This window comes from Lissotriton helveticus, chromosome 6 (assembly GCF_964261635.1).
Source record: "Lissotriton helveticus chromosome 6, aLisHel1.1, whole genome shotgun sequence".
Classification (NCBI taxonomy): domain Eukaryota; kingdom Metazoa; phylum Chordata; class Amphibia; order Caudata; family Salamandridae; genus Lissotriton; species Lissotriton helveticus.
Window position 1 is genome coordinate 861,108,445 of NC_136067.1, and position 72,089 is coordinate 861,180,533.

The following is a 72,089-nucleotide window of genomic DNA, read 5'->3' on the forward strand; positions in this document are numbered from 1 at the left end:
GCGGTTTTCAATTATATAACTATACGGCCCACTTTCTATCTGGGCATTAGTAGTGAACATCACCCTTTAAACGAACATTGCTCAACCTAGAATGGCTTGTCTAGGATAGAAGAAAAAGGGGAAATTCACTTACTAGATGGAACAATATCACAGTGTCGTCCCTACAAATTCATGTCGGGGGAGAGCGACAGACCCACGGACTTTTGATCTAGATGGCAGTAAAGGGCACTCCTCCTAGATGAAATATGGTGAAATAATATAAAAGCCATATTCTGCAAGCCTTTGTGTTGGTTAACTGTAAATAGTCAGGGGGCTACAGTTATATGTATCAACATGTATTACTTACAGTATGAAGTCCCAGATATACGGCGGCGTCTAAATGATGAGTTCGTTAAGAAATGTGACACATTGTTGCGATCGAATTTTCAAATCTAAAAATAGATGTGAAGATTGTTTTTTATTAACTGAATATACTGTGTCAAGACATGTCCTATCCTAACAAACTGATTACAAAACGTAGTTGGAAATTCGTAGTTGTTACCTGAATTATAAATACTTGAGTACAAAATGTTCGGTAATTATCGCCGCACGTTACACATTGAATATATCGGGCTGCCGCTTAAAACTCCTATGCCGGTGTGTTCCTGTGGGAAACCAGGAGGCGTTAATTAAATATTACTGCCTCTATTAATTCTCGGAGCAAAAAACAAAACCGCGGTCGTTTAGATGTGCTTTCATGCATTATTTACCTTAAATATTCACCGGGCGATGCCTACAGTCTTTCGTCTAGTTCATACTGGCTGCGGGTCTGCTCAGAAAAAAACGATGCGAACCGAACAACGCGATAGTGTGCTCTATTTGTGTTGAAAAGGAATGCAAGGTGACCAATGGCGGGGTCAGAAAAAAATTCAAATACCGGAAGGGAATTCTATCACGTGTAATTTGTCAACAGAGCGAGCGCGCTCAAACATATAGTCACGAAATCAAACAGTTTCGACACGTATATGAACCGCGTCTATGTAGTTCATGTTTATGTAGTTCTAACTTGCTGTAATTAAAGCACGAGCACACACTGTGGAAGACTTATGTGAGCGAAGCGATATGCAAGCAAAATTAGCATTTAATGTTATTGTCTATTCTGTCTCGATGACTCAAACTGACCGCAAGGAGAAAGGTCATGTTATTTTCTGAAGAGCCACAATCATATATCCCAATGCCAGAAACCGGTCCCCGGAAGCTTGTTTCCTTCCCAGTGTAAGAATTGGCTAGGTTTTGAAACTGGGATGGTGCAATGAGCTAAAAAACGGTGTTGGATCTAGCCCTGATCTCTTGACTGGGTGAGAGTATTCTGCTTAATTCAGAGACTCTGTCCCTCACCACCCCTTGTTGTAAATACAATCATATATCAGTCATTAGGTTGGAGCGTATTTAATATAGGACATAGATTATGTTCTGTATAAGATTAGTTGCCTAGGAGGTGATTCTCAAATGCGAAACGAACGTAATTAAATATATTGTTTCTCAACAGACACCCATAAAACTTATATAAGGGATCTAGGATGTTAAGAGCTAAAACCACAGCATACCTTATACCTTAGATTTATAGATACAGTTACATCAAAATGTATAGTTACCTAAACAACCAGTCCATACATTCGGATTGCAATGAAATATTGAGTTTCATAATAAATGCATATGCATAGACAAATTCTAGATCAATTGTTTGCAGTCAGATTTATTAGTTAATGTATGTCTGTATATCCAATTGATCATTGGCTATATGCATGTTAAACTTCTATGGGTATAGATCATATTAGGAACATGGCAGGTCTACGTTAGAAGGAATCGCCATAGACCCTAACAATTGATTCCCACTAGAGAATAAACAATTAAATGATTGCATTTTCCCACGGTATCTCTTGATTTAAACCGTTTTGGACTGTGTCTAGTAAAAAAATATAGTACACTTCACGTTTTTTCCTGAGTTTATCAATATCGATTCCATCTTTCGGAACCGTTTTCTCTAGTATAAACCACTTGATATCCTCAGTAGTGTGGTTGTATTCCAGAAAATGTGATACCATAGGTGCATTGATTTTAGAGGTACGTATTGCAGACCTATGTTCTGTCAGTCTAGCATTCAAAGAACGTGAAGTCTCTCCCACATAACCTTTCTCGCATGGGCAGGTTAGTAGGTAAATTATGTTTTTTGTTTTACAGTTAGTCATACACTTACATACAATTTTTTGTCCATTGTATTGCACTTCTTTGGCCTGAATAGCTAGGGGGCATACTATGCAAGTGCCACATTTAAAATTGCCTAGCAATGGTGTCATGTCAGAGTTGTTCCTCTGAATGGGCTCTTTAATTTTGTTATTGCAAAAAACACAGTTGATGGACAGAATGTAGAACAATGTCATACATTCACCCCAGTACAAGGATCTGGGCCTAAATCCATCGTTTTTTTGCACTCCACACCACCCTGGGTTAGACACTGGCTATATGCAAATCAGCTCTGACCCTGTGCCTCATGGGAACAGTCCAGTCTCTGTACTGGGGTGAATGTATGACATTGTTCTGCATTCTGTCCATCAACTGTTGTTTTTGCATTTGTCACCCCGAGTGGGACGGGTATGCTCAGACGTGAGTCCCGTGCTCTCCATGCCACTGGAATCAAGCTATCCAGGCTGATGAGGGCTGAAAGCCCGAAACCGGTCCTTGGATGCTTGTTTCCAGTCCAAGGAGGACCTGGCTTGGCAGTTCGGGCTGGACTGTTCCCATGGGGCACAGGGTCAAGACTGATTTGCATATGGCTGGGTTCAAACTGGAATGGCATGGTGAGCAAAAAAACGATGGATTTAGGCCCAGATCTCTGTACTGGGGTGAATGTATGACATTGTTCTGCATTCTGTCCATCAACTGTTGTTTTTGCATTTGTCACCCCGAGTGGGACGGGTATGCTCAGACGTGAGTCCCGTGCTCTCCATGCCACTGGAATCAAGCTATCCAGGCTGATGAGGGCTGAAAGCCCGAAACCGGTCCTTGGATGCTTGTTTCCAGTCCAGGGAGGACCTGGCTTGGCACTTCGGGCTGGACTGTTCCTATGGGGCACAGGGTCAAGACTGATTTGCATATGGCTGGGTTCAAACTGGAATGGCATGGTTAGCAAAAAAACGATGGATTTAGGCCCAGATCTCTGTACTGGGGTAAATGTATGACATTGTTCTGCATTCTTTCCATCAACTGTTGTTTTTGCATTTGTCACCCCGAGTGGGACGGGTATGCTCAGACGTGAGTCCCGTGCTCTCCATGCCACTGGAATCAAGCTATCCAGGCTGATGAGGGCTGAAAGCCCGAAACCGGTCCTTGGATGCTTGTTTCCAGTCCAGGGAGGACCTGGCTTGGCAGTTCGGGCTGGACTGTTCCCATGGGGCACAGGGTCAAGACTGATTTGCATATGGCTGGGTTCAAACTGGAATGACATGGTGAGCAAAAAAACGATGGATTTAGGCCCAGATCTCTGTACTGGGGTGAATGTATGACATTGTTCTGCATTCTGTCCATCAACTGTTGTTTTTGCATTTGTCACCCCGAGTGGGACGGGTATGCTCAGACGTGAGTCCCGTGCTCTCCATGCCACTGGAATCAAGCTATCCAGGCTGATGAGGGCTGAAAGCCCGAAACCGGTCCTTGGATGCTTGTTTCCAGTCCAGGGAGGACCTGGCTTGGCAGTTCGGGCTGGACTGTTCCCATGGGGCACAGGGTCAGGACTGATTTGCATATGGCTGGGTTCAAACTGGAATGGCATGGTGAGCAAAAAAACGATGGATTTAGGCCCAGATCTCTGTACTGGGGTGAATGTATGACATTGTTCTGCATTCTGTCCATCAACTGTTGTTTTTGCATTTGTCACCCCGAGTGGGACGGGTATGCTCAGACGTGAGTCCCGTGCTCTCCATGCCACTGGAATCAAGCTATCCAGGCTGATGAGGGCTGAAAGCCCGAAACCGGTCCTTGGATGCTTGTTTCCAGTCCAGGGAGGACCTGGCTTGGCAGTTCGGGCTGGACTGTTCCCATGGGGCACAGGGTCAAGCCTGATTTGCATATGTCTGGGTTTTAACTGGAATGGCATGGTGAGCAAAAAAACGATGGATTTAGGCCCAGATCTCTGTACTGGGGTGAATGTATGACATTGTTCTGCATTCTGTCCATCAACTGTTGTTTTTGCACTTTAATTTTGTTAGGCATGCGAGAATGAACAATCAAATCCTTTAGGTTTCTGTTTTTTCTGTATGCGAACATTGGTTTCTTAATTTGTTCATCTTTACTGTTATTTACATTAAGTAAATGCCAGCATGAACAGATAGTTTGTCTAATCTGTTCATTTAGGTTTGAATGACGTGTGACAAAAACTAGATCGTCTCTAATCTTTTCAGTGGAGCCTGTTAAAATATGTTGACGATCATAGAATCTTGCCTGTTTGTTGGCATTCCGGACCAGCCGGTGCGGATAGCCTCTTTGAGTAAATTTGTCTTTCATGTCTTTAGCTCTCAAGTCATAGTCTTCCAGTTTGGTACAGTTTCTTCGAAGCCGAAGAAACTGTCCAAAAGGGATACTGCTTTTTTGGCTGGTCGGATGAAAACTATTAAAATGCAATAATGTGTTCCGTGCTGTAGGCTTAACATATAAGTCCACGAATAATTGTCTCCCATCATGTTTTATGGTGATATCCAGGAAATCCACTTTTACATTACTAACTTGGGGCGTGAACATTAGGTTTTCATCACATAAATTTAACCATGAGATAAACTCAAAAAGAATGTCTTCATTGTCGTCCCAAATGAAAATAATGTAATTTATGTACCTTGACCAACAAAAAATGGATTCAAAAAATGGCGCTACCTCGTTGAAAATGTATTGTTGTTCAAAATGGGCGACATATATGTTGGCTATAGTGGGCGCACAAGATGCGCCCATGCTAACTCCCTTAGTTTGCTGGAACAAGTCGCCACAGAACTCAAAAACATTATCTTCGAGTATGATCCTTAGGCATTCAATGATGAAATCATGATCACATTCAATATAATATAAGTTCAGAAACCATTGAACTGCTACAATGGCACCATTACCTGGAATGTCGGAGTAAAGACTCTCAACATCCAGAGTAACTAGCCATTGTCTGTGTGTGTTGAAGGGAGTACCTTCTAGTGTGTTAATGATGTGACACGTATCTTTAACATAGCCAGGAATTTGTTGGATGTGTGGACAGAGTATTGCGTCCAAATATTTAGAAGTAGGTTCTGTGACAGATCCAATTGTAGTGACAATTGGTCTGAGAGGTGGATTGTCCAAATTTTTATGAATTTTTGGGATACCGTAAAAACTGGCTAATTTAGTGTTCTCAATATTCATGTATTCGAATTCCTTGTCACAAATTATTCCATTACGCAAGGCTCGATTGGTTAACTTAAAGATCTTTGATTTAATTTTTGAAGTGGGATTCTTACTGATCTTTTTGTAGAATCTATCATCATTGAGCATGTTTTCAACCTTTTTGATGTATTCTTGTTTTTCCATAATAGCTATGCCCCGCCCTTATCACAGCTTTTGACTATGATATCCGTGGACCACTGTTGACCGCTGCCTCTGGGCTACACTGTGCTCCAGTAGGTCACAGAGGGCCTGAATTACAGAACTAACTCAAGACAAAATCCTAAACTTACTACCATTTTGGTATTCACAGAAGGCACTTACTCATTTTGGTATTCACAGAAGGCACTTACTCATTTTGGTATTCACAGAAGGCACTTACTCATTTCGGTATTCACAGAAGTTAGGAGTCCTAACTTTAGGACTCTTAAATGCCTTCTGTGAATACAGAAAGTCTTAAAGTTAGGATTTTTCTCAATTTAGTAGTAGTAAAACATTTCTAGAAGATATTTCTGGGTGTGTTCCCTTCCATAGTGGCTCCCTCCCATCTGACTGTGGGCTAGATGTAACACCTGTAATTGGGAGACTACTGGAACCAACAATTGCTCGACCTGCTTTTCTCCTTCTTTTACCACTCTGTAAGCCCGATCCCTCTTTAGTAGAAAGTATGGTCCTACCTGGTTGAGGTCCTTCTCACTGACATGTTTCCAAGCCTGTTCCATTGTGTTGTCCTCCCTTTAATGCTGTTACGAAGCTAGTTGATGATTCCAGGACACTTCTGAGGATGAGAGGATAGAAGCACAGTCTTTCTTACAAATATGTATGAATCTTTGTTTCTCACACCTCCTCTCACTCCTAAATTTATTTTGCCTAATGGGCATTGTATCAATCTCTGTATCCCTAAACGGAGCCTCCTTCCAGCACCCACTATGTGACACTCTCAGGCAGGTACTTATGGCATTTTTGAATATCTGTACCTATAGCCATGCATTCTACTAATGCTGGTATTACCCCTACCTTCCTCATTTGTGGCTCACCCTCTAGCGTTAGCATCACCTCTGCTATCAAGTAAACTTTCAGACCTCCTTGGACACCTGTGGCAGTTATGCTCACTTCCTTCATTATTTGGGATAAGAGGAACTTACTCCTGACTGATTACTGTGCAATGGCACCTAGAGTCCATCAACGCTTGAAGGGTTCTATCATTGACGCAAATCATCTTGCGATACTGACTCAGAACTGCCCTCGTAGTCAGCACTTGTCCCCGGGCATATCCCACCTCCATAGGTTCTGCGGTCTGTGTTTGCTGTGGGAAGTTGCATGCAATGTGCCCCCACTCAGCACAGCTGAAGCATTGTGGGTCTTGTGGAATCCCTCCTCTCGGAACAGGTTTAATGGGCACTTTGCTGACTCATGCGGTTCTACAAATACTGGGGATAGTAGGTCGGGCAGATGTGCTTTAAAGTCAGGGGGATGATGATAGGCGCAACCAAGCTTGATGGTCATTATGGCTGTGAGGTTGGGGTGCTGACAAATCGAGATGCATGTGCATGTAGGCAGGGATTAGAGAAATGTATCCAGAGAGAGCTTATTGGTCACTTCTTCCCGACTGGAGTTACTCAGCTGAAACCATCTCTTACCCAAATCTCGGATCCAGTAATATGGTGGTCATGCGTCTCCTGTATTCTACTTTTCCTTTCTAAATCATGTCCGGTAATATTTGGGTCGCATCCCAATCTTTCTAAAATGGCCTTTTTTTGTTTACAGTTCCTTCTGGTTGGCCGCCTGATAAGCTGTCTGCAATTCCCCAATATTAATGGTGCAATGTACTGTCAACATTGCTCTGGGGTCCACACTTTTGTACAGTCTACTCATTCAAAAATGATGAAGAAGTAGTCTGAGTCATCCCTTTATCCTGGTACTTCTGCAAAACTGTACAAGGTATGTTCGGATGTACTCATGCACTAGAATCAGCGTCTGTTAATTGTTAAATAACTGTGTCCTGTTCCTCTTGGTTATTGTTCGTTAAAGTATATTGGCCATTTAGGGCTGCTTGTAGAGTTTCACAGTCTTACTGGGTTGCCTGCTATTGTTCTCCACAACCAACTGAAGTTAACGCTAGATGAGTAATCACCTCCTCCAGTGATTCAGGTTGTGTCATGATTGCAGACACTGCATCCCACTTCTGACAAACACTTTTAATCACTCTGTGGAATCACCACAATCACCAAGATAGTATTGTAAGGGCTTTATTGCTCTTTTACTCAATTTTTCATTCCCTAAACAGGATCAGTCTTCCTCAAATCTCCATCTCACTCTTCTACTCTAGCTTTTCTCTTGTGGGCTCGCAACCACCAGGAAGATCCTTGTCTCTCAAGGTGAAACACACAGACATGCAATACATATACATTTCTGTAACCCATGCTACCAACCCCTATCCCACTTGTGAACTTTCTCAAGTTTTTTGGTGCACACCTCTCACCAAGTCTGTGTCACCACTTTATTACCTGAATAAATTGGAGGAATGGCACTTGCCTGTGGCCCAACCCTCCTTCTTGATAATATAAATAAATAACAAAACTAACTATAGTACAGGGCTTACTGCACTACAGTACATAACACTAAAACATAACCTGATCCAAAACTACCCAACCATCACCAACCAATAGAATACTCTATACTTACTAAACCACCCTACTGACATTCCCCTGCTGCAAACCCCCAAATAATGACTTAAAAGTGGTCTTACCCTATGCGTACATCAGCAGTGGGAAACAGTGACTCCCAGGATTGAAGATTGTCCAACAATGATGCTAATAGAGTAAAGAATATAGGCAGCGGAAGAAAACATGGCTTTAAAGTGAAAATAAAATAATGTCTATGCTCCTATAGAACTCAATCAAATTCATTATTAACAATGTAAAATATATGTGATAAAGTAGTGGTTAAAAAAGTACAATGAACATGTACAGAATTATTTTTAAAATATATATTAAACTGTACTATAAAATAATAGAAATGTTTAATCATTTTTTCAAAAATTTTTATTTCGATCACTGATCATAAAAGATACATATCAATATATACAGTTTAAAAACTTATTAAACAAGAGTGATCCAACAGTTAAAAATAATTGAATTAAAATACATATGAGACAGTAGATACAAATCAAGTGATAGGGAGCATTATACCAGTCTTTTCATAGCTCGGCTGCGGATAAACCAGAGTGATGTTAAAAATTTTGAAATTGCAAAAACCACAGCAGCAGAAAGATCTGTTTTTAAAACTCTATAGGCGGTTTGGTGTGACCTAAATCCCATGTTCCTGAGCAATGGTACTAGCCAGTATTTCCTGCTCCGCTCGTAACCCTTACAGAAGAAAACAGCATGCATATCATCCTCCTTTGGATGTGCACACATTGGGCAGGATACTACAGTGGAGCACGATTTCCAGGATGCTGTAAATGAAGCTAGTGGGAGGCATCCATAACGCCACTGTAGGAACAGTTTCCTCGTTAATGGAGGAGCTATCTCGTCTAAAGTTTTTTCGAGGGAATATGAGTCTTTCACTTTCAAAAATAAGTTTGTCAAGGACCCTTCTCGAGTGTCATTAATTGTTCTAGTCAACATCAAAGCATAATAAGCACTCGCAATGACCTTTTTTGGAATCCTGGTACATGAGTTTAAGGGGTCTGTCCACAATTCCGGGTAGCCCAATTCATCGAGCCTCCCTTTCACATACATTAACCACGGAATCTTCCTTGTATTCCGTAGTTCGAGGAAATCCTGTAATTCCTCCCTATAGTGAACGAGATCTGGGCTGCTCCACAGTCGCCTCCAAAAAATTAAGGGTTTGAGTCCTAGCTCCTCTGTAATAGGTTTTATTCCCAGATCTAATCTAAGGGGCAGCAAAGGAGTGCTCTGGGGGAGAGCAGCTACCTGTCTCAGAAATTTATTTTCAGTTGTCTGTAGCTTTGGATATCGGATATGGCCCCACAGCTCACCGCCATATGTAACCCCCGCTCGTGCTTGTGTTTTGTATATATGAATAATTGGGGTAAATGGACGATAACATGATTTGTTTGCCAGGCGCAGAGTGCCACCCGCCAACTGTGCCAATTTGATGGTCACTCGGGCCTGATGCGGCGTCCAAGTTAGATGTTCATTTATAGTAATCCCCAAGTATTCAATATTATGCACTCTTTCTAATTGAGCAGTGCCTAGCATAGGTGGTGTTCGTTTTCGGGATTTGGGATTTAAAATCATAAACTTTGTTTTTTGTGGGTTTATTTCCAATCCCCGGTCAGAGCAAAAATCCAGGAAACCATCCAAGATGCGTTGGATCCCCATCGGGGATTTAGACAGCAACAGGGTGTCGTCTGCAAACATAATAGCAGGCACCCTGTTGCCGATCAACTTTGGAGCATCGGAATTGGCAATCCCATTAAGGTGGGCGACAACCCCGTTCACAAAGATGCAAAACAGGGTAGGTGCGAGCACGCACCCCTGTCTCACACCCCTGCGAACGGGGAACCTTTCGGTTAGTTGGCCACCTTTGCCACATCTTACGCGGGCATAATTGTTGGAATGAAGTCTCATCAGGATTGCCAATATATCCGCAGGGACCTTCAGTTCTTCCAAGACTTTCCACAACCTTGCTCTGGGAACTAAATCGAAGGCGGCACGTAAGTCTACAAAGATGGTATATAAACTTCCGCCCTCGATTACCGCTGTTCTCCAATAGAGAAGGTGCAGCCTAAAGATTTGGTCTATGGTAGATACTCCCTCCCTGAATCCTGCCTGATACTGAGATAGGATGTTCATCTCTTCAGTCCACGCCTGCAGACGATTCAGGATCAGTCTGCCAAAGAGTTTCTGTGATGTGTCAATCAGGCTGATGGGCCGATAGTTGGAAGGGAGCAGGGGGGATCCCTTTTTATAAATTGGGACCACCTCTGCTCCCCTCCAAGTATCAGGCACCATCATCCCCCCCCAAATGGCATTGAATATTAAGGTCAGGTACGGAGCCCATATCCCTGGTTCCTGTTTAAACAGGTCCCCTGGGACCCCGTCCAGGCCCGGTGCTTTTCCTGGAGCTAGCCCTTTAATGGCATCCCTCACCTCCTTCTCAGTAATGGGAATATCCGGGGGGCAGGACATGGTTGCAGCTCTAACACTGTTTAATTCCCAACTGCCCTCCGCGTACAGTGCTTCAAAGTGGGCCTGCCATACAGAGGGGGCAATATTGGGCTCAATTGCAGACGATAGGTCCTCCGTGCCATTTGCCACTATGCACCAAAATTTTCGGGAGTCTCTAAATGCTAATGCTTTCATGAGATTCTCCCAGTAATCGGAGTCCCATTCCGCCCTCGCGTTCACTAGAAGGGATTTGTACCTTTTCCTCCTAGCGCGGATTTCTTCCTTGCTAAGGTGTCCCTTGATAGCAGCTAACAAGTGGGCCTTAGCCTCCCTACACGTGGCATTATACCAGGAGGTTTTCGGCTTGTGGGCGTTCCTTTTCCCTGTGGTTTTAAACAAATCTTGTTCTAAAGGGACAATAATACTATTATGTATTTGTGCTAGTTCTCCTCTGGTGTCTTCATCTTGGACCTTGGTTCCTAAATAGAAGGCTTTTTCAAGCAGGGGAGTTAACCTTTCATATATGCGGGGTATACTATCTGTGCTATTCGCCAACTTCTCCCACTTCACTTTCCTACGGTTATTTTCAAGTAAGAGGCCCATCTTTTCATTGCCCGATCCCTGCGAAGTGTCCTCCCTCCCAGTGAGTGAATATAACACTTCCAAGGGGTTATGGTCACTATCTGTTCTTGGGCAAACTTTAAAATCAACTATTGCAGGCCACATGAAAGTTTTGACCATGATATAATCGAGTCTGGACTCACTACCAACTTTATTGTAGGTAGGATTACTCGGTATATCCGATTGACATCGGCCATTGCACGCCCTGAATCCAAAGTTGAGCGTAAATGCATTTATCTGCAGGGCTAGAGGAGTCCAAGCCCTTGGGGGAGGAGCCACCGTCTCAGGTATAAACCAACAAGAATCTTCATCTAACGATGGACCATCACGTAGTCCAGGCAGAGGTTCATAATGGGAGTTGAAATCGCCCCCAATCAAACAAGCAAGTTCAGGTGGAACGCCCTCTAGAAAACTAGCTAACTCGTCCACAGTACTCGACTCTTTCTGCAACGGTGTCGGCCTTGAATAAATATTAATCAATAATAGCTTCTTAGAGTCAGGCCATTCAAGTAGGACAGCCAGCAAATCGTCCGAAGCAGTCTCTGAGTAGGTAGCTTGGCAGCCTAGGTCCGTTGCTACCGCAATCATTAGTCCCCCGGATGGCCTGCCCCTGCCCCCCCATTTGGCTGCTTTAAAGAAGGACGCAAACCCTGGTAATTCTATATCTTCACGCGCCCATGTTTCTTGGAAGAGTAATAGGTTTTTAGATCTAATGTAGGAACCCCATTCAGGACAATCCAACTTGTTGGAGAGCCCTGCCACATTCCAAGAAATAGTTGTAATAACTGTCGATTTATTGTGTGGAGTACTAATAGGAACCATGTTGGTATCAGTGAACTCAGGGTATACCCTAGGCTCTAAGATAAGTCGGTTCTTACCCAGTAGTTTAGTAGCCAGTGATGGGGAGGGGTACAACCTGCTTGAGGTCGGGCTAAGTTCAACTATGCTACCTGCCCTAAGATCTAAATCGGGGATTTTAGATGTAATAGTAGCAGGTGATTGGTCTTGAGAAGGAAGACTTCCCAGAGGGGCAGTTGCACAAGTAACATTCCCCGGCTCAAGCTCCTGTCAATCTACCAGATCTAAACTGCTGTAGCGATTCTGTATGGGTAAATAAGCAGGGTAATGGGTTCTATATGGCCCGGGAATTCCCCTCTTGTATTCGCCATCCCCCCTCCTCCTTCTGGTGACAGTTTCCCAGCCCGCCTCATCCCCAGCACTAGGGAAATACTCTCTGGTTCTTTCCCTATGTGGCGGATAGTTATTTGTCTCCCTCCTCGAGGTTGTACTTCCCCAACCAGCCTCACCCCCCCTGCTAGGGAAGTACTCTCTAGATCTTTCCCTGTATGGCGGATAATTATTTGTCTCCCTGGGGCAGTTTTCCCAGCCCTCCAATAGGTCCTGATGATGCCCCCATCTTGGATCCTCAGAGCTGTATGAATCGGAGGGGTAAAAGAAGGCAAGTGGAAGTGTTTGTATATTACTGCCAAAGTCCTCATCCGAAACATAGGAGCAGATGTATGCAGCTGAATTGGGGTCTCTAAAAGAAACCTGAATACAATCTCCTCTTATGGATTTCCTGGTATGCCCCACCCAAGCTACTCTCCTGGTCGTGGCTATGTCGCTCGCTGTTCCTCTTGGAAGTGGTCTATTAACCGAGAGCCAGTTTATCACTTTGTTCTTAAGTGAGGTGACTGATTCAAATGTGGGGGGATTAAGTTCAGGCACCCCTGCCATAATTACGGTATAAGGAGAGGCTTCTGGAGGGAGGTTTATGAACTGTAATTTTCGTTTCGTGTGTGATTTCTCTCCATCCAGGGGAGGGTCGTTCTTGGTTTTTGGAGGGGGGATAGAATTTTCTTTAGACGGGGGGGGGACTGGCTTTGGAGAGGCGATATTTGGTTGCTTTGGGGGCGATACAGCCTTATCTGCAGCTAGGGCTTGTGGTGCATTCTTAGTTGGGGGTACAGTGGTTCTGGGGATTGAATCTGAGGGTTTGTTATTAGAAAATGCCAGGTGACTTTTATCTTTGCTGGGATCCGATCCCAGACCCTCTTTTGATGTTTTGGTCCCACTGGTAGCAATTTTGCTTGCATCAGCACATTGCACAGTTGCCTTTTCAATAGTGACTAGTCTTGCTTCAATCTTAATCAGTCTTGCCTCAAGGGGGCTTAATAGAGACCTAAGCAGTGAACCTATATCCTCTAGTGTAATATCATCCGAAGAGGTGTCCGCTTGCATAATATTAGTGCAATATGGGGACGGAGGATGTTTGGGCAGTCTAGGAGTAGCTATCAAACCCGGCCTCACCGCTACTGAGGCAGGTATAGATGCTTTCCCCCCAATACCTTTAGCTAGTTTGGGTTGGGGAGTATTAGGCCTGAGCTCTTCTAAATTTTGGAGCCCAAATTTCTTTTTCGGAATTGCCCCCTCTCTGGATCCCTTGTTGCATTCTGTGTTAGCCTCTGTAATAGAAACTATCTCTATATTCTCAGTAGGCGTAGGTTGAACGGTTTGTATAGAAGGTAAACCCCTCAGGCTCATGTCATCTAGATCACTCTGCAGATCAAGAGTGTCTTCCGGAATATCGTTTATGGCGTCCGGAGGGTGACATATTACCTGATCCGAACTGGAAGACATTGGTATTATTGAACTGTTATCTGGGGTTCTAGCTTGGGCCATTGGGCCCAACGAAGATCTCCTTACCCAGTCTATTTCTTGGGATATTCTACGTTCCAAAACCTGAATTTCCTCGATCAGGAGGGATCCCGCTTTGGCAAAGTAGGTGTCGATTGGGCCTTTGACCGCTCCAGCCGCGGCAAGCAGGGATGTTTTGCTCCTGGTTTCCCGTGTACACATTACGGAAAATATTCAGGAGTGTCAGAATGCAGGCGAAAGAGATGAGGCCCGGACCGGACTCTCACGTACTCTAACGGCCTCAAACGGCCCAGTCTTTGCCCTGTCTTCGCCCGGGCTGCGTCCCGCGCTGCGGAAGGCGGAAGTTTAGATATAGGGGGCGTGGGGGGCGGGCCAACAGGGAGAGCGGACCGGAAGCTCTTCCTTGGTCTTGCAGGGACTTCTGGGTGATGAAGTCCCCGCACACTCGCAGCCCCGCTGGCGCCTCGCACCCACTGCCGCCTTACCTCCACAAGATGGCCCTAGAGTGACTGTGTCCACCGCTCCCTCGAAGCGGCACCCGCGGAGCGGGTGCTGCGAGATGTAGGCTGAGAGCAGGGACGCTGATGACGCTGTTGTCTGTTCGCAGGAATACCGCTGTGGCTTGGAACTTGATACAGGAACTGGTGCTCAGGCAGAAGTAAGTCTCCCACCCATTTCAGGGCTAGTCACCGTTTAAAAGCCTCGTGTGGGGGGCGGGGGGCGGGCCAGCAGGGAGAGCGGACCGGAAGCTCTTCCTTGGTCTTGCAGGGACTTCTGGGTGATGAAGTCCCCGCACACTCGCAGCCCCGCTGGCGCCTCGCACCCACTGCCGCCTTACCTCCACAAGATGGCCCTAGAGTGACTGTGTCCACCGCTCCCTCGAAGCGGCACCCGCGGAGCGGGTGCTGCGAGATGTAGGCTGAGAGCAGGGACGCTGATGACGCTGTTGTCTGTTCGCAGGAATACCGCTGTGGCTTGGAACTTGATACAGGAACTGGTGCTCAGGCAGAAGTAAGTCTCCCACCCATTTCAGGGCTAGTCACCGTTTAAAAGCCTCGTGTGGGGGGCGGGGGGCGGGCCAGCAGGGAGAGCGGACCGGAAGCTCTTCCTTGGTCTTGCAGGGACTTCTGGGTGATGAAGTCCCCGCACACTCGCAGCCCCGCTGGCGCCTCGCACCCACTGCCGCCTTACCTCCACAAGATGGCCCTAGAGTGACTGTGTCCACCGCTCCCTCGAAGCGGCACCCGCGGAGCGGGTGCTGCGAGATGTAGGCTGAGAGCAGGGACGCTGATGACGCTGTTGTCTGTTCGCAGGAATACCGCTGTGGCTTGGAACTTGATACAGGAACTGGTGCTCAGGCAGAAGTAAGTCATACATTAATATATTTTTGTAAAGTTTACATATTGATACAAAAACGTTCATGTAATGTTTATTTTAAAATAAAAATGCATCTATTGAAAAGGAATGCTGTACAACGTGTAAAATGTTAAATATATATGTATGTGACATCTAAAATTACATTTAAACATGATTCAAAACATAAACATTGATATGTTAATACAGAAGTTTATGAAACAATATATTACCCATGCTGTTTTTAATGCAGCTATATGTATAAATAAACTGCATTAATCTATGTGTTGGATTTATTAAAACATGTAATAATAAGATGAATTAAACATTTTAATTATTAATAAAAAACAAAGTTAATATTTATTTGTGAAAGCATACACACACTACATACCAATTTAATAATACACAACATGCATTAATACCATACGTATTATTTATTATTCCAGTCTCACTCTACAGTACAGGTTGTATTAAGCTGCATTTAATGGGTCAGATTTAACATTCCTATGCCAAACTAAACTACACTAGGAAATGTGTTGGATATATAAGGGCCAGATTTACATTTGCCACTCCAATCAAAACCATTTTGGGGAAGGTATTGGATGTTAAAGGGGTACATTTACTATCTCCACCTCAATGTAAGCTACATTTAGGGAACATTTTGGACAGCGAAAGTGTTACATATGTTTCTATCACTCCAAACTATACTACATTGAGTTTGGTGTTGTACTGAACAAATAAATAATACTTTATAAACTGTTAAACAATTAAGTATATTTAAATAAAAACAATTTATACCAAATAATATGCATTAAATGTGTATATTTCTAAGTAAACAAATGTACTTTAAAAAAAAAATGTAACTACATTTTCTCAATTAAACAAACAGGCCCTCATCTTGACGTCAGGGTGGACCGCCACCGATGGCCATCGATGGCAGTCCGCCTGACATCCAGCCCATCAATCCGCCCGCCGGATTACAATACCAACAGTCGGAGTGATGCTGGTGGGGGGGAGAGGCCCTCACCTCCAACATCATCAAAGAGCCTGTCGGGCAGCATTCAGACTCTAATCCCTACAATTGAGGTGATGCCTGCGCTGGCACAGCCATAGGGATTAGGATGTCCCTTTCCTACTGCCTTTTCATGGTGGTCCCACCACCATGGAAAGGCAGCCAGAAAGTTACTTTGAGGGCCCCAGGCAGAGCCCCTGTGGGCCACTAATAAGTGGCCACGAGGGCACCTGTGGTGCAACCCCACACATCCATGCACTGACATGGTACCTGTCACACGGTGCATGGATGTTTGTAGAGTGCCTTTTTCTAATACTGCTTGTGCTGCAGTCCTTTTCCGGGCCGCAGCAGAAGTCACAGTAGAAAAAGGCATTTAAGAACCGCCTACACGGTGATCGTAACGTAATAGGTCAGGCGGGACCACCGATACATTGTCAGAAAATCACCTGTCCATGGCAATTGCGGTCGGACGCTCATCCAACCCCCTTCGTAATGAGGCCCTTAATGTTTTCTTAATTTCTAATAAATTTTTAAATATGCAAAACACAATGTAATAATTTTTATGTATGTATAAATAAATAACTCAGTAAATAAATACATAAAATAAACAACATGCCAACAAATACATACTTATAATAATCAAGATCACTACTTAAAAAAATATAAAAGTAAAATGACAAAATATATTTACCAATATCAATAAATAACAAGTAATTTTATCACATATCCTCCTCCAAATATAGGGGTCCACTAGGATGGCGGACGGATGCATGACCGCTGTGCTGGAGGCGGCGGAAAATGCATCTCAACGTCTGCCAGCAGCGGGCCTCCTGTCCACCATGTTAGGAAGGGGAACTGGGCACATTTACCGTCCACAGCGGAAAAACGTGAACCACCGCGGGAACACACCAGACACCACATCGGACTGAGCCAATCCAGCCTCACCGCCGAATGACGGCGGAATGACGTCCTGACCGTCTGCAATATTACATAGTCGCAAACAAACCAGAACACCGCAGCGGAAACACCACCATCTCATAGACGGCGGAAGCACCACAACGGAGAGGGAAAGCAGTTCCTCGAGACCCACCGCACGGACCCGACCACCATGGACCCAGCCCTACATGCCTTCCCGGCCCTGTTCGTACTTCACTCTCCAGCAAGTCATGCACCATCGTGGACGCCGCCGCAGGTACGCAAGTATGCAATACACACATACCACGCCACAGCATACATGAACACTGTTACCTGTTCACACCAGCAGCGTCGGATTAGCAACGAGGGCACTACGGCACTGCCCGAGGGGCCGGTGTCCCAGCTGAAGGCTGCTTTTGTGGGCAGCCGTGGTGGACCAATTTGGGCGGTCCCTGCATTTGTAAATGACCGCCAGCGGTACAGTGGGTGCCTGAGAGGCCTTCCTGTAAGTAAATGTGCGTTCATTGCCACCCTCCCATTAATGGCAGAGGTGTCACTCCCTTACTCTTGCTGGGCTGGACCAGTAATATATGAATACTAGCAGCCTGTCCCGACCTTGTCCGGGAGCAATCAGGCTTCCCCGCCCCCCGCCCGCCCCGACATAGTGCAGCAGCCCGCCCCCCCGCCCGCCCAGACATTGTCAAGCAACCCCGGCCCCCGCCCGCTCCATCCCCCGCCTGCCCTGACCCCCGCCTGCCCGGAGCCTTACCTCAGCCGCCGCTCCTCCCCCGCGCTCCTTATTTCACCGCACATTGTGCAGCAGCCCAGCCCCCCGCCCGCCCCGACATTGTCAAGCAGCCCGGGCCCCCGCCCGCCCCGCCCCCCGCCTGCCCCGACCCCTACCTGCCCGGAGCCTTACCTCAGCCGCCGCTCCTCCCCCGCGCTCCTCATTTCACCGCTCCGCCGCTCCTCGCCACTTACCGCTCCTCCCGCTTGTCTGCCGGTCCTCACCGCCATTCCGCCGTTCATCACCGCTCCTCCCCGCGCCATGTCCGCTGCTCCTCCTCGCGTTCCTGGACGCCGCTCCTCCCCGCGCTCCTGACGTTAGCACGCAGGTCGCGGCCGGCACTACTTCGAAGGGACTTCTTTTTTTTAATGTTAATTTTTTAAATAATGCATATTTTTATACTTTATATAGCTTAGGTCCATCTGCACACCCTGACGATTACAATGATGTATCGGGTGTGTGGATTGGCGCTGTGGTTCCCGAGTTTACCCGCCTCAAAGGTGCAAAGTTCTTCCTTTATAATAGTAGTATAGATTGAGCGGTGCAGGGGGCAGGATCAAAACTCGCCTCACTTGTTGTCAGGTGCGTCACCAGTGTGAACTAATACGTGGTAGACAGGGCATGTTGTAAACACTAGAAATCCGCAATGCAAGTACACAACAAGCACAGACACTGACAAAGTACACAAAATGAGTAACTGACTTTATTAAACATCACAAAGATAGCACTCTGATGTACCCAAGAGCCAGCCCAGTGGCCAGTACACATTGCAGAGCATGTCCATGAGAAGCTGCACAACCATGGGGCAAGAAGCAGCACAGTTCCGGGCAGGGCAATGAGAGAGTGCAGAGCATGTCCATGAGAAGCTGCACAACCAAGGGGCAAGAAGCAGCACAGTTCCAGGCAGGGCAATGAGAGAGTGCAGAGCATGTCCATGAGAAGCTGCACAACCAAGGGGCAAGAAGCAGCACAGTTCCAGGCAGGTCAATGAGAGAGTGCAGAGCATGTCCATGAGAAGCTGCATAACCAAGGGGCAAGAAGCAACATAGTTCCAGGAAGGGCAATGAGAGAGTGCAGAGCTTGTCCATGAGAAGCTGCACAACCAAGGGGCAAGAAGCAGCACAGTTCCAGGCAGGGCAATGAGAGAGTGCAGAGCATGTCCATGAGAAGCTGCATAACCAAGGGGCAAGAAGCAACATAGTTCCAGGAAGGGCAATGAGAGAGTGCAGAGCATGTCCATGAGAAGCTGCACAACCAAGGGGCAAGAAGAAGCACAATTACCACATATCCAGTGGCCAGAACAGAGCAGGTACATCTGAGGCAGCACATGAGAGGGCACAATGCAGCATCAGAACAGCAACAGGGCAGTGTTCACAACAGAGCAGGTCCATCTGAGGCAGCACATGAGAGGGGCAAAGTGCATCAATAGTTCCTGCTACAGAACAGAGCAGGTCCATCTGAGGCTGCACATGAGAGTGGCAAAGTGCATCAACAGTCCATGGTACAGAACAGTCCATGTTACAGAACAGAGCAGGTCCATCTGAGGCAGCACATGAGAGGGCACAATGCAGCAGCAGGACAGCAACAGGGCAGTGTTCGCAACAGAGCAGGTACATCTGAGGCAGCACATGAGAGGGGCACATTGCATCATAACTCTAACAGGGTCAGTGGCTAGAACATAGCAGGTACATCTGAGGCAGCACATGAGAGGGGCACATTGCATCATAACTCTAACAGGGCCAGTGGTCAGAACAGAGCAGGTACATGTGAGGCAGCACAAGCCAGTTGCACATTGCATTACATTACTAACAGGGCCAGTGGCCAGAACAGAGCAGGTACATCTGAGGCAGCACAAGTCAGTGGCACATTGCATTACATTACTAACAGGGCCAGTGGCCAGAACAGAGCAGGTACATCTGAGGCAGCACAAGTCAGTGGCACATTGCATCACATTACTAACAGGACCAGTGGCCAGAACAGAGCAGGTACATCTGAGGCAGCACAAGGACGTGTGTCATACGGACAGTCCCATGGACAAGAATATTGCAAGGGTGTTTAGAATGAACAGTCCAGACATCAAGTACAATGAGATTTGAGTGATGGGAACTGCACCTCACAGCACAGAATCAGGTGGACTGTGGGACCTCGTAGCTTAGGACACAGTGGCAGAACCTGATACAGGAGTGTGAGAAACAGCCACAGCTCCAGTGACTGACACATGAGCGATAGACCCAGACACACTGGCAGGACCTGATACAGGAGTGTGAGAAACAGCCACAGCTCTAGTGACTGACACATGAGCGATAGACCCAGACACACTGGCAGGACCTGATACAGGAGTGTGAGAAACAGCCACAGCTCTAGTGACTGACACATGAGCGAAAGACCCTGACACACTGCCAGGACCTGATACAGGAGTGTGAGAAACAGCCACAGCTCTAGTGACTGACACATGATCAATAGACCCAGACACACTGGCAGGACCTGATACAGAAGTGTGAGAAACAGCCACAGCTCTAGTGACTGACACATGATCAATAGACCCAGACACACTGGCAGGACCTGATACAGAAGTGTGAGAAACAGCCACAGCTCTAGTGACTGACACATGAGTGATAGACCCTGACACACTGCCAGGAACTGTCCCTGCACACTGACCAACAAATACCATGCCAGCATCTGAGACATGAGATTGGAGGACACACACAGTGGCAGTACCTGAAACAGGAGAGGGCACAACTGACACAGTGCTACTACATGAGGCATGACAGCGAACAACAGACACAGTGCCACTATCTGACACATGAGAGTGAACTGCAGCTGACCCACTAGGACCACTGAAATGATGAGCCACAGGGCTGTATGGGCCAGGAGGCAGGGTGGCTCTGGGAGCTGGGGACAGCTGTACTTGTGCGACATTGAGGTGGTCAGGTGTCACCGGTGTGTGTTTCCATTTCTTTGGGATTCGGAAGGGCACCCTGGACATGACTGGACTGGTAAGTGGAGCGGGCTCATCTGAAACATACCCCATCAAACGTGGATCATGTGCATGTGGGGGTCTGCTCTCTGGGGACGTGCTGGAACCTGCTTGATGCTTGCTCTGGCACTGCCTTCTGCCCTCTGCATCATGTGTAATGGGGGATGCAACAACAGTATACTCCTTCCTCTGCTTCACCGGGGTGTGGATGGGAGTAGAGGTATGGGGGCCTCCACCTCTGACACATGTGCTTTACGTTCCTTCACCAACACCAGCTTCAGGGGACGCATGGGTGATGGATGTCTGTCCTTGGTGGATGTCCTGTCCATGGGAGATGCCTTGACCCTGGGAGGTGCCTGCTCCCTGGGAGGTGCCTTGGCTGTGGGAGACGCCTTGGCCTTAGGAGGTGTCCTGTCTTTGGAATGTGCCTTATCCGTGGGCAGTGCTCTGTCCCTGGGAGGTGCCCTGTCCATTGAAGGTGCCCTGTCCTTGGGAGGTGCCCTGTCCTTGGGAGGTGCCCTGTCCTTGGGAGGTGCACCAGCCTTGGGAGGTGCCCTGTCCTTGGGAGGTGCCCTGTCCTTGGGAGGTGCCCTGTCCTTTGTAGGGGCCTGGTCCTTTGTAGGGGCCTGGTCCTTGGGAGGTGCCTGCTCCTTGGGAGGAGCCGTGGGTGGTGTCCTGTCCTTTGCGGATGCCCTGTCCTTGGTCTGTGCCTTGTCCATGAGATCTGCCTTGCCCTTGTGAGTACCTTTTGAGGGGGATGCCTATGTGTCCTTGAATCTGTGCTCCCCCATCAGCCCTTGAGGGTCCTGTGTGTCATCTCCAGGGTAGCTGATGTTGAGTTCTGTGAAAGTTTTCCCTTTCCTACGGGATGGTGTATGTGGCCTCCGTTGCCTGCCTTGCTGCCTGTGCCTGCTTCTAGTGCAATATCCTGAAAATATGCATGTTCAGAAGTGTCACTCTTCCCTGAGACAGTAAGTGGTGTGGATGGGGGAACTGAAGTAGAACCTTGTCCATGTGACTGTTGAATGGCTGCAGACACTGTGTTGAATAAGGACTGTACTGTCCTGTGTAGACCAGCAACATCACCATGCATCCCCTCCAAGAATGCTACCACCTACCCCAACTTCCTATTGTGGTCCAGGAATGTATTTATCATGTTTGTTTGCCCTACACACAGCTGTCGCAGCAGATAAACTTCCTCAGCACTAAGGGTCAGTTTGTGTCACAGGGGCAGGAGCAGCGGTGCCTGCACCAAAGGCCACTCTGCTCCCCCTACTCTTGCGAGCACGAGCAGTACTTTTTGCAGTTGGTGGCAGTGTGGGCCCAGTGCGCTGTGTACCGATTGAAGGTGTAGATTGTCCACTCCCTGTGTCTACCAACAGTGCTGACTAACCACCGCTGTCTGAAGATGAGGACGATGGTGTCTCCACATGTGAGTCCTCTGGGATAGTTCTGTCCCCCTCTCCGGGGCTGCTCTCTTCCATCTCAGTCTGTGTTTGTGTGGTCTCTGATCCGGATGCATTGCCACCACTTCCCTCCATCGTTTGTCTGTCAGTGCCTTCGTCCAAAGCTGAAAGAGAGAGATCAGAGGTATACCTAAGTGCCACACTCACTAACTGCAAATTACAAAATCCAAACTTCCTTGACTGCTGGACAACATGTCGCACCCATCCTGCACATGGGCCACCCCTCCCAGACATCCTCATGTCAAAGAATTAGTGGGCCCTGTGACACATGTACATGAAACAAACAGGGCAAGTGCATGCAGACCACCACACATGTGATGCCATGGGACCACAGACATGAATGGCATGTCCTGAGCCCCTGCAGCACTACAATGCAACTGGTATGTCCAGCTGGCTGACATGGATGCTGACTCTCACTCCGCTAATGCCACCAACATGCAATAGCAGCACACCACATACACCATGGATGTCACTACTGTGTCTGACCAGCAATACATGCATGCACGCACTCCCAAGTCACAAACCCATTTAGTGTGCTCACCGCTAGTTTGCTGCTGCTCCCCTCTCAACCGTGCGGACAGGTCAGGATGTGTCACAGCTATGATACATAGCATTAGAGGGGTCATGGTACGTCATGCAAGCCGGCCTGATCGGTCAATCAACCCCAGTGTCATCTCCGCCACACTCTTGCTGAGCCTGGAGATGTCGTCCCACCGCTTGTGGCAGTGTGTGTGTCGCCTGTTGCACACCCCCACTGCCCATACACCACATGCTATGGCCCTCCACACGGCCTTGCGATAGTGCAGCTTGACCTACCATAATGGGAGACAAGAGGGGGCAAGTCAGTGAACAGTTGGCCGTTCACACAGATAGAAGTTACAGGTATCTGTCAGCAGCCATGCACAGAACAACATATGTGACTGACAGGACAATATGGCATTACTCCATCATGGGAAGCAGGTGAGGCACACACCCACAAGATAGCTGTGATCGGTCGTGACCCAGCACAGCCACAAGACTACACATGTCATGTTGGGACCCCTCAAAGATAACACTGCGCAGCATAGAGGTCAATCAGTCAGTGACAGAACCAGGAACACATCACAGCGTGCCTGGCGTGCTGGGGCATACCCACACTGCCTCCCACAGAACACTGCCCAGATTGCAGACACCAGGAGTCAGGGACCACCTCATGCACACCAACATGTCCCCCACTGCACTTACCACCTAGCCTGGGGCACCGTAGAGCCGTTCATAGTGCCTGAGCACACCGTCCACAAAGACCTCCAGCTCCTCTGTACTGAAGGGACGGGACCGGATCTGTCCAACTCCCGGCATGGCAAGGTCCAGGACACTGGCACAACAGCAGCAGTTGGTGGAGTGTGCAGCAGCAGCAGGTAGAGGTGATGGGTGCAGGCAGCAGTGGCTGGAAGCAGTGAAAATGAAATGAAAAATTGCATTTGTATAGCGCATAACTGCCCTGAGGCCTCGCAGCGCTTATGTGGATGTGTGGTTCTCAGACTCACACATTTATAGGGCCCTGAGCTGATATCAGTGGCACACGTCTGCAGCAATTGGTGTTCCCAGGCTGCCTCATTCAAAATGAGCCAAGGACTGGCCCCTTTGCGGCAGTGCACGGCTTCCGCATTTTTGAAATTCGCTTACGCGTCCCGCGGTACCTGTTTCCATTGGCTGCATGTACAAGGACCATCACGGTCACACACCGCCAACCGCATGTGTGCGCTACCGCGATGGTGCATCATTTGAAAATCATCACTCGCTGGCATTGCAATGGCGGAGCACGCATTCCGCGGGGGTGGGGCAGGCTAACAGATACATTTGAATGTGCAAGTGGCAATGGCAGTTGGTATCCCCCATTCAGTCACATGGCGGCACCCACCGCCCGGACCCGGCGGTGGGTGCCGCTATGTGTCTTGATGTTACCGTGGCATGGATGGCCATGGATGCATTTGAAAGATGCACCCTAGCGGCAGCACATGAATGACCGCGCCGGTGTGTCCCCACCATGGCACCCTATTTAACAGCCAATGGGAAACGCATTCGTGGAGGCTGAATGCAAGTTTTGTATTTGCGGCAGGCGTGCACTGCCAGCGCGAATCCAATTACTGCATGGTCAGGCACACATTCCGTGTTGGCGAGGGAACATGGGTGGCTGAGCAGATACATGGTACCTGCCAACACATCATGCTGTGGCGAAGGCGCTGTCCAAGGGTGTCCATTGGCCACCATGATCATGCAACAGGGAAGTGCAAACATTGCAAGTTACCCACCCAAACCAGTGCTGAGTACACATGCCAGACCAGTGCACATCTGTGACAATGTAGTGATGTGGTGGCTCACATGTGACATGGGTTGTTGGTTAACATTCACACAGTTCAGTGTTACCATGGACCTTCAGATTGTGTTACATGTGAGTCTGTGCATGGTCTGTGCAACAACATGTGATGATGTGATGGATGCACTATGAATTAGTTGCTGTGTGATGTATGCTTGATGGATTGCCCTCTCATGTGTCCTTGTCCAGCCTATGCAAGTCTAGTCAGAGGTGCATGACCTCATGGACTGAGTATTTATGTATTGGCATGGTGCAGCACAAAGATTGGGGCCTGTGGGGATGCAGACCCACACATGAGGTGTATGTTTCACAATCAAGGCTGTCTGTGCTACATGTGGAAACGTGCCTTTGTGCATATACATGGCTGTGACGTCATTGTGGGGATATCAATGTGTGGCAAGTCTACAGGTGTGCCATTGTTGTGTGCCAGGGCCAACCCACATGTAGTCTGTGGTAACATCACTGGTGATGTCAGTCATTGTTATTGCTGTGTCTGTCATGATAAAAAATGTGGTACAGCTGTGTTGTGTTTACAATTGACATGTGCTACCATCCTAGGAGGGCTCCGAATGTGCACCATCCATACACTGTGCTGGAGGACATTGTGGACGACGAGGTGATACACAGATTCTGCTTGGACCGTCCCAGATCCTGGTTGCCCAACTGGAGCCCCACCTGCAGCCACGCAGGGAATATCCCGGGGCAATCACACCAATGGCCAAGGTGATGGAGGCACTTCACTTCTCGCTACTGGCACTTTCAAGCACACAATTGGTACAGCAGGGGGGATGTCCCAACCCATGTTTAGTGTGGTACTGCGTGATGTCCTGGCAGCCATGATGTTGTTTAAGGATGAATATATCCATTTTCCGGGGGCAGCGGAATTGTCAGCTGTGAAGGCTGATTTCTACGCTCTGGGTCAGATTCCACATGTGGTGGGTGCCATTGATGGCACACATATTGGTCTGGTTCCACCACAGGCACGTGAACACATTTATCATAATAGGAAGCATTACCACTCCATCAACGTCCAAGTGGTGTGCCAGGCCAATCATATCATCTCGCATGTGTGTGCCAGATTTCCAGGCTCTGCACATGACTCCCACATCCTGCGGAGCAGCATTGTGCCCTGACTGATGGCGAATATGGATCTGGAACGTGGCTGGCTTGTTGGTGAGTTGTAAGTGTCAAACACTGTGTTGTATGTGTGCCCTGCTGACCCCCACCACAGTGGTAATGTTGGATGTGCCTGTCCACTTCCATAGGTGACTCTGCGTATCCGAACCGCCCATGGCTGTTGAGCCCAGTACAGAATTCCACAACCCCAGGCGAACACCGATATAATCTGGCACATGGCAAGACACGTCGGATGGTGGAGCGCACATTCGGGCTGCTGAAGTCAAGGTTCCGCTGCCTGGACAAAACCGGAGGGGCCCTGCCTTACTCACCCGCAAAGGTCTGCAAAATCATGGTTGCCTGCTGCATGCTCCACAACCTGGCCCTGCGCAAGGGGATCCCCCTGATCCTGGACCCTACAGACCAACAAGTGGCTCCGCATGCTATGCCGCCCGTGTCCAGTGATGATGATAGTGGAGAGGAGCAAGGAGTGGACCAGAGACGTCAGCTCATTGAGTGCTACTTCCCTTGAAGGTGGGTGTCAACGTACGATGTTGACATGGTATGTGGGAGGGGTGGTTGGTGATGATGTCTGGATGTGTGTTGTGACTGCTGCCTGTGGTTGGCTCCATGCTGGTTGTAAATGTGTGTGGGACATGGTAGTCATGCACGGCTCACGAATGGGTATGTTGTGACTGGTGCAAATTGTGGAGTGGATAGATAGCACAGCCGTGAAATGCGGTGTGGTGTGAAGGCTGTGATGCATGCTCCTGACATGTGTATGTTGTTCTCTTGTTCTCCCTAGGTCACTTCATTTTCACCATGAGTACAGACAGGCATTGCTCCTTGGACATGGTAACGTTTACATCATTGTACACCCTGTGATTAAAACATGGAGTACACACAGACATGAATGTTTCAAGGGTGTTTATTTACAATGGTGGCAGTGTTGGTTGAGTGCATATTTACAAGATGGGAGTTGGGGATCAGCAAGTTGAAAGTCATGGAGGATGAGAACATCGTGTAGAACCCACATTGTTGTGAGAACACAGTACAACAGATTTATGCGATGGGCTGGCGGTGTGGGGTAGGATAGTCAGCAGAGTGAATCACGGGCTCAGGGTATGGAGAAGTCAGCGCTGGCTCCTTGTCTGGCGGCTGGCTGGTGCTTTGCCACTGTTTTCACCTGGCTGTTTCCTCGGACGTCCCCTCTGTATTTTGGCCGGAGGGGGGACTGCTGTGGGGGCAGCTTGCTCGGGGGACACATCCCTCTCTGTGGCCTCAGGGGATGTTTGTGGAATGACATCCTGCAGGCCACTGGGGGAGGGGGAGGTGGTATATTGCCTGCAGGCTGCTCCCTCCGAGACCCTGCTTGCTGCCCCATGATGTCCACCAGTTGTGCCAGCCTGTTGTCGATGGACCTCAACAGCTGCCGGTGCTCCAGTGTGTCTTGGCGTGCCTGCGCCTTACACAACAAAAAGTGACCAAATTCCAAAAAGACCTGAAAAGGTTTTCCTTTGTAAAGAACTACCCATACTCTGATCCCGATTTGGTGCCAGCAGATAAACCTGCTTCAGATTCTGATGCCTCTAGCATCTCATCTAACAGCAGCAATGGTTCGACCTCAAGCACAACCAAGCAGAGAACAAGAGGAGGCTTTAGAGGCCAAAACCGCTGGCCTGCTTTCAATCCACCAATGTTCCCAGACTCTTATGGCCAACCACAGCCGTTCCCAATGTACGGCTGACAACCGCCTTTCCAACCTCATTTCCAACCTCCACCCTTCCAACCAAATCAATACCGTCCTCCTTTTTTAGGCAGGGGCAGGCGGGGAAAAGGGAGGAGAAGACAACAAAATCAAGTACACTGGGAAGAGGACGAAGCAGTGAGCGGCCAGACCAGGAGCAAGGCAGGAACGAGCAAGGCAGGAACAAGCAGTACGAGGACCTAGTTACCAACTTGTCCTCTAGGGAATTATCACAAACAGAAATGAATGTGCTAAACAAAGGCCTAGGATTCGTACCAACAGCACGCCTTGATAAATTCCAATTAAATTGTGAATTGGCTAACTTTTTTAGGAAGCTTAGACTCAAGGCTTTCTTTGAGAAGCAAGGAACTAACACTAACACTGAGAATCCAAATGAGAGTGGACTTAAGAAGAAATCGTCCTTTATGCCACCTGTACATGCAGTCCCAGTGGAGATTATCGCCTTTGAGCAGGCAGTCTACAACGATGTTGAAAGAATGAGTCATGCATCACTGTTCCAAAATCTGAGCCGAGCAGAATGCACTGCATTAAATAATCTCCGCTCCTGTGACAACATCATAATCAAACCCGCCGACAAGGGGGGTGGTTTAGTGGTAATGGACATGAGTGCATATCGTGAAGAATGCCAACGCCTACTGAGTGACACCAGAAACTACCAGATCCTGGAATCGGATCCTACTAGTGTTCTCCAATCTGAAATCAAGGAACTAGTGGAATCTGCTGAAACTATGGGAAAGATTTCTAAACAAGAGGCTGATTAACTGTGTGATACTGAATGTAAAATACCGTACTTTTACACCTTACCCAAAATGCACAAGGGGAGACTACCACCACCGGGACGCCCCATTGTTTCAGGCATTGGCTCCTTATTGGAACCACTATCCAGGTTCTGTGACTTCTTTCTTAAAACTATTGTGCAATCCACATCGACCTACCTGCAGGACACAAAAAGCCTACTAAGTCTACTTCAGGAAATCAACGTGGATGAGAACACGATCCTGTTGAGTTTCGACATAGAGAGTCTCTACACGAGCATACCCCAAGATGACACATTATCAGTCCTGGAGAAAACCTTAGGGGACATGAATTGGACATTCAACACACCAAGAGCCTTCATCATTGAGTGTGCGAGACTGGCACTAAAACGTAATTTTTTTGAATTCGAAGGGTCCCTTTACCTCCAGACGGGGGGCACGTCTATGGGAAGTGTCTTTGCTCCCAGCGTAGCTGGACTCTATGTCCACAATTTCGAACTCAAGTACATTCTCAATGATGACAATCCTTTCAGAAACAATCTGAAATTTTGGAAACGCTATATTGACGATGTCCTTGCCATTTGGCAAGGACCAGTGGACCAGTTGATGGAGTTCACCACCTGGATCAATACGTGCGATCAAAATCTGACATTCACCCACTGTTTCAACGACAAAGAAATAGTGTTCCTTGATGTAGTCATCACGAAGGATAATGGACGACTAGAAACCAGAACGCACTATAAGCCAACCGCCAAGAACAACCTCCTCAAGTTTGAGAGTTTTCACCCGCGTCCTCTCAGGGAAAATCTTCCATATGGACAATTTTTGAGGCTTAGGCGCAACTGCAGCAAACTGAATGACTATAAGAAACAAGCATCTGACCTAACAGAAAAACTACAGGTCCGAGGATATCCAACAAAGATCATAAACAAATTCCAGAAACGTGCCAGAAACCAGCCAAGAGAAGCCCTTCTTGAGAAAAAACCACCAAGAGGAGAGGAAATCCCACTCACTTGTGTAACCACTTTTAATGCCATCTCTAACCAGGTGTCTAAAAGCATCAATAAACATTGGTCTATTCTGCAAACCGGCAATCTCTGCTGGGATAAGCCTTTATTCTCCTACAAAAAATCACCCAGCCTGAGAGACAGCTTAGTAAACACTAGACCAAAAACCAAACAACAAACCAACAGCAACTCACTAACAAGAGTCTGGGGTCTACCTGATGTCACAGGACACTTCCGCTGTGGCAATTGCAGCGTGTGCCACCTAACGAGTGACACCAAAACTTTGAATATTGAGATCGGCAAAGTATGGAGACAACAATCCCACACAACTTGCAATAGCTGTAACGTTGTATATCTGATAGAATGCACCTGCAACAAACGTTACATGGGAATGACGACAAGAAAGGTTAAACAGAGAATCTGTGAGCACCGCAGCACCATCCGCTGCAAAAAAAATGCAACGAGACTCACAGACCATTTTCTTGAAAACAATCATACGCCCAACGACATGAAATGGACAGTGATTGAGCAAATCACTCCTGGTCCAAACCTGCAGAAACGTCTATTTGAGAAAGAACAAAGATGGATATACAGGCTATCCACCCATGTCACAGGATTGAATGATAACATCCCGTGGGCCAGTGTCATGTAATTAATTATTTGTATGTAACCCGCGAGCCCCGTTATAAGACAATCTTTCTTTCCTCAACAGAATACGTTATAACACGTGGTTCCTTCCTTCCCTCTACCCCGTGAAGCCCTAAGACCCAGAGTAGGAGTAAGTCCTATTCACTATGTGGCCTCCGTGTGTGTGGTTGATGTATGTTTGTCTTATGTGAATGTTTGTATAAGTGAATAATGCCTCACGCCGTTATCGATTCACGCTAATATTGCAGTGAGGAGCCGAGCCACGCACAACTAAACGATGGGTGCTGTCGACTGTTGAATTAACGGCTTATTGATCACAGAGCACGCCGATATTGATACAGTATGCGTGTTCCAGCCTGAGGCAGGCTGTTTATATTTCACAATAAGTGTGGGCACCATCATTAGGAATGAAATGATGTGTAGTCTTACACACCACTACCATTTGTAATTTCTTCTGAATGGGATGTACTGTAAGCAAGCAGACACGTGAGAATCAGCACGGCACGACGTTACAGGCTTGTAACATGTACTTTCGTGACCTCCTTTCTTTTCCTCCACAGGTCTTTTTGCTTTTCTCACCCCCACCCGGGTGTGAAGATTTTGACTACGACAGATTTTTGTCAGTAGCCTAAAGGAACTTTGGACTGGCAGGTCGTTAGTGTGTCCTGACCACCCACTTTCCTTCTTTTTGGTCCTGATGAAATCCCGGTACTCCCAGACAACGGGTTGAAACATGTAGACCGTACACATAGCGATACACTTGGTCATAATATACCTTTTTCTGTATCCACACACCTGATTTTAATATTGTCCAGTAACTTATAAATAAAACATAATTTCACACAAGTATACCAGGACAATTTTTAACACTTTTTTTCACTTCTCACTCACGAATACCCGCTCCACTGTAATTCAGGTGTCGCAGCACACCCTGATGGCATTCGGCTATCAGGGTGGACCCCGATGATGAAGCATGTCACCAACTAGGTTGGTGAGTGAGGGGTTTTTAAATAAAAGAAGGACTCTCTTCTTTTTGTAGTCATCCCACTCAGACTGTTCTCTTTAAACAGCTTCTGATGGTACTCCTCTTATGTTTTTGTGTGCCTGTGCACGCTCATATACTTCCACAACCCTGTTGATGGCATCCAGGGCCTCAATACCACAATTGGGTGGGTGTTGCTGGCCACCTGCCCTCCTGTCCGGAACCTGTTGCCTCACCTGGGTCCTAACCCGGATACTCTCCCTGTTCTCCTGGGATGTGGAGGGTGTTTCATTGTCCAATGGGTCTGGGAGGGTGGCACAGGGAAGACTTGTTGCAGTGGTGGTGGTGGTGGTAGTGGCAGTACAGGTCCCGACGGCAGGGACCACTGTTGGTGTTGTGGTCAAGGTGGTGGTGACAGCAATGTCCTGGGACCGTGAAGGCACTGGCGACACTGGTGTACTGGCTTCATCCACAGCACCCGAGGCGTCAAGGTCATCTGCTCCAGAGAGTCCATGGTCTGAGGGGGGTGCCTGGTGTTGCCGGTTGTTGACATCTCCTGCCAGTTCACGATCACCTGTTGTACAAAGGATAGAGAGTCATTGATGTGTACTGCACAGGTTGGTTGTTGTGACAATTGGGATGTCATGTCATGCAGCACAAGATTGACAAACTCATCACATTGTTGTGGTACACAGTACTGGGCATCATGACGGGTTAGGGTGGCATATGCCACTTGGCTAGGTGTCATACTGTGCTGGCCCCTCACCCAGGTACAGCCCTCCCTGTGAAGATGGCTACCTACCTGTTACTTTGGTGAGAGGGGTTGCATTGCTAGCACATGGTGGAGGGACTCCATCTTGCTGGGCTGTGGGTGAAGGGGGCCTGTTGGGAGTTGTAGTGCTGGCGCCTCAACCAGGTACAGCCCTCCCTGTGAATATGGCTACCTACCTGTTACTTAGGTGAGAGGGGTTGCATTACTAGCACATGGTGGATGGACTCAATCTTGCTGGGCTGTGGGTGAAGGGGGCCTGTTGGGAGTTGTAGTGCTGGCCCTTCAACCAGTTACAGCCCTCCCTGTGAAGATGGCTACCTACCTGTTACTTTGGTGAGAGTGGTTGCATTGCTAGCACATGGTGGAGGGACTCCATATTGCTGGACTGTGGGTGAAGGGGGCATGTTGGGAGTTGTAGTGCTGGCCCCTCAACCAGGTGCAGCCCGCCCCGGGAAGATGGCTACCTACCTGTTACTTTGGTGAGAGGGGTTGCATTGCTAGCAAATGGTGGAGGGACTCCATCTTGCTGGGCTGTGGGTGAAGGGGGCCTGTTGGGAGTTGTAGTGCTGGCTCCTCAACCAGGTACAGCCCTCCGTGTGAAGATGACTACCTACCTGTTACTTTGGTGAGAGGGGTTGCATTGCTAGCACATGGTGGAGGGACTCCATCTTGCTGGGCTGTGGGTGAAGGGGGCCTGTTGGGAGTTGTAGTGCTGGCTGCTTAGCCACATGTGACCCAGGAAATGGTGGTTGCTCCGTGTCTGGGTGGTCATGGTGGATGCATTTTGGCCCTGGCATTCACACATTGGATGTATGTGTGCTCAACATGCATGGTGTGGGGCCTAGGCAGAGTATTTTAGAAGTTGTGCAAGGCAGTACTTGGCATTGTGATTGTGGTCATTAGGTTGTACTTACCAGCCTCGATTCCCTCAGCTATTCCTTCCAGGCTCTCCGGGTGCAGTATTCCAAGCACCTTCTCCTCCCATTCAGTGTATGGTATTGGCTGGATGGGACTGCCGGTGCCAGTACGCTCGGCCCGCTCGCGGTTCTTGGCTCTGATTGACTTTGCCTTTGCCTTGAGGTCGTGCCACCGCCTCTGGATGTCTCTTTTGTTGCGTGGCGCGGTCCCTGATGCATTCACTCTGGTGACTATCCTTTCCCACATTCTGATTTTGTTGGCCCGTGTGGTCTGTTGTACAAGAGATCCAAACAGGTTGGGTTCTACACGTATAATCTCATCCACCATGACTTTCAGCTCACTCTCTCTGAATTTAGGCTGTTTCTTGTGGGCCATGGTGTGTGCTGTGTAGGGTGTTGGGGGTGCAGGTGTGTGATTTGTTGGGATGGTGTTGTGGTGGATGGTGAGGTGTGTGTGTTGATGTGCAGGTTGTTGTGTGGCTATTGGTGCATGTGGTGCTGTGCTCTGCTGTGTGCCTCTTCCTCTCAGTTCTGCTGTGTCGCAAAGGATTGTGGGGATGGGAGGAGCTCCTTTTATTTTCTTCTTTGTGGCTGTGTCCCAATGGTATCTTACAGTCAGGTATGTTGTGGGTGTGGACCCTTGCCTGTCAGGTGTTCCACCACGGGAGTGTGTTTTTGATGTGGGTTATTGGGGGAGGGGTGTGTTCATGGTAGGTTTGGGTCCTGATTTGCTGGATTGCATGGTACCTTGCAGCCGCCATTTTTTTTGCGGTCAGACCACCGCGGGGGATTAGCTTTGGCCCTTCCGCTGTTACTTACATTTGTCGATGTTATTTTCCGCGGCGGTCGTGGAAGGGGAATCTTTACGTTGTCCTGGCGGTGTTATCCTAATCATGTGGCTGGTCACTCCGATGCACTGTCGGCGGTTGGGCCTGTTACCGCGGCCACTCCATCCGCGGTGGTCGTTTTTGTTAATGGTTCCGTCCGCGGTCTTTGGTGGCATCCCTCCGCCGCGGACGGGTTTTCTATGCTTCGGTCCGCGGTCGGCGGTCTTTGGTGTCATCCGTCCGCCACGGTCGGATTTTGCTGGAGGGGAATCCTAATTGCACCGCCGGTTTCCCCACGGTGCGGTCGGACGGTCAATTTCCGCGGGACTGGCGGTCAGGACGCTTTCCGTCCGCCATCCTAATCGGCTCCATAGTAAACAAATGATTAGAAAATTCAATTTAATTAACATTTTTATATAAATAATAAGCAAACCAACATTTGAATTTCACACAAACAGAAAAATAAAAATAATACTATTTCTAAAATTCAATAAAAAATATACTTTTAAAATGTTTCAATTTAAAAGTAATTTTATTAATGAATGTATGTATTTTAAATAATTCCACTACCCTTTTCCTCTCTAAGCCCAACACCTGCTACTAAAAAAAGAATAACTCAATCAATCACAAAAGAATATTTAAACATTTTTTAACAATTATTAACAGGAAAATCTCTAAATATACATTTATTTAAACTCATATGAAAAAAGCCACTACATAAGTACAAAATTAAAAACAAATAATAAATGTTTGAACATAAAAACCATTTAAGAAAAAATAATACATCTAACATTACAAAAAGATTTTTTTTAAATGACATTACTTACAAAAATACCTTTTAACCACGATATTGTTAAAAGCATTAAAAAGCACCAGAAATCTATATTTCTTTTGATTACACCTTCTACTTCACAATCTTATTTCAATTATATTCTGCTATCACAATATTTAAAACTCTATATTTTGTATATGTGTATGAATACTTTATTCTTGAGAGAAGGGTGAGTGGTGCTCCCTTGTGTGTGTATGATGAGCCGAATGTCTGGTTGATTCCAGGGTGAGTTGTGTGCCAGTGTAAATGCAGGGTTATTAGTGTGTTTTGTAAATGCTAAGTAAGCAGTATGCATCCAGGGAGATTAGTCAGTAAGTACGGAATGAGTTGTGTGCCTTTATACTAAAGGGTCAGCTTTAGTGGGTGTAGGATGAGTGGTGTATGTGTGCATATACAGGGTGGGCAGTGTGTCTGCGTGTGTGCATGGATTGCGGTGTGCCCCTGTGACTGCAGGGTAAGCAGTGTGTATGTGTGTATGCTGGTTGCATGGTGGTCCAGTGTGAGTGCAAAGTAAGTAGTGTGCCTTTGATAAAACTATTTCCTGATGTAAATCTGGTGTGCGTATTAACCGGAACCCATTGCAATTGAAACAAAAATGCTGGGATGTCAGGAACTTTTTTTTATACTCATGTTCAACTAGGCCTCAACTAGGTCTCAGCTCCCTTTTGACTGAACATGGCTGCTGCTTCATAAAATTAATCCTGTGTTTATATTGCTCATAGACACGGCACGCAGAAAAATGTGCACTGTTTGTTTTGAAACTACTTGTTCTTAACTCCTTGGCCGTGGCGGTAATTCCGCCGCGGCACTGGGGGGAGGGTGTTCATGCGGCGCCGCCAAGCTTGTGACAAAACCACTCTGACACGAGCCACGGGCGGGCTGTGCTTATGACGGAGTGGTTGCATCACGGCTCCGCCCACTCACTAATGCGCCCGCACAGGTGGGGAATCAGTGCCGCGTGGGCGGAGCGGCCGTTGCATGACGGAACCACTCCGTCATGAGCACACGCCACCCATGGCTCATGACGGAGTGGTTCCGTCACAAGCATGGAAGGGGTTAAAGAACTCTGTTGGAAGCCTTTAGATACTTTTCAAGGCTCTTCCTGCTCATACCCTAGTTCATTTACTCACAAGTGTTTCCATTGTTTCTTTAGCCAGATTTGCTCTGAACACTTTCGATGACAACATGTCTGAAGAGGACATAATATTTATTCATTTAATGGGATAATGGTAGAATGATGGTATTATATAGTGTTTTCTATTAGTGAATTTTGATTTATGGTTGTATTGCTAAATTGGCACACTCCATGCGGACCGTGTGTTAGACCTGTCAGCCTTAGGGTGGTCTTCCCCCAACTTTTTACCTTCCTCCTTCACTTTTTCTGTGAAAAAACCTTTTGCCAGGCCCGAACCTTTCTTTTTATGTCGAACATTTGGGACCTTTTGTATATTCTTTAGTATAAACCTATATGTGTGTGTACTTTGTGGGCTCTGCAGATCAGCCCTAGGACTTTTCTGCTTCCGCTTAGGGACTTTTTTTCTATGCAACTGCCTCTATTTAACTGTCTTGATAGAAAACGACCAGTAAGGGTCAGTAAAATACCAGAATTGCTTTCTACTTGTTCAACTGCCCCTATTTAACTGTCTTGATAGAAAACGACCAGTAGAGGTCGGTAAAATACCAGAATGGCTTTCTGCTGAGGGACTTTATTTTTTTTATTTTTCTGGCAACTGCCTCTATTTAACTGTCTGGATAGAAAACGACCAGCAGAGGTCAGTAAAACACCAGAATCACTTTAGCATTCTCTAGATTCCAGTCCATAGAAATTGTCTTCCACAAGCACCTGAAGACAATAATATTTTTTCAAATCTTGTATTTTCAGTGATATGAACACCGAAGGCCCTGATTTTATATTATGAACAGAGCTTTGGACTATACCATTTCCCGCTGAAAGGCAATATTTCTTTCCATTTGTTCCCATACCTGTTCCCTCTATGTTGAAGAACAGTAGACGTTTCAGCACCCAGGCTAATGTGCTGCATTGCTAAATACATATAAGGCCCCAAAGGTGAGACTGATTGCATTGCACATGCTTGTAAATACATATAAGTACCCACCTGAAAGGCTGAGTGTCTGCACTACCCTGCAGGGGTGCAGCACTTTTAACAGGAGAGTTAAACCTGAATGATCTTACGGGAGTGAACCAGTGCCCTATTTGAGACTAGGACCACTCTTAAATCCAATCTCCGGGATATCGTCATCCGTACCTCATCAGGACACCTCATCGCACGTATCTTCCCGGAAGTCGGAGCCGCCTAAAAACCCAGTAGCTGGACCCGCGAAAATCTGCAACGTTATCCCTAGGTACATTTATACCACCTATAAGAGAATGCCCCACCAGTGACTCCGGAAATCTCGTTCGTACCACGCTTCCCCCCTACAGTGTGAAAAGTGTGTACATGTCCCGCCCCCCGGTCCTCCTCGCCCTGATGAAGGTGCAGCCTAAATAGGCCCTGCATCGAAATGCACGTTGGCGTGACCCACATGGATGGCCCCAGTGTAGTCTTGGTTCTATCATCTTGTCCACATTGTTTTGCCTCCATATTATAACCTTAGCTCTAGCAGCTATTAGACATTTTTCCCTGCAGGCTGCCATGTACCTTTGTAATTTTTCATGTGTTAATGTATAATTATTGCAGTGAATGAAGTTGAGAGTGAGAGTATCTTTAGTGGTTGACTGTGGGAGTGTGTGGGACCTGGATAAATGCATGTTGCTTAATGCCAATCATGATATGTACTATATTAGACTCTAAATCAATTGTTTATATATATTTTTTCTAAGCACCTATATGGATTTTTTATATAAACTTTAATCTAACAAATGACGAATAAATCATATATATTTTCATAAAAAAGGTGTACGGACTCTGTGTGATGAAGTGTCAGCTCTGATATGCAATTTTTGTCACCTCTCTTTTGAATGTAAGGATCCCCCTGAGGGACTTTGAAATCAACCCTGGCAGGGTATTTTCTCTTTCTATTCAACAACTCCCTAGGGTAGGCCCTATACAGCCCAGAGTGCAGGGTGCAGTGTATTTAAAAAGTTGGACATGTCCATATAGGTTTTACATGTCCTGGTAGTGAAATACTCTTACATTCGTTTTCCACTACTGCAAGGCCTATCTCCCCCATAGGATAACATTTGAAGTTGTCTTATTACGTTTTATAAGTGTAATTTCCAAATGTAGAGAGAGAACCTGTTAAGAATTGGAATCCTCATATTAAAACCTAACTTATGATCAAGTAGGATTTTAAATGACAGCTCTGAAAATGCTACTTCTAGCAAGTTGGCAATTTCTTGCCTTTGCCATTTGGTGCCTGCAGCCTGTTTCTGGACACATGACTGGGCCCTGGTGATGGCACACTTTAGACAGCCATCCACACTGGGATCTTAGGTGTGACTGGATGGGCAATCACTGTCAGGATTGGAGGGGGAGCTGTGCTCAGCCTCACTTTACACCTGAGCAGGCTGTGTCCTCTATCTCCAAACAAAGACCCTAATGAGCTGGCATTGTCACTTCAGCCAGCTTGGAGCTTGGGCAGGGGAGTCAGGGAATTCCTTAAACTTCAAAACTACTGTCTAGAACCTTCTCCCACATTCCATTAACCGGGCACCTTGTTGTAAAAGATGGACCTCAGACACCACCACTTCAGTACACCTATGAACCTGTGGATACTCTACCAGGAAGAAAGACAACTGTGCATCTGGAGGACTGCCACCCTGTTGGACTCCTGCTTTGCTGGACTGACCTCCTGCCTACTGCTTCTCTTGCCTGGGTAAGAAGGACTGGACCTGCATCTCCTAAATCCAGACCCTATATAGACTCCAAGGGCTAATTGGCTGGCCTCCTGATCTTAAGCCTCAGGAATAAAACAGGCTTCCAACAACCGTGCATCTGCACCTGGACCATGCCATCTGTGAGTCTACCCTGCCAAGTGGTGCCACCCCAGTCTTGACCTTTGGAAGCAGGCCTACGATGCTTTGCCAGCCTGTGGATCCAGTGGGACCAATTCATCACCTCAACTGCGCAGTTCATTGAACCCCAAGAAGAACAGATGCATCTCTTCTGCTGCTTGGCTTGGACCCGTCGCAAAAGACTCACATCACAGCCAAAGCCCGTATTGCCTTCAGAACTGCCACTGCGCAACACATCCTTTGCGCAGGCCCTCACATCTCTCATCGATAGCAGTCTCAACAACACTGGACTCCGCATCGCAGCCTCACAGCTCACCTGAACCGATGCATCAACCCTGACTGTGTGTCACATCCCCGACATCAGACTTCATATTACAAGCCCTGTCGATAGGATCCTCAACGTTGACACCACCGGACCTCACACTGGAGCCTCACTGCATCTCAGAACCGCTGCATTGCCTAGGCTGTACGATGTATTATTGACATGAACCCACACAATGCTCCACAATTTAAGATTGAAGGAACATTTGTTCTGCGGGTATAACTATGTCCATAGCCAGCCCGCGCTCCACCATGATCACCTAAACTTGTGACTTTGTCCTGGACTGGCGCACCCATAAATTCGAAGTTGGCGATTTACGCCTTTTGGCGCACTATTCTTTATAGACTTCGAATTTCACTGTCACTGGTTCTGCTAATTGGATTTTTATAGTATTGGTCCTGCTTTATTTATTAAAAACTACTCTATTCTTATGCCTCTGTTGTGACCTCCTTCTGTGGTGTGTTTTCACTGAGTTACAGTTTGAAGTATTGCACAAATAACTTTACACATTGCCTCTAAGTTAAGCCTGCCTGCTCTGTGCCAAACTACTAGGGAATGAGCACAGGTTAGTGTGGGGTTTTCTTGTGCCTTACCCGGACAAGGATTGTGGTCACTGCTTGACCCAGGCTTACACCCCAGTCAACGATCAATTATTGACCCAATCATACACTGTGCAATTTCCATTTCTGTCTATATTGAATATTACTATGAAAGCCCCTCAATTTCGGGGTGAGACAGATCTTTTTGGGTCCCTAATATGGATGCTCTTCTTTTTCTGTTAATTTGCAGCACATTTTGGACTTAGCCTATTTTTCAGATTTTGACCAATGCTGCATCTGTTTAAAATGCTAAGAGTTTTCATGTCAATAGATTCTGAGATTTATGACTGATTTATTGAGACTGCTACATATTCTGTATTGCACTTTTAAATTTCAATGAACCTTGATGGTTTTCCTATTTACTGATCTCCAGCTCACTTTTTGAGCCAGTATTTATTAATGATTGTACTTCGAAATTCTGTTTTACATCTTATCATAGGGACACGTTGCCTCTACTATTCTTGAGGACAACGCTGTCCCTAAGGCATGCTTATGGTGTCCCTGCTTAAGTTTAGGCTATGGTGTGGCTATGTGAATGCAGGATGTGAACGCATATTTGAATGCATCCAACCCCCCGCAGTAGCATGGACTGGACATGAAGGGCAAGCCAGAGGAACTCAGATCACTGAATGTCCTTGCTCGCCAGGGTCATGCCATCTTCTGGGATCCACTGTGACCTCTGTGCCTCTCTAATAGGACAAGAGCTCATCCCAGGACAAGAGTGCACTAAAGAAGCTAGAATACACACCAGGAGCAGTGTCTTTTGTCAGGGAAAAGAGGCGGGCAGAGAAGTGGGGAAATGGGTGACAATGGAGACAAATAGAAAAAATTAAATAATACCTCACCTGCCGCCCTCCTGCATCGCGTCGGACACCTCTGCTCCTCTCCTTTCCTTTGCTGGCAGTCACAGGCTCCCAGTCTGCCCTGAGGCCAATCCTAAAGCTCCTTTCATGTATGAAAGCAGCTGCAGGATTGGCCTGAGCGCCGACAATTTGCGCCCCAGAACAGACTGGGAACCTGTGCCTGCTCTCTCCACCCCAGCAATGTAGTTGAGGTTGGAGAAAGCTTCCCTGGACATGTGGGTTTGACCGGCCTTAGATGGCCGGCCAAACCCACATGTGCAGTGAAGGCAGAGCACAATCACTCCCCCTACAGCCTGTCACCACCCTGGCCCCACCCCAAGGCTTTGCACAAGAAAAATAAAACGAAAATTAAAACGGGTTTAAACACATTGTATTAGCATTTTAATTTTCACATTTTTGAAAGTGCTGGCGGGGGGTGGGGGGGAGGTGCAATGCTCCTCCCCCATAGCAGAGGAGCTGCCGCTGGTGCACACCCAATTAAAAGCACATCCTCAGGAGCCGAACTGCGCCTTTGGAGCAAGAGTTTGCCAGCAGGAGCGCACTCTCCCCAGTCCTCTTACCAGACTGTATCCTGGGTTCCATCCGAGCTCACCTAAAACGTGTGCGCAGAGACGGCCTTGACTCCCATAAAACCTGAAACACCTCAGAGTACCAAGAACAGGTATGCGGATCTTAGAGATAAATACAAAAAACTGGCTTGGATTTCCAAGAGTAACTTCACACTACCTTACGTCCCATTCTTTCTCTATCTTACTTTCACTCTCTCTCTTTCTTTGCTTTCTTTCGTTGTCTTGCAAGATCCCAGTCCTTTTTATTAATTCCTTTCACATTTTCCTTTCTCCATGTTCTGCTTATTTCCACTCTTTAACTTTCTGACCACCCTCCTTCTTTCTTTCTTTCTTTCTTTTTTCTTTCTTTCTTTCTTTCTTTCTTCCTTTCTTTCTTTCTTTCTTTCTCATCCTTTCTCCCTTTCCTCCTCTCTCTTCCTCTTTTCTACTGCCATCTATTTTCTCTTTCCTTTCTACCCTTTACTTTCACTTTCTCTCTGTCTATACCTAGATGCAAAGAGACCCAATTCAGGTGGGAGATTCCCGACTTTTAAAGCAGAAAATGGTTTTATTTTATTTGTCTCCTGCCTAAAATAGTCTCTATTTCAATGCTAGTCAATGGGGAAAATAAATTCCACCGATCTTTTTTCACTATCTTTTCCGGTTCCAAAGTGTTGCTATGCATGCTATCCCTATTCCTAAACTGTTCGTTTTTTACTATTCCTTTCTCTTAGTTAGCTCCGTGGTCTTTTCTCTTTTCTTTTTACGTCCAGCTGAGCGATTGTGCATATCTAGAATTAGGTATTTGCATACATAAACCTGTGTAAGTAAGGGATCAGCTTCTGTGCGTGTAGTGTGAACACTGTGCCTATGAGAGAGTAGGGTCTGTGGTGCTCTCTGCGGTGCAGTGTGAGCGATGTGCCTCTGTGAGTGCAGAGGGAGCTCTGTGACAGTGTTAGCTCGGGGTGAGTGATGTGCCTCTGTGAGGGCAGAGTGAGCTCTGTGACAGTGTGAGCTCGGGGTGAGTGATGTGCCTCTGTGAGGGCAGAGTGAGCTCTGTGACAGTGTGAGCTCGGGGTGAGTGATGTGCCTCTGTGAGTGCAGAGTGAGCTATGTGACAGTGTTAGCTCGGGGTGAGTGATGTGCCTCTGTGAGTGCAGAGTGAGCTCTGTACCAGTGTGAGCTCAGGGTGAGTGGTGTGCCTCAGTGAGTGCAGAGTGAGCTTTGTACCAGTGTGAGCTCGGGTGAGTGATGTGCCTCTGTGAGTGCAGAGTGAGCTCTGTGCTGGTGTGAGCTCGGGGTGAGTGATGTGCCTCTGTGAGTGCAGAGTGAGCTCTGTGACAGTGTTAGCTCGGGGTGAGTGATGTGCCTCTGTGAGGGCAGAGTGAGCTCTGTGACAGTGTGAGCTCGGGGTGAGTGATGTGCCCCAGTGAGTGCAGTGTGAGCTCTGTGACAGTGTTAGCTCAGGGTGAGTGATGTGCCTCTGTGAGTGCAGAGTGAGCTATATGCCAGTGTGAGCTCGGGGTGAGTGATGTGCCTCTGTGAGGGCAGAGTGAGCTCTGTGACAGTGTGAGCTCGGGGTGAGTGATGTGCCTCTGTGAGTGCAGAGTGAGCTATGTGACAGTGTTAGCTCGGGGTGAGTGATGTGCCTCTGTGAGTGCAGAGTGAGCTCTGTGCTGGTGTGAGCTCGGGGTGAGTGATGTGCCTCTGTGAGTGCAGAGTGAGCTCTGTGACAGTGTTAGCTCGGGGTGAGTGATGTGCCTCTGTGAGGGCAGAGTGAGCTCTGTGACAGTGTGAGCTCGGGGTGAGTGATGTGCCTCTGTGAGTGCAGAGTGAGCTCTGTGACAGTGTTAGCTCAGGGTGAGTGATGTGCCTCTGTGAGTGCAGAGTGAGCTCTGTGACAGTGTTAGCTCGGGGTGAGTGATGTGCCTCTGTGAGTGCAGAGTGAGCTCTGTGACAGTGTTAGCTCGGGGTGAGTGATGTGCCTCTGTGAGGGCAGAGTGAGCTCTGTGACAGTGTGAGCTCGGGGTGAGTGATGTGCCTCTGTGAGTGCAGAGTGAGCTCTGTGACAGTGTTAGCTCGGGGTGAGTGATGTGCCTCTGTGAGTGCAGAGGGAGCTCTGTGACAGTGTTAGCTCGGGGTGAGTGATGTGCTTCTGTGAGTGCAGAGTGAGCTCTGTGACAGTGTTAGCTCGGGGTGAGTGATGTGCCTCTGTGAGGGCAGAGTGAGCTCTGTGACAGTGTGAGCTCGGGGTGAGTGATGTGCCTCTGTGAGTGCAGAGTGAGCTATGTGACAGTGTTAGCTCGGGGTGAGTGATGTGCCTCTGTGAGTGCAGAGTGAGCTCTGTGCTGGTGTGAGCTCGGGGTGGGTGGTGTGCCTCTGTAAGTGCAGAGTGAGCTCTGCGCCAATGTGAGCTCAGAGGGAGTGATGTGCGTCTGTAAGTGCAGAGTGAGCTCTCTGCCTCTGTGAGCTCAGGGTGAGTGGTGTGCCTCAGCAGGCCCGGACTGGCCGTTGTGGGCACCGGGCAATCCCCCGGTCGGCCGCAAGGGTGGGGGCCGGTTTTGGGCCCTGGGGGCCGTTTTTGTTGCAGAGCCGTTTTTGCAGCATAGCTGCAAAATCGGCCCTGCAACAAAATCGGCTGAAAAGCGGCCCTGGCAAAGCGCTCGCCCCCCTCCCGCCCGGGGGGCGGGGGGCCGGCCGAGCACTTTGCCAGGGCCGGCTTTGGTTCCCAGTCCGGCCCTGTGCCTCAGTGAGTGCAGAGTGAGCTTTGTGCCAGTTTGTGCTTGGGTGAGTGGTGTGCCTCAGTGAGTGCAGAGTGAGCTTTGTGCCAGTTTGAGCGTGGGTGAGTGGTGTGCCTCAGTGAGTGCAGCGTGAGCTCTGTGCCAGTGTGAGCTCAGGGTGAGCGGTGGGTCTCTGTGAGTGGAGAGTGAGCTCTATGCCAGTGTGAGCTCGGGTGAGTGGTGTGCCTCAGTGAGTGCAGAGTGAGCTTTGTACCAGTGTGAGCTCGGGTGAGGTGTGTGTCTCAGTGAGTGCAGAGTGAGCTCTGTACCAGTGTGAGCTCAGGGTGAGTGGTGTGCCTCAGTGAGTGCAGAGTGAGCTTTGTACCAGTGTGAGCTCGGGTGAGGTGTGTGTCTCAGTGAGTGCAGAGTGAGCTCTGTACCAGTGTGAGCTCAGGGTGAGTGGTGTGCCTCAGTGAGTGCAGAGTGAGCTTTGTTCCAGTGTGAGCTCGGGTGAGGTGTGTGTCTCAGTGAGTGCAGAGTGAGCTCTGTACCAGTGTGAGCTCAGGGTGAGTGGTGGGCCTCAGTGAGTGCAGAGTGAGCTTTGTACCAGTGTGAGCTCGGGTGAGGTGTGTGTCTCAGTGAGTGCAGAGTGAGCTCTGTGCCAGAGTGAGCTCAGGGTGAGTGGTGGGTCTCTGTGAGTGCAGAGTGAGCTATATGCCAGTGTGAGCTCGGGTGAGTGGTGTGCCTCAGTGAGTGCAGAGTGAGCTTTGTGCCAATTTGAGCGTGGGTGAGTGGTGTGCCTCAGTGAGTGCAGCATGAGCTCTGTGCCAGTGTGAGCTCGGGTGAGTGGTGTGCCCCAGTGAGTGCAGTGAGTGCAGCGTGAGCTCTGTGCCAGTGTGAGCTCAGGGTGAGTGGTGTGCATCTGTTTGTGCAGAGCGGGCAGTGTGCCTGTGTGAGTGCAGAGGGAGCTCTATGCCAGTGTGAGTGCAGGGCGAATGGTGCACACTTATAAAAGCATGTTAAGTGGTACGCCGTTGGAAGTGAAGCGCACACAGGTCACATCTGTGATGAGAGGGGTTTATGTGGCTTGGAGAGTAGGATAAATATCCTGCTGGGATGTGAGCCGAGAAAATGTAGTGAAAGCCTCCCACGTTGTATACACATCTCTAAAGCAGCCTATTTAGAACTCAGAGCTGAGTTACTGGTTTTAGTGAGTCAGGGTGCTAGTGAAGTTTTATTTTGAAAATATCAACCGTTCTCTTTTCACGTGCCAAGCCAATCCTCAACAAAGTCAATAAGTCCGCGTTTCCATTAGTGGAAGCTTTTAATAATAATTGTGCAATTTTCTAGATCAACTGTGCTAAAGGGAAATCCCATCGGGAAGCAATATCTTAGGCTATAAATATATGAAGGCTGGGAGTATCTCCAAAGCTGTGTGCACTCTTGTGTTTTAATGGAATAGCACATAAAAGCCAGTTATATTGCCTTTGCCAATGCTTGTATTTTCGTTGTTTTTGGAGGGAAAAACAAAGGAGGCAATGCACGGCTTATTATTCAAGGTTTGCTATGCGAGCCAGCCATCTGGGTGAGAAAGTACGGGGGGTTTTAATTAAGCAACGCTGACAGATAATTCATCTGATTTTAATATCTTGTTTAATTGAAATTAATTATTTACACATTATATCATTTTTAAAGTGCTAAGTAAATTACGACAAGGTGTGGTTTTATAGCAAACTGTGTTATTTAATTAATTAGCATCTCATTACTTAGCACAAGACGGATTTTGTTTTAGAGATTGAATTAATGACACCAGTTAATTAAAATTCATCGTGGGCAGGTCACACATTTATTGCACATTTTAAAGAGAGTGGATTTATGGCCTACGACTAAGAAGTTATTTGACAAGAAAACAAGCCTTTCTTTTTGTAATGGTTATCTACTGGTGGGCTTCTGTGCTGATGTGAGACCAGTAAAAGTCTAGCATATGGGATGGAATATAATTTACGGGCCCAGTGTGTATTTAATGTTCCTTTTGTGCTTACTGGTGATGTGCCCATTAATCTCCCTTTCATCGTAAAATAACTTGATTTGGCTTACGAATAGCCTCTTACACGCTTACATAATTACCCAGGACTATGGTCCTGCATCATCAAGGTGCTAGGTAGGTAAAGGCAATCATGTTGCGTATCCAAAGACTAAAGACCCATCGGGGCTTATTTACAAAGCCCTTGCGCCGCCGGTGCGTCACTTTTAATATGGGAAAAAGTGACTTACAGGTGGCGTAAGGAGCTTATAAATAAGCTCATATATTCTTGGCCCACTAAGGAAGTGCTGAAGATGATTTTTCTGCATGTAGAGGTTGTATAAAAAAATAACGAGGACAAAAATACCATGGGGCCAACAATATTGTCTCAGAAATATGGAGGTGTTGGAAAGGAAAAGTCATCTGTATGGTAAGAGACGTGAACACCTGCCAGAGTGCCTAAATGTACTGTTGCTAGGCTCCCCAATGCTGTTTTTTGCCATAGGCAAACACGGATCATGCATATGCATCATCACATAGGCCTGCATCACAGATTGTGGTTTTGTTTGACCAGGAGGGGCTCCCAAAGTGCTACTCTCATAGCGGTGGAAAGCTACAGCCTTCACCATGAGATAAGGGCAGTGGCAGCAGCATACTGTGTAGTGATCAGTCGTGGTGAATAGAACCTTTTTATTCTGTGTCACTGGAGTGAGCCCTACAGGCCAACTCTTTTAAAAGTTCTGCTGCTGTGTTTAATTCACTCCTTGCACTACATCAGGTAGTTGTGGAGTGCAGCGGAGCACAGGAGTAGTGACTCTGCACTGGATGTATGTGTTCCTGGGAAGGGTACAGTACAGGCAGGGATAGAGCAGCACTGTGCAGTGCAGGTGTGGCTAGTGCAAGTACTGGATGTATATATGCCTGTGAGGAATACATTACATGAGAGATGTAGTGCAGTTCAGTGCAGTGTATATGCAATGAAAGCATGTGCCGGGTGTATATGTGCTTGCGTAAAGTGCAATACATAAATGGGGAAGTGTTACGCAGCCTGCACCTGGTGACTTTGTTTGCTGGCAGTGTGTGTGTTTGTAAATAGCACACTCCAGTTAAATATAGCAAAGCTTTGGTGCTGAATAGTTCTTGCAGAGTGTGTCTACTGAATGCATGTGTACTTGGAATGGTGCCATGCATGGATGTAACAGTGCTGGAACAGTAAGTGTGCTGTGAATATGCACTGACTAAGTGCTCCAGCAATGATGCATTACATGGAGGGTCCCAGGTTCATTTTAGGAAGTCCAGGCCTAACCTACCTGGTGAAGCCATGAGGAGGAATAGAATCCCCCCCCGGACATTCCTGTGAGCTTGGTGGGACATAAACTGGCGGTAAGGAGGAAGAGACTCCTCGTTTACACTTCAAAAGATTGCTCTTTAATTCAGTGATAGATCACAAGGAAGAGGCCTGGACAAATCTCAGGAAAGGAGATTGGACTGATAAGGGAGTCATAAAGAGTAGAGCTGGGGTTCTGGGATTAACCTTTTGATGCACATATCACTGTGGCTGACGTCCAGGTATGAACTCTGGTCACTCCCATAATTGTTTTGTGGGCCAACGAGCTTTGGGGTCATGCCTGCTGTGACAGACATTCTTTCATGAGGCAAGAAGAAAAAGAGAAGTGTCCACTTTAAAAGAAGCAGAACCAAAACATAAAACTCCAAAAACTCAGAATCTAAATTACAATTTGGTGTCTGGAGATGTACTATAATACAGGGAGACCCAAAATGTTGTCATCTGTCAAGTAGTTAGATGGGTGGTGTGAAAACAGGAAGCTCCAGGGGCGGTTTCTTTGTTTGGGTGTGGGGTTGTTGCCCCGTTTGTTTGTATTGACCCTGGACCCTATATTAAGTGTTCTGATTGATTACAATTTTAGCCACAGTGCCAGCGCACTGCTTTTATTACGGCATGGCCCAGACAGAGTTTGCTTTTTCCATGTGCAGGCGGTTGAGGGTGGAGCTTTATTGAATAATCGACACATAGGTTGAGCTGGGCTTTGTGGTGAAGTGCTCATGTCAGGTTGGATGGGTGCCTTGCTGTGTCCAGCCTGACATGCACACTTGAACCCTCTCCTACCAGTGTAATAATAGGGCCCAGGGGATTCAAGCCATAGCCAAATGTTTCCTAAGGAGCGCTGTCAGCACCCAACCAAACCAATCCTCGTACTGCTCTTGTGCTTCTTACTAGCATAAATTACAAGGAAGCAGCATTTAGATTGGCTCGGGAAATGTGGGGAAGTAGGACTGGGAATTGCTGAGTTCATCAGAACTTCCATGAATGCCCGGAGGCAGCTTGAAGTCACCAATGTTCTTCCCACTTCTCACCTCTGAACAGTAGTCCTCAAAGGTGGTGTCACAGTGCAGGCCTGCCAGCACCATTAATTCACACTTCATTCACACTCCATTTGAGTCTACTCACTCACAACTCAAACAGTGGGAGCTGTGACATCATGTGGGTCCCACACCCTGACATATGGAGGCAGTTGATGAAGAAGTGGCTGAGCACCAGCCGCCCCTTTCCTCGATATCTCGGCGGAGGGCCTGCTCACAGCTCAGAAATGCGCTATCCCAGTACAACTACAATGCACTCCTTGGAGAGAAATATGGAGGAAACTGTGACGGACAGTAAGTCACTATCAGAAGGTGTGAGTGGAGAAGCAGTCTCAGTAGTGGGTTTAATGCGGTGTGTCTGCAGTGCATGCATTACAAACTTTAGTTATTGAACCAGGGCTTCTGTGCTTTAAATCTCTCATGCCAGTTATGTGTTCCAGTCCGAGAATACCACAGGATATGTTCATAAAAAATTGGATTTGTTGTTTCTCCTGTAGACATTAAGAAAAATGTCTGACTTTCCTGGAATTTATAGAAGATTCTAGGACTGTTACAATTCCCATGGGGTTGTTCTGGGATAATGATCTGCATTTCAGGTTACTCCCATTGGAAAGCATTTTAGCATGCTTACATATGCCATTTGAATGCAATTAACTTACTATACTAACTTTTTAGGTTTTTAAATTTACTTATTTCACCATAAAACTATTTGTCCTATGTATGAACCCCTTACCTTAGAGCCCTGGATTTTAGATTGTTTCCTCCCTTCTCCCACCCCGGACACACACTTCTTTCTGCCTTTCACAGGAACACCTCTTCAGCTATATACACTGTGGGAATGTGCATACACTGAGTTGGCAAATGCACACAAGCTACACAACTTTTTCCATTCTTTCCAACTGAGGTATGCATTCTTTTTTTTGATGGAAGCAATTTTTTTGTTAACTCACAAAAAGCAATACATAGAACAAACCCACAACCAAAAGAACAGAAAGAATCCCCTCACCCACCCCTCCGGGACTTGAGGTGTTATTTTGAACCCCAAGCAACTTTAGAACATATGTGTGGCATCTCTTATGAGCACACCCAGTTCCTGTAAAACTGGCAATACACACAATAGTACAACAGATTAACTGCAATTCAGGATTGTCAAGTATGTACAAAGTGAGTGGGGCCCAAAAGTCTTTGGGCCATGAGGCCTCGGGAAATTCCTCTGCATAGGTCCCCAGCTGTTCTCTGCAATAGATCAAATCACGGACCCATTTCTTAACAGTAGGGGTGGTTTTGGCTCCCCAGCATTACGCCACCACCCATTTAGCTAACAGGGTCGAGACAGCAACAATACGCCGATTGCATGGCTTAAGGTTATTCACCCAGCCCAATAAGCAAACCTCAGGTACACACATCACATTTTCCATCACTACATCAGATAGCACGCGCACCACTCGAGTCCAGAATGCAAATATTCCTACGCAGTGCCACGCCAGATGCAAAAAGTTGGCATCATCCTGCCCGCACCTCACACAACAGGCATGTTTCTGCAAACCAAACCTCCGAAGCTGCATTGTTGTATAGTATAATTTGTGCAGATACTTAAAATGGATGATGCGGAGATTACAGTTCGCCATCAGGTGACCTGTCAGCTCACAGCAGAACTTCCATTACTCAAGCGATAATGTGGACTCCAGCGCCATGTTCCATTTAATATATGAGTTGTGCTCCCCTGGCTCTCTCTCTCGTAGTGACGCATTATATAACTTAGTGATCAGACCCCTACGTTCCGCCCCTGCCAGCACCACCTGCAGTGCCAGCAATGGTCTTGGTTCAGCTGGGTAGTCATGGTAGATGGCTCTAACTGCCTGCTGCACTCTCACATATGTGAGCTGTAATGTTGGGGGCCCTGGGCCCTCATTGCTGGAAAGGACTGACGCAGACACAGTCAGCTACTGGGTACAACTGGCCCAGAGCACATGGGCTCGGCCCCTTTTATTAAAGCTATGTCACCTGACGGGTGACATCAGTGGTGGGTGGGTGTTCAGTGTGCTGGCTTACAAAACACTAGACTGCTGACTGTGACTCTGGGTCACTACATCCCTCCCAAACTTGGGGGAAAATGAAAACAAACGAAATTCCAACCTGTGGGAGAAAAATGCACTTCGCAACCCCCACGACAAAATTCAACCCTGTGGGAAAGAAAATGTACATACAATATAACACTGGACTCTATGACTTGAAGTGAGTCTCTTTGGTGGATTGCAGGTCGCAGATGGTGTAGTTGCTGCATCCAGGACTCATGAGTCACTGTGGCATGGTTTGCAGTTATTCGGCGGGTCCTGTCTTCTGTCTGCACCGCCTGGACGTTGTTCTCGGTCTTGCCTTTGCTTGGCACCATTGGTGACGGTTGGTAGCTAGAGAGAAGGGTGACATGATCTGAGTATTGTTCGTCTTCTCGGTTCTCCTCTTCAGTCCTGGTCCTTGGTGATGTCTCTGGGCAGGCTTCAAAGTATTTCTGGGCAGATGAAAGGAGTAGGTGCATACATCCCTCTCACTAAGATGTCTCTCTCGCCGGTGTTCTTCTCTCACAAGATATCCGGGAGGACCTCTTTGCCAGGCTTCCACTGGACTGGTGTTGTTGGTCATGTTGCTCCACCATAGCCTTCGGGCCGTGAGCGGGGCGCTCCACGATCTTCACCATTGTGTCCTAGTTCCACCTGAAGGTTACGCTGTCGACTCTTTTCTTGCACATGAAGCTTTCCTCTCCGTGGGTCTTGCAGACGCACCGTTGTGGACCTGTCTCTCTTGTGGGACTTGCTGCCACCAGAGTCCCTTTAGGCCTTTGCTTCTTGGGCTGCCACAGGTTGGTGTGGAGTGGTCAGTTCCTCAGCCGGATGTGCGAGCACTCTCGCCATCCAATCTTCCGATCAACCCCAAAGGTAGATTGTTGTCAACAGTCCAAACTTGCCCTCTTCTACGATTGCCACATGGATGGATGGCTTGTAGGTGCATATCTTTGACTTGTGCCGCCGGTGTTCATGCCAGGCCTTGTTCTCTGTTGCACTCCGGTGTTCTGGTGCATGTCACTATCTTCTTCTGATGGGTGTGTGAGTTGACTGGTCACACCTCTTCACTTCTTGTGATCTTCTAGTGGCACCGTGGCACTCACTACCCTTCTTCTCCTCCATTCCTTTCACGATGTGATTGGTCCCTTTTCTTTTCTTCGACCACTCAGGCCATCTCCGTGTGGCGTGCACTCCACACGAGTCTCCCTGGTTGCGTCCTACCCTTAGGACACGCCTTCTCTTCTTCCAATGGCCAAACCAGGCATCGCACCTTTCTTCCTGTCGCTCCTTCTTTACTTCGGGTCGGTGTCTTCAGACCTCTTCTGGGTCCCGTCCATGGACCTCTTCTTGATCTATTCAGTTACTATGCCTTTGATCAACTGGCATGTCTTCGCAGTCGTGATCTTCTGACTGCCAGCTTCTCCTTTCTTTTTCCGGGCGACCATCTGACTGGTCATCTTCTCCTTCTCTTTCCGGGCGACCATCTGACTGGTCATCTTCTCCTTTTCTTTCCGGGCGACCAACTGCCTGGTCATCTTCTCCTTTTCTTTCCGGGCGACCAACTGCCTGGTCATCTTCTCCTTTTCTTTCCGGGCGACCAACTGCCTGGTCATCTTCTCCTTTTCTCTCCGGGCGACCAACTGCCTGGTCATCTTCTCCTTTTCTTTCCGGACGACCAACTGCCTGGTCATCTTCTCCTTTTCTTTCCGGGTGACCAACTGCCTGGTCATCTTCTCCTTTTCTTTTCCGGGCGACCAATTGACTGGTCCACATCTGGCGGTAACTTTTTGGCAAGTCATCTTCGCTGTGACCTACTGACAGGTCTCCGAGGACGCGATCCCTGCGTCACTCAGTCGTGGTGGCGTGGAGTTCCTTCGCTCCTTGCGCGGTCCTGCGCAATGCTGTTTGGTCCTGAGGTGTGGAGTTCCTTCACTCCTTGCGTGGTCCTGCGCAATGCTGTGTGGTTCTGAGGTGTGGAGTTCCTTCACTCCTTGCGCGTTCTGCGCAATGCTGTTCGGTCCTGAGGTGTGGAGTTCCTTCACTCCTTGCGCAGTCCTGCACAATGCTTTGCTTCTGGCGCATTCCTGCGTCGTTTCTTGAAGTGTCCCTTGCGCTTCTGGCGCGTCCCGGCACCGTTTCCTTGCGTGTTCCTGGATTTTCCGGTGCGTTCCTGCGCTGTCTCCTGGATACTTCTTGCGCTTTCTGGGGTGTTCCTGCGTTTCTATGCTGTCCTGTGTCACTGGACAGTGACGGTGGGTTTGTGAACACTGTGTCCGTGCTGAAACTGCAGTCCCTGCTGTGTCCTCGTGTTGCTGTCTGCTTTGCTGTGGTGGAATGCTGGTGGCACTTGACACTGTGCGTAGCTACAGTCCTGGGGTGACTGCTGGTAATCAGGCTTGGTTAAAGTGCTTCCCTTGTGATCCTGTCTGTTGTTAGAGGCAGAGTCTCGTGTTGGGGACATCACAGTGTGTAGACACTGCGTGCGATGTATTTTGTGCAGCGGGTGCAGTGCTGCGATTTCGCCACTAGGTGGCAGTGTTGCTTTTCTTAGGCTTGCTTTCACTGTCCTCGTGAAAGAACACCTCCGTCGGTGGCTGCTGCTCACACTCGTTCACCCCGGGAGCGGGCACCTCCTCAGATGGCGCTCTGTCTGACTCTATTTCCTTTGCGGTGAGTTTCGTATTATTTTTCTTTATCTGGGCCGTGTGGGTGGGGGCCATGCGCTCTCAGTACCTTTGGTGTAGGGGCTCTCGGTTCATACCGGCCGCTCTGGACGGCCTTCTACTGCCACTCTTGTCTCCTTCCTCCCCGCAGCAGCCTCGAATTCCACACGCGGCCCGGCGGGGGAGAAGCGTCGGCCTTGCAGTGCTGCGTGTCCCGGCTGCTCCTGCCGCTCTCCTTCGAGCGCTGTCCCTGGGGGTCACTGCCCCTCCAAGTTGCCCCATCTTGCTCGAGCTGCGGAGTGAGCTCCGATGGTCCTGCTGGTTAGGCGGCGCAGAGGGGTTTGCGCTGCTTGTACCTGCTGCGGGTCGGGCGCTGTTCTTCCTCGCTTCTCCCGCCCGCAGCCGCTTCCCAGCTCATGCGCTGCGGTGGGGGCAGGAGTCGGTGCTGCAGTGCGGGTGACAGCGGGGGACAGGATGCGCTGACGGCAGGCCGCGGGTGGGCTCTGCTGGCTCTGCTCACGTATGGGGCACAGTGTTCAATGTCGCAGCGGGCGGGCTCTGCTTCATTCGTACCTCCTGCCCGATCCTTTTACCCTCGCCGCGGCAACTTCGCTACACACATGTTGCGCGGCGGGGGACAGGATACGCTGAGGGCAGGCCGCGGGTGGGCTCTGCTGGCTCTGCTCACGTATGGGGCACAGTGTTCAATGTCGCAGCGGGCGGGCTCCGCTTCATTCGTACCTCCTGCCCGATCCTTTTACCCTCGCCGCGGCAACTTCGCTACACACATGTTGCGCGGCGGGGGACAGGATACGCTGAGGGCAGGCCGCGGGTGGGCTCTGCTGGCTCTGCTCACGTATGGGGCACAGTGTTCAATGTCGCAGCGGGCGGGCTCCGCTTCATTCGTACCTCCTGCCCGATCCTTTTACCCTCGCCGCGGCAACTTCGCTACACACATGTTGCGCGGCGGGGGACAGGATACGCTGAGGGCAGGCCGCGGGTGGGCTCCGCTGGCCTTGCTGTCTGTCCCAGGGCTCGCTGGTCATGCGGGTGGGCACCGCTTTTGATACCGTAACTGGGGTCGCTTTATGCTTGCGCGGCCCCCTCTGCTCACCTTCTGCTGGCTGGCTGGTTTCCTTCATGCGGGTGGGCTCACTGCGGCCAACGCGGGTGGGCTCCGGTCGGTCCGCCCTTCCCGGGCACTTCGGGCCACGCCTCCACGTGGCGCTCGGTTGCGGCCAGCACAGGTGGGCTCTGGTCGGTCCGCTGCACTTTCTCCTCACGCCGGGAGGCTCACACTGGGCATGGAGGTGCGGGGTGGACTCCCGGTCACCTCCTCATGGATTTTCAGGCCCGGGGCACAGCACACGCCCCGCGGGTGTCTCGGCGGCCGGCGCCGCTTCCCCAGGGGGTGCCCTGCACATGGGCAGTTCCCTTCTTCTTTCCCGGGGATGTTCAGCTGCGGCACGCGTGGCTAGCGTCCGCCCTCCTCGTCGCCAATGTAATGTTGGGGGCCCTGGGCCCTCATTGCTGGAAAGGACTGACGCAGACACAGTCAGCTACTGGGTACAACTGGCCCAGAGCACATGGACTCGGCCCCTTTTATTAAAGCTGTGTCACCTGACGGGTGACATCAGTGGTGGGTGTGTGTTCAGTGTGCTGGCTTACAAAACACTAGACTGCTGACTGTGACTCTGGGTCACTACATGAGCCACAACATCATGCCGTGGTCTTGACCCCCCTGCGAATCGTGCAGAGAGCGGAACGCTCCCTGTTTATACAGGTCCTCCATCCGTGCGATCCCTACTGCCTCCAGTGCCCGCAGAGCGGTCTGCTCCTGTGCTGCAGAAATTTCCGGGTGCGCAGCTAGCGGCAACGACGGGGCATATAGGTAATCCAGCTGTGCCCGTTTAGCAAGGGTCTTCCAGGCCCACGCAGTACACTAAACAGTATTGATTTCTGTCCTGGGGCCTCCAATGCTTCCGCTACCAATGGTATAGGCAGCACAGTATCTGCCTCGATTGCAGTATGTGACTGGAACTGCTGCAGGAAGAACCAATAATGCGCAAACTGTGCCTGCGTGCATAAATAGTATAGCCACATGTCAGGGACTTCGAAACCCCCTTGATCAAATGGTTGTACGAGAATGCCCCAGTTACATCTGGGTTTCTTACCACCCCAGACGAATATCAGCAAAGCCAACTGAAGTGTATTAAACAACAAGGTATTCAACCGAATAGGGATATTGATGAACAAGTAGAGGAGTTTGGGCAATATAGACATTTTGTCACCGATATTCGGTCAGCAAGCGAGAGAGGCAACCGGGCCCACCGCGCTGCCTGGTCAGTGATCTGGGCAATGACTCGCCATAGTTCATAGAGGTGACCTGATCAGGGACTCTATGCAATCACATCCCCAAGTATTTTACCGGGTCCTGTTTCCACATCAGCTGAAAGTCCAGCTCCTTCTCGCAGGTGCCAGCCGTCAGCAGGAACACCATCGACTTTGCCCAATTAATCCCTAGGCCAGATTATCTTTCAAATTGTACATATTCACAGAGCAATTCCGGGAGATAAATGGCAGGCTCGCGGACATAGAGCAGCATATTGTCGGCATACAGTGAGACCACAAGTGGTCTCTGCCGGAATCGCAGTGCAGCCGATGCATGCCTCTGGCGCAATTTACAAGCCAACACTAGCGGCGGCGACAAGGGGCAGCCCTGTCGCTTACCTCTTCTAATGGGGAACGCCATGGACACACAGCCGTTGACACGTACTCAAGCCACAGGCTCAGTTTACAGGATCCTGATCCACCGAAGAAAAAACGGTGGCAGGCCCGTTCTCGAGAACACAGTAAACATATATTCCCACTGCAGGGAATTGAACGCTTCTGCTGCGTGAAGCAGCACTGCCACTGCCTGGATGTCTGCTTCAAAGTAGTGCATGGTTGCAAAGACCATGCACAGGTTGTGCGTGGTTGAACTGCTGGTCTGGGAGGACAAGCATAGGGACAAGCAGCTAGAGTCAAATAGCAATCATCTTTGCCTGAATTTTTGCGTCTATGTTAATAATCGAAAGAGGCCTATAGGAGTCAAACCGATTGGCAGCCTTGTCAGGCTTCAAAAGCGTCACCAGAAGGGCCTCCTTAAGTGAGGGAGGAAGGCGCCCCGTCTCATATGCCTCCGATTAGACGTCCAGGAGTCTAGGAGCCAGATCTTCAGCAGTAGCAGTAGGCTTTGTAAAACTCGCTCAGGAGCCCATCTAGGCCCGAATCCTTACACGTGGGGAGCGACAATATAGCAAGCTTGACATCTTCCACATCAAAGGGCTGCATTAGATATTCCCTCTGTTCTGAAGACAGCCACCCGAGTGCAATATCGTCTAAATAGGAGTTTTTATCCACTGTATACACCATAGTCTTGTCTTCATAAAGTCTGGTGTAAAAGCTCAGTACCACCTCACTAATCTCGGGTGTGGTGTAATGCGCTGCCCCCTCCTCACCAGCATCTCTGTAATATACTCCTCACACCTGGGCGCCGGTAACTTTTGAGCCAGTGAGTGACTGGGCATGCCCCCCCTCACCATAGTAGCGAGCCGTGCTGCGTCAGGACCTATGCACTATCTCCTCATCTACTGTGTCATTATGCTCAAACACAAGATCCCACATCGCGGAAAGCGTCTCTGGGGAAGGGTTCCTCTAGTACTCCCGCTCCAGAGTAGATATCTCCAATGGCAATGTGCGGATTCTACGCCGTAGGTCCCTCAAGACTCCGGCTTGCGCACCTATGTAGGCTCCTCTAATTGTTACTTAAATGCTTCCCACAGGACCCCAGCACTCTCTACAGTGCGCTCATTTCGCCTGAAATAGTTGTCCATTGCCTCGCCTATGGTATGCCTAAAAACCGGGTCAGTTAAAGAAGCCTGTTGCAATCGCCATGTAAAAGGTGGCCTGTCACATGTGGGGACCTTCAGCTCAAGGACAACTGGGGAGTGGTTTGAGAGCATTCTAGCCAAGTGGTTGACATTAACTCCCCACGTGCATTCGACCTCAGAGACAAGCCAGTAATCTAAGCGGGACCACGTCCCATTTACCGAGGATATAAAGGTGCTTTCCTGCGCCCCAGGATGTTGCAAGCGCCAGATGACATGTATGTTTCCCGCCACTACTAATCCAAGTAACACCTCAGTGGCCTGTTTGTGTCATGCTGTCCCACTCTCCAGTCAATCCATAGTCACAACCAAGCAAATATTAAAATCACTACCCCAGAGTACTTCCGCAGGGGGAAATAGAGAGATACGGAGTCATACATCTACAAAGAAGGACGGATTATCAATATTCGGTCCGTATACATTAACCAGCAAAACACTCACTACACCCCGCTTACCCTGAACCAGTACCTCCCAACCCTGCTCATCCGTTTCAGAGCGCATTACAGTAAATGGAACCCCTTTCTTGACAAGGATCATCACCCCCCTATAAGTAAGTGTAATAAGAAGAACCTAGCTTGACCCCCGACCAGCGCGCACCCACATTTTTCTCTGAGGCCTTGGTGAGGTGTGCCTCTTGTAAAAAATCTATTTGGATGTCCAACCGCTCAAGGTATTCCATCACAGATCGAATTTTCTTGGGGGTATTTAAATCATGCACATTCCAAGTTAGGAACTTCACTTTACCAATCATTCAGGCTGTTCAACCATACAGTGAAAAATAGAGTGCACCAACATTAGCATAATACATGAGGGATTCAGCCACAGTGTACAAGAATAGTGCCAAACGTCCCATCCCCACCCCTCCATGCCAAACCCCCAACCACTTCAACAAACCCAACTTGCTAAAGCCATCCCATCCCTGTCTAAACCGACCCCAACAATTAGAAGAAGAAGAAATATGAATATGGGGTTCAAACTTCTGGGGAGCGCCAGAGTGCTACTAGCCTCCTATCAAGTAGGAGTTGGCTGATCATGGCAAGTAACTGTGCCAGAATAAAGACATACATTCGCACAAAGCATGAGCCACAAAGTAATCTCACATGTACGGGGCAGCTCCATATATGGTGCAACCCAACAATTCTGTCCCTCACTAAGGCACGAAGAAAAAAAAGGAAAAATATTATGTAGCCCACATGAGGGTTCCATGCTCGAGGACAATCAGATCCACACCGCCACCCTACTGCTCCTCATCATCCCGGTCAGCCGTGGTTGCCCGACTATGATGCTTCAGCTGTTTTGCATGTTCCAAAGCCGCTTTAGGGTTAGTAAATATTTTAAAGCCAACCTCCTGCCCGATACATAAACGAGCGGGTACACCATGGCATAAGGAATACCCTCAGACAGCAGGAACTTCTTCATCGCTTCGAACTCCATTCTCGCTGCCGGCACAACCACCGTGAAGTCAAGGAAGAATGCCAAGGAGTTGCCCTGATGTTCAATGGTGCCCTTGTCGTTAGCCATCCGCAAGATGGCATATCAGTCCCTATAATTCAAAAGTCTCGCAATTATAGGGCAGGGAGGAGAGCCCGGAACGGGTCTCACTGCAAGGGATCTATGGGCCCTCTCAATGATAAACATGGTGGACTATTGCTCTGTACCAAAGATGTCCTTGATTAGGTTTTCGATGAAGGTCTCCATCCTGCCCACATAGGTGGACTCAGGCAGCCCTGAGATTCTAATATTATTCTGCCGGGACTGGGCCTCCAAGTCCTCATTCTTGGCTTGTATCAGCGCTAAGACCTTCTCCAAGGTAAGCGTTTTTCCAGAGACCTCACTTAGGCCATCCTCGGTGGCAGATACCCGTTGTTCTACCTTCCCCATTCTGGTATTCTGCTTCTCCAGCTGAGATGACATGTTGTCCAGGTGGTGGTTCACAGCCCCATGGTTCCCTCAATAGATTGAAGGCTGCGCTGCATTGCCAACAATGTGGATTCAAGCGTGGATGGGGCCTCTCCCTGAGTGTCAGCCTCCGAGTCCGGTTTCTGATGCGCTTTTCTGGACTTTTGCGCCTCAAACGTAAGGCGAGGTTAAGATTTATCGGTCTTCCCCATCTTGAATGGTGGGCCACGCAAGGCTACCCACGAAACTGATATGGGGGAGTGACCACAGTCTAGTGTTGGAATGTGTAGGACCCACAGGATTACTACAGACTGGGTCCAAGGGCAAAATGACAGGGAGCTTGCACTGCAGCTGTTCATGTGATACTACTGCAGAGGGTGGTGTCCATTGATAAGTTCAACAAGACACTCCCTGATAGACTTTCGTCAGTGTCAATATACTCAGCTGGTATAAAAGTTCTTTCCAACACAGGAACTCAGGTGTAAGTTTGGGAAGTGGCTACTATGCCCACACTCTACCACGCCACACTCCTCGTAGAAAGGCTATATTGGACAATGGAGCAGGCACGCTAGGCCGGCTCCCCAGAGAGTCAGGGGCAGCGAGTGGAGCACACCACCCTGTTGTCGGGTCGAGGATTCAGGTCCAGGCACTACAGCTTGCTGGGATGTCACCCTCACTCGCAGGCCTCTGTCCCCTGCACTCGATTACTCTAATCATGGCTTGCTGGCCACGGCCCCCGCCCAGGCCCACACCCCCAGCTGCAGGCCAAGGCCAGGCCACGCCCCCACTCACTGCAATCAGGTTACGACACAATGGCTTCTCTCAGGGGGCAGTGGTGAGCTGTGTTGAGCGGGCTGCTGCCGGGGGGGACTCAGCACGCCATCACACTGACGCCATCTGCTACACTGGAGCTCAGATGGTCCAGTCCACGATCGCTCTGCAGCACTGCTCTGCCGTTCACAGGGATCCGATGAAGGCACCGGCTACCCCAGGGGCCGCATTAGAAGCAGCCTGGCACTCAACAGGTACCGCGTTGAATCTGGCCACGCAGCCTGATAGTTCAGAGGGAAGGAGTTGCCGCTATGCAATGGCGGCCATCATGTTGCGGCGTCACAGCTGGATTCTGAGCCGCAGTTATCTGCCTTCAGCAGCAGCTTTGGCAATAGTCAGCATCGCCACCACGATCCTGGGGTCTCGGCAGGCAGGGCAGCTAATTTGCACACTGAGATGCAGCGATTTGATGGCAAATATTTGTTGGATTGTAGATCAGCCGGGAAGAGCAGCACTACGGCACCGCCTTCTTGCCGTGCACCCTCTTGTGCCCCCTACTGAGGTATGCATTATTGTCCTTGAGAAGTCACAGGACATACTTGGAGCATATTTGCTCCTGTAATATTACGTGTTAACACTACCATAATATAAATTCATGCATTATAAATCAAAATGTGGTTTTACATTGAGGTGGTGGTGCCCCTAAACTAACATGTGTTTGTGAATTGCCCCGTCTGTGGGTGGAAGACAACACGTGAAATTGAGTGTGTGTTCTTGGTTTTGGGATGATATAGTCTATGTACTGTGTCCCATTCTTATATCCAACATGTGTATATCCTTCTGCAAGGGCAATGTATCAGTGACAGAGAGTCTGTGTGTGCATGTGTGAGTGTGTGTTTGTGTGTGTGTCTGTGTGTTAGTTGGTGTGTGTGTGTTGCTCTTGTGTGTGTGTGCATTACTGAGTGTGTGTTAGTATGCATGCTTATTTGCATGTGTGCCTGCCTATGGTCACAAGTCTCAGCACACATTCCGCATACCTCTGTGTGTAGCTGCTATCTAGGGTAGTGTGAGTGTGTGTAAAACTCTGTGTGTGTTACTCTTTGTGTGTGTGCACATTACTGTGTGTGTGTTAGTATGTACATGTTAGTATGCATGTGTATTTGCGTGTGCACCAGCCTAAGGTCACAAGACTCAGCACACATTCTGTATATACCTGTGTGTAGCTGCTGTCTAGGATAACATGAGTGTGTTTAGGTGTGCCTGTCTCAGATGGGTGTTTCCTCTGGAGAGTGACTGGTATTTGTGTGGGCGATCACCACGGTTACCAGGTCAGTCCTTGGGCCTCTGACCAGGGCCTGAATAGGCCAAGCCTGTCCATTGACAGCTCTGAGGCCGTCCTGCCCCTCTGTCCGGCACATACTTTTTAAGTGCGTATTCCTCCTTCCATCTGTTCTTCTATCCAATTCATCCCTCACCCCAACCCTTCCTTCTTGCATCTGTCTATTTACCCCACAACTTCCTCATTCATCCACCCATAACCCATACATGCATTCACTCCTCCATCAGCACATTTCCCCATTCATCCATTCGTCCTCCTCAAACACATTCATCCACTCACCCATCCACATCAACAATCATACATACATACATACCTGCATGCATGCATCCACCAATCCACCTATCCACAACTGGTAAATGAAACAGATCGGTTAATTAAAATACAAATGTATAAAACGTTACGGTATCCCATGTCAGCAATTTAGTTCCTGTTTATATTTCACATGCTTTCCTTAATCTTGCATTCCTTAAGAGTGCTCACTATTTCCAGGATGTTGTATTCCTCTACTTTTTGTTTAGCATAATTCTCTTGTACAGTGCATACTTTGAATTGAGTCACCTCCAGGCATTTTTAACGGGCTATCATTGAGAGCTCAGGAGCAAAGACCAAAGGCGGTGCAAATTTCTCACAGTGCCTGTCGGTGGGTCAAACACGTGCAGAATACCTGGTCATCCAATCCTTGGCCTCTCTTCTGAAAAAACAGAGCATTGGTTACTTATTCCCATTGCTATTATGATTCTATGCTACTGTGTATGAAGGAGGTACACAGTTGCCAAAATATTGAGAAAGCAAAAATAGCTTTATTAACCTTTTTGCATTCTCAAATTTGCTTGAAAATACACCATCTGCTCACTCTTTTTTGAAAATTTTCCCTGATGGGAGAACCCTCCTGAACCCCCTTTATGACGGTTGGGGTATCTCCCCACAGGGCACTCATCCCACACGTTTACGCCTCACCACTTTCATGTCACCATCCGCCACTGGGAAGCTCTGCAAGACATCTGCCTGTGACCTGAACTGGGGACAAAGGCCTGCTAGTCTCCCTGCTGCCTATAGTTACCTTCAATGTAAGACCCGGTTTCCTGGGCACCAGGGCGCTCAGGGGTTACTATGCTCCAATTGCATCAACTAGAGTGTTCCCTGCTGTAGTCCTTGGGCCTTAGTACTTATGGACCTAAAACTGGATAACCAAATACTCCTCCCCAGCACTTGTGTCTGAGACAGAGCAATCCAAAGCTTACTCAAGGAGGTGAGGTGGGTCTAGACATTTTGGGGCTTATCTACAAGAGGCCTGTGCTGCCGAAGTATCACTTTTTTGGATGCTTCGGTGTTGCAGGCCTCTCAATCATATCTATGAGTTGACATGGCTGTGCATGGCCTCATAGATATGAAATAAGGCAATGCAGTGTGTAAAGGAGGCATTCCATGGGTGTTGCGGTGGTTGTTCCAACGCAACACCCATGGACTTTGATGCTGCCCCCAGATTCCCGAAATCATATCCCACACAGGCTTCCACAGTTCAGGAGAGAGGTCTGGGCATACTGATCTCACCTTCAAGGGCTGAAGTCAAGCTTCCTCATCTCCCTCCTTTAGTGTGCTGCCAGGTTCATTATCTTGAGCAGCTGTCTCCAATTTCCTTGTGTTTCAAGTGAATGCTCGATAAGCCTCATATGACAGCTGGTTCAAGGCATTGAGGCTGCTGACCGATGCCCTTGATCCTTGTCAAAGTGGCAAAATCCTTTGCAGCATAATTACTCAGTCACATAGAAAACCTTCTCAAGTACAACCCCTGTCGATGGGTTTTCATACATGGTGAGCAAGCTTCTTGTCTTACCTTCACACCACGGGCCGTGGCTGGCTTCCTTGATGTGGGCCACCTCGATGGAACTGTACACCAGTCTTGAAAAATAACTAACAGCTAAGGCCAGACTTTTATCACCTCTGATTGATTGACTGATCCAATCAGAGAGTCTGCTACTTTTGAATCCTAGGTGCCCCTCCAATCGTAAGGCACATTTCTGGCATGTTCACTGCGTGTCCAAAGCATGCAAAGGATGACTTACTGACTTCCCCCAGACAGGCTCTTAGAACCAGCTGGGGCTATTCCCCAGAGAGGAATATTAATGAGCTCCAGACCAGGATGCCCTGACCCTCAACCAGCAGAATTTTGAGGAGGGTCCCTCATAGCAGAGTTAGTGCAGATAAACATAGATACGAGTGAGTGTCTTCCCCTAGCCCACCAGGCTTCTCCAATAATAGGGAGGTACATGGCAGAGCTGGAATATCCAACAAAACAGCTCAGTTCACATAACATACAATGGCTCAACTCACCATCCTCCCCCAGTACACCTTCTGGATCTCAAGCACTCATCCCAGGTAGACAAAGCCAACAGAACCACAGGCAAGGGAGACTGCACAGACTTGATCAGGAGGCTGACTAGTAGCTCACCCCTCCTAGGGTACAGATCCCTGATTATAGATTTATTGCTGCCACCACTGTCAGTCTATCACAGCCTGCGTAGAGAGGGCAGTAGCCACACTCTGTGAAATAGGGGTGCATTATGAATGCCCCCCTCGACCTTAGCATACAAAAAACAATGTCTCAACCAGTAATTATTTCGCAAGGCAATTTAAACACAAAGAATTATTCAAAAGTAGAGTTGGAACAAAGGGAGACCCAAAAGAATTGGTAGAAAAACAAAAGGTTCTTATTTGCAAGTAGTTATAACAGCACTACAATACATTATATGTATAAGTAACAATAAGCTGGTTGTACACTGAACGTGCTTGTGACAGTGAACGGCGAAGTGACACAATACACTGAGAAAACAGCGTGAACGGCGCAAAAATACCACAGTTTGAGGTCAATAACAAAAAGAAGGTATATACAGGGTAAGTGTTCTGTTTTAAATTATTTAAATAGACCACATTGGAGCCAAAGGTAATGCTGGGTGGTCAACGGCGTTTCGACCTGTCTGAGTTAAGATCATCATCAGGACCAGGTTACTTAAGTTTGTAATAGTGCTGTATAGGTAAAAAAAAAAAACAGGAATGAGGCCCAGGAGTGACCAAGGGTCAAGCAATAAAAGAGCAAGGTGGTGTTGAGAGGAAAAACTTCCTGAAGGTTGGGTGAAAGTATCCCAAACGGAGGGTGGGGGGGAGAAGACTGTCCAGGAGGTATCTTGGGGGAGAAGGGGGTTGATTATTGGAATGGAACTGGGAAAAACAAGTGAAGTATTGAAGGCCAGAAGCCCATATCCATACCTGCAGGAGACAGGTAGAACACCGTAGGATTGATGATTGTCCCCTTGGTCTGCATAAGAAAATTCAGGTTGGTGCGGAAGATTGAGCCCATGGAAAATTGGCTGCAAAAGAAAAAGGGTGGGTGGGGCATTGTTTAATGAAAGAATATGGTTGGCGGTGGAAACCGTCAAGCCTAATGTGGCCACTGTTTAATAAAACAAATATGGCTGGTTGTAGAGACTGTCAAGCCTACTGCGGGTGGGAAAGGCATAAACCTGATGAAGATCAAATGTGGTGAAAATAGCAGGAACGATCCTCGTTACAGAGGGCAATGGATGAAAGCTGGAGTGTGCAGGCGAAGGAGGTGTCACAGCTACCACAGGCCACGGTCATTGGGGGTCAGGGCGAGGGAGAAAGTGAAGCTGAGCCGCCGCAAGTTCAGTGGGGTCAAAGGAAAGGACAGTAACACACTGAGCCAAGCTCTAGAGTCTCAATCCATTAAACAGGGAGACAATTAGTGGTAATGCATGGTAGCCATTTTCACAGAGGTAGCAATCTAGTAACATTTAAATGCATGTCTGGAGATCAGCATAAAGCAGGGGAAGCACCCACCCTCCAGAGACATGCAAAAGTCTTCTTGTACCAACACATGACCCCAGATCAGAATGGGAGGCGCTTACTCTCCAGTGGGAGAAGCTCGATCATCTGATTGGGTAAACCAGTGGGAAAGGCCATCTGCATTACCATGCTGTAACGCTGCTTTATATTCCACAGTGAAATCTAGCCCCTGAATACATATGGACCACCAGAGCAATCTTGTGTTCTCCCCCTTTATTGCCATGAGCCACTTCAGGGGCATGTGATCAGTCTCTATCGCAAACCTCGCAGCAAACAAGTATGAACTGAATCTTTGAAGGGTCCACACTATGGCAATACATTATTTTTCAACAGCAGACCAGTTCTGCTAACTGGAGAGTAGTCGGCAGCCGATGAAGTCTACCGGGTGATCCCCAACCCCTCTCACTGAGCTGGGCAAGAACTGCCCCAATTCCCTTGTCTGAATCATCTGTTTGCACAATGAAGGTCTGACTGTAATCAGGGGCCTTCAACACAGGTGCATTGAATAGTGCATTCTTCTATTCATCAAATGCCTTCTGGCACTCTTCAGTGCAGATCACCTTCCTGGGCTGCTTCATAGAGGACAGGGTGGTTAAAGGAGCAACTATGATCCCATAGTTTGCTACAAAGTTCCGATAGTAACCAGTAAGACATGAAAAGGCCCTTGCCTGGTTCTAGTTAGTGGGAATCTCCCAGTTCAGTACCACCTGGAATTTAGCTTCCAGGGGCAAATCCTCCCATTACTCACATGGTGCCCATGATAAATAACAGGGGACTGCTCAACTTGACATGTTGCCTTGATGGTCAGTTTGGCCCATGCATCCTCATCAACATCCGCCCCAGTGCTCCATTTGGTCCCCCTGGAGGTGCTGAAGACAGCATTGTCATCCAGATACGCCTCACAGAACTTTTTTAGGCCTGACAACACATCGCTGACTCGGCACTGGAAAGTGATGGGAGCATTCTTCAATCCAAAAGGCATACTCAATTTTGTAGAGCTCCCCAAGGGTTGAAAATGCAGTTTTCTCAGTGGCACCAGGGGTTAGGGCAATCTGCCAGTAACCTCTGGTTAGATCAAAAGTATTAGGACACTTTGCATCACCCAACCAATCCGCCAGCTGATCAGCTCAGCAAATAGGATGGGCATCAGTTTTTGTCACAGTATTGAGACTGAGATTGTCCACAAAGAAGAGCAGGTCAACTGACCCTTGCTGAAGCACTAACATCACTAGGCCGGCCAAGGGACAGCAGAAGGCCTTGACAACACCCAGGTCCAGCATCTTGGCCACTTCAGACTTGATGCACTCTTTGACCCGGTCTGACATCCTGTACTTCTTGCTCTTAACAGGCAGTGTGTCTCCTGTGTCTATGTCATAGAGATCACTTGACTGAGAGTGAGTGGTTGAAAAGTTTCGTCCATCATCTTGTTGTGATTGCTATGTTTGTCCTAAGTGGCCAAAGGTGTGCCCAGACATGCGTTCCTTGCTTGCTATGCCACTGGATTCATCCTAGTCTGGCTAATGAGGGGTGATACCCCAAAACCAGTCCCAGGGTGCTTGTTTTCAGTCCAGGGTGCACTGGCCTGTCAGTTCGGGCTGGACTGTTCCCATGAGGAGCAGGGTCAAGACTGATTTAGATATGGCTGAGTTCAAACTGGAATGGCATAGTGAGCAAAAGAATGATGGACAGCACCCTGAACTCTTGACTAGGGGCGAATGGTTGAAACGTTTTAGCACTCCGTCCATCCTTTGGGTTTGCTATTTAATGCACAGACAGGTGTCAGTCCTGGGGTAAGTGAAAAGATTTGCCAAAATCTCCCCAGCAGCTTCTTACACTCCGCTTGCTGTTCAGGTGTCAGTTCAGAGGGGAGCTTAAGTCCCTCAACTGAGCCATCCTTCTCATTACCTTACAGTAACTCAGGGAGCAGCTTATTATCCTCTTCTACTTCTCCAGCCATTGCAAGTAAAGAAACCTTGTAATCCCTGGCAAGACACTGCTTCAGCCAATTAACATGGAACACTCTTTGGGGCTCCCATGCAGCAACTGTGTCAACTAAATAGTAAATAGTGGACATCTGAAAATATCCTAAAAACTTGTCCTACAGAGCCCTGGGTCAATTTGGCTTCAGAACCCACACTTCCTGGTCCTCCCTGTACCTAGTCAGCATAGCCTTCTGGTCGTACTCCTTCCAGCTCCTGGCTGGCTTGAAGATTGTCCTTTCTTTCACTCATGAGCTGGGCCATCAGTCTCCGGAGGCCCAGGACATAGTCCATCACATCATTGTCGGGGACTTTAGGTTGCCTGGCATCCCTCCTTAACCAAAGTCAGGGGACCTCAGACAGGATGCCCAAAATGTAGTTCAAAGGGACTGCCTACTCCTTTCTGCAATATTTCCCTGTAAGCAAACAACAGGCATGACAAGAGGAGATCCCATTTCCTCTTGAGGGGATCAGACAGAGTCCCTATCTTGCTCTTTAGAGGCTTACTGAATCGCTCCACCAAACCATTGGTATAGGGGTGGTAAGCGGTGGAGAAGTGGTAAGTCACACCTACCACTTCCCACATGGCCTTCATGTAACATGAGATGAAGTTCTTTCCTCCATTGGAAATCACAGTCTGAAGAAATCCAACCCTGTCAAAGATCCTTCGTAGTAGTGCTCCTCAAAGCCACTGCCTCAGAGTACTGCTGGCATGATTCACTACAACAAGAATGCATTTGTTTCCTAAGGATGACTGAGGGTCAAACAGACCAACTATATCAAACCCCACCCTCTCAAAAGGTAACCCCACGACAGGTAGGGGCACCAATGGTGCATTCGTCTGTCCACCAGACTTTCCGCAAGCCTGACATACCAGGCATATAGGACAAAATGTCTCCACATCCTCCCAACTCCTTACCAGTAAAACAGATGTGCTTACCTGTTGTTTGTCTTTTTGATGCCCAAGTGACCAGGTAAGGGTACTTCATGGGCAAGCTGCAAAAGGACATTTCTGTGCACCTGAGGAACCAGAAATCTCTTGCTGGCTCCTGGTTCTGAGTCTGGGCTTGCTGTAAAGGAGTCCACTTTCCTAAGCAAGCGTAGGGCACTCAGCCTGTGCCTTTCAAAACTCTCGGAACGGTCCTCCTGTCACAAGCAGCACCTGCAGTTCTGGCATGGACCAGTACTTCAACATGTTATCTGCCTCTGGATGCTCATGTTCCCCTCCAACTGGAGAAGGAGGTGCAGACACCAGGTGTGGTGCCTTCTCAGAATCTGTTATTGGTTCTTGTTCTGACCTATTCCCTTCTAGTCTCTCTTTTGCTAGAGTGGTCCCCACCTCACTAGGAAGCGGTTTTACAGTGCGTGCCCTAGGAAGCATAGCTGATGAAATCCAGTCAATATAGGCCTCAGGGCCTGGTCTAACATGGGTTCAACCAGATCATTCCCCAGAAAGCCCCCAGCGTCCTTATGTTACACCCAGATCATTGCGTCTGAAATAAATCAAGTAAATGTTGTCAATGCATGAAAAATTCCATTCACTCAGAACATTTTATGACATGGAAGCATGTCATGAAACAACATTTGACATGTAAGTCCAATTGGTCGCACACTGCTTGTCCTACCAGCGTGTTGCCCCGAAGCATTGTGGTCCATGAAGTAAGCATCAGCGGGTGCGCCTCTGCCAGAGTCTTGAGCAAAAATCACTGTCGCGTTGGCCATCCCTGGACACGTGTTTCGAGGTTGTTACCTCTCGTCAGCAGGGAATAGGCATATATGTAGGGGTGCTGCGTAGGCTGCCAAAAAATATTCCCAGGTCCGGTACTGCTCGTGGCACGCAGGTGCGTAACCCGGGCTCGTCGGCTTTACCAGCTCAAGAGAGCTTGAATATAAAAGAAAGTCCAATTGGTCGCACACTGCTTGTCCTACCAGCATGTTGCCCCGAAGCATTGTGGTCCATGAAGTAAGCATCAGCGGGTGCGCCTTTGCCAGAGTCTTGAGCAAAAATCACTGTCGCGTTGACCATCCCTGGACACGTGTTTCGAGGTTGTTACCTCTCGTCAGCAGGGAATAGGCATATATGTAGGGGTGCTGCGTAGGCTGCCAAAAAATATTCTCAGGTCCGGTACCGCTCGTGGCACGCAGGTGCGTAACCCGGGGTCGTCAGCCCTACCAGCTCAAGAGAGCTTGAATATAAAAGAAAGTCCAATTGGTCGCACACTGCTTGTCCTACCAGCGTGTTGCCCCGAAGCATTGTGGTCCATGAAGTAAGCATCAGCGGGTGCGCCTCTGCCAGAGTCTTGAGCAAAAATCCCTGTCGCGTTGGCCATCCCTGGACACGTGTTTCGAGGTTGTTACCTCTCGTCAGCAGGGAATAGGCATATATGTAGGGGTGCTGCGTAGGCTGCCAAAAAATATTCTCAGGTCCGGTACCGCTTGTGGCACGCAGGTGCGTAACCCGGGCTCGTCAGCCCTACCAGCTCAAGAGAGCTTGAATATAAAAGAAAGTCCAATTGGTCGCACACTGCTTGTCCTATCAGCGTGTTGCCCCGAAGCATTGTGGTCCATGAAGTAAGCATCAGCGGGTGCGCCTCTGCCAGAGTCTAGAGCAAAAATCACTGTCGCGTTGGCCATCCCTGGACACGTGTTTCGAGGTTGTTACCTCTCGTCAGCAGGGAATAGGCATATATGTTGGGGTGCTGCGTAGGCTGCCAAAGAATATTCTCAGGTCCGGTACCGCTCGTGGCACGCAGGTGCGTAACCCGGGCTCCAGAGTGCTCAGGGGTGACCCAGAGGAGGGGCTAGCGATGTCTGGTCCATTGCTGTTTTTTCTACATAAGGGCTCCCTTGAGCCTCCCAAGCTGACGAGCTTCTGGACGACGCACCTGCGTGCTGGGCAACGAGGCCCGTGACGGTTACGAGGCGGCCTTCTCTTCCACCCCTATTGACTTTCTCTACTGATGAGGGAAGATATCCCGAAACCCGGGCCATGTCCCGGGTCTAGAGATCGGGGGAACAACAAGTATCTACTTGCACCTACATAGGTGAACCACTTACGAACTTTCAGTAATTCTTCGAACTTCAGGCACTACACATACCAGAGTGCTCAGGGGTGACCCGGAGGAGGGGCTAGCAGTGTGCGGTCCATTGCTGTTTTTTCAACATTTGACATGTATATCTATCGTTAACTGAGTGGTTTAATCCGGAATAAAGGCACTAAATGGATGTAAGGGTAAATTATGAGAAAGCATATTGAGCTTGTGGATAAAAACTACATTACCCTAGATGCATAGTAAATGATTAGGCACTGGAAATAGACATTTGTACGTCAAAATCGAAAATGCATAAAACAGGCTCAGCCAGCTTCTCTGGGCAGATTATTCTTAGTTTATGCATTGTCTTGCTGGAGAGAGAGAGAGAGAGAGGTAAGTGTTCTTTGAGAACTTAATTGTTGTACTACCAAGTGCCGGTACGGTTGTAGGTGCGGTAAGGGTGTATTTACAACGAATCCTGACATATTTAGAATGCGAATTGTTTTTATCTTGCCACACCTCATTCTTCTTGTTTTTCTTCTGTGACACTTGGCTAGGGTGTCTGAGACAGAGGGAGCATTCCGTATCAAATTTTGCCAAGATCACATTTGTGCTTTCAAACATTCAAGCATCACATTTCTGAAATGCTGTGTTTCGTTTCCCTGCGAGATTTGAAATGTTGAGTACTAAGCTTATTAAAGAGTTATTTTAAGCAGAAAAAGTGCATTTGTCAGATGCTCGTGAAGAAACATTTATACCACTTCATGACATTTAAGCACTGTGCTTTAACAGTGGATATTTGCTGGGAAAGTTAGTTTTCTCATCAACTAAATATATTTTTAAGTTTCTTATCTTATAAATCATGGAAATATCAATAGACCATCTCGATTACATGTTTGACATTTGTAAAGTGGAATTGGATCGTATACCTTGTGCTATGCTAACAATATGTTCCTGCGTTTCTATGCTGTCCTGTGTCACTGGACAGTGACGGTGGGTTTGTGAACACTGTGTCCGTGCTGAAACTGCAGTCCCTGCTGTGTCCTCGTGTTGCTGTCTGCTTTGCTGTGGTGGAATGCTGGTGGCACTTGACACTGTGCGTAGCTACAGTCCTGGGGTGACTGCTGGTAATCAGGCTTGGTTAAAGTGCTTCCCTTGTGATCCTGTCTGTTGTTAGAGGCAGAGTCTCGTGTTGGGGACATCACAGTGTGTAGACACTGCGTGCGATGTATTTTGTGCAGCGGGTGCAGTGCTGCGATTTCGCCACTAGGTGGCAGTGTTGCTTTTCTTAGGCTTGCTTTCACTGTCCTCGTGAAAGAACACCTCCGTCGGTGGCTGCTGCTCACACTCGTTCACCCCGGGAGCGGGCACCTCCTCAGATGGCGCTCTGTCTGACTCTATTTCCTTTGCGGTGAGTTTCGTATTATTTTTCTTTATCTGGGCCGTGTGGGTGGGGGCCATGCGCTCTCAGTACCTTTGGTGTAGGGGCTCTCGGTTCATACCGGCCGCTCTGGACGGCCTTCTACTGCCACTCTTGTCTCCTTCCTCCCCGCAGCAGCCTCGAATTCCACACGCGGCCCGGCGGGGGAGAAGCGTCGGCCTTGCAGTGCTGCGTGTCCCGGCTGCTCCTGCCGCTCTCCTTCGAGCGCTGTCGCTGGGGGTCACTGCCCCTCCAAGTTGCCCCATCTTGCTCGAGCTGCGGCGTGAGCTCCGATGGTCCTGCTGGTTAGGCGGCGCAGAGGGGTTTGCGCTGCTTGTACCTGCTGCGGGTCGGGCGCTGTTCTTCCTCGCTTCTCCCGCCCGCAGCCGCTTCCCAGCTCATGCGCTGCGGTGGGGGCAGGAGTCGGTGCTGCAGTGCGGGTGACAGCGGGGGACAGGATGCGCTGACGGCAGGCCGCGGGTGGGCTCTGCTGGCTCTGCTCACGTATGGGGCACAGTGTTCAATGTCGCAGCGGGCGGGCTCTGCTTCATTCGTACCTCCTGCCCGATCCTTTTACCCTCGCCGCGGCAACTTCGCTACACACATGTTGCGCGGCGGGGGACAGGATACGCTGAGGGCAGGCCGCGGGTGGGCTCTGCTGGCTCTGCTCACGTATGGGGCACAGTGTTCAATGTCGCAGCGGGCGGGCTCCGCTTCATTCGTACCTCCTGCCCGATCCTTTTACCCTCGCCGCGGCAACTTCGCTACACACATGTTGCGCGGCGGGGGACAGGATACGCTGAGGGCAGGCCGCGGGTGGGCTCTGCTGGCTCTGCTCACGTATGGGGCACAGTGTTCAATGTCGCAGCGGGCGGGCTCCGCTTCATTCGTACCTCCTGCCCGATCCTTTTACCCTCGCCGCGGCAACTACGCTACACACATGTTGCGCGGCGGGGGACAGGATACGCTGAGGGCAGGCCGCGGGTGGGCTCCGCTGGCCTTGCTGTCTGTCCCAGGGCTCGCTGGTCATGCGGGTGGGCACCGCTTTTGATACCGTAACTGGGGTCGCTTTAGGCTTGCGCGGCCCCCTCTGCTCACCTTCTGCTGGCTGGCTGGTTTCCTTCATGCGGGTGGGCTCACTGCGGCCAACGCGGGTGGGCTCCGGTCGGTCCGCCCTTCCCGGGCACTTCGGGCCACGCCTCCACGTGGCGCTCGGTTGCGGCCAGCACAGGTGGGCTCTGGTCGGTCCGCTGCACTTTCTCCTCACGCCGGGAGGCTCACACTGGGCATGGAGGTGCGGGGTGGACTCCCGGTCACCTCCTCATGGATTTTCAGGCCCGGGGCACAGCACACGCCCCGCGGGTGT